The following is a 72,089-nucleotide window of genomic DNA, read 5'->3' as shown; positions in this document are numbered from 1 at the left end:
CTAATATACATACATATGTCCTATGCTAATATATATAAACATGCATACATACAATTTCGCGCAATTACCATAAAAAACCAAAAAGAACAAATCTGTTAACATGCATACAAATCATATGGACATATCAAATGAACAAATCTATTCTGTACCAGTGTTGCCGAAACTTTTCCAACAAAAGTAGCTAAGGCGAGGTCAAAAAATAGCTAAAAGTAGCTGACTTTAAAATTTTAAACTAAAAGTTCATAAAAAGTAGCTAAAATGAAATCATTTTTTTAAAATAAAAATTCAACTTATTTAATTCAATGTTGTAATTATTTCATCGATGAACACCAACTCATCATTTTCAACGTCTTCATCGCTTTTATAATTAGCCTTTCTAAGGCACTTTGTCGGAACATCATAGTCGAAACAACATTTTCCCTGTCGGCGTAATCCATATCTATGTATAAGTCAAATCTCGTATTAATATGTATATATGTATATTTAAAATACTTGTTTCTTACCTTATAGCCAAAATAGAGCTTAGCACCGTGCAGTTCATTCTATTTCTTAATTTAGTTTTAATTAAATTCACCTGACTGAAGAGACGCTCTACTTCAGCGTTCGACCAGGGAAGAGACAAAATTTTTAGAGCGAGGCTAGCTAACTCCTTATATGGATTGGTAAAGGTCGAGTCTTTATAATTATAAACTTCGGCCCAGGACTTCTCCGTATTTTCAACATTTTGCCAGGTATTATATTGCAAATTATCATATTGCCTTTTTAAATTGTCGACGTCTTCCACTTTAAAAAAAATTAAAAGTTCAATAATACTTTCTTTCTTGGCTCGCAATACATTTCCGACCGAAAATAGGTCAATTTTATTTAACACTTCAAAATTATCTGGAATTCTGAAAAAAAAAAACGATAAAAAACGAATTTTGCATAAAATTTAAAAAAGCTTACCTTTTCTTCAGTTGATGTATTAATTCTATACAAAAATCGGTACATTTGATTCGAACTTGAGATTCCTCAGTTCTGTCCAGACTTAACGTTTTTAACTCCCTTTCGAATGCGTAACCAAGATAGAGATCTCTCTTAACGTAAGATTCAAAATCACTATTTAGCACATTGATGTCATCATCCGGCGATATAATAGTGTGCTTCAGTGATTTAATTGCAATTAACAAATCCTTTAGCAATTTTGTGGAATCTGGTTTCTTGCTTTGAAAACTTTGGTTGACTCTTTGCATGTCTTTTAGTATAGGCCGTAAAAATAGCAGATACAGATAGTTGATTCTTTCGTTATACATGGATTGCAGCATTTTAGCTTTTGTGCACTTTTCGTCTATTGCTGCAATCGAGAAATGTAATTTTAATTCCTCCCATTGATCGATCACTCTTGAAACTGCTGTCTCAATAGAGAGCCATCTTGTCTCGCAAACACGTGGAATTTTTAACGGAGTCTGTATTATATATATGTATGAATAAATTTAAAAAATAAAATATTATATAATGTATATAAATGTATACAAAAAATACACACAACACAACAGACAAGACGACACAAGTTCCGAACACAAACACAGTCCAAACCTTATCATTATTCATTACCTCGTAGATTTGTCTATACGCTGATTGTCGATGAGAACTTTTTGAGAACCAATTATAGGTCTCATAAATCAAATACTCGAGATCTTCTGGCATAAACTGCTTGCACGCATAGTTGACTGCCAACTGCACGAGTGGCAAACGCATTTAATGAGTAGTAGATCAGGTGAATGTTTTTTGAGCTCCACGTATACGCTCTTGTGGGAGCCAACCATCACACTGGCATTGTCCGCTGTCGATTTCTACTATGCTTAAAAACGTGGACACCACCAAACTACGACTTATCGAATAATAATTAATGACTACACCTATATAACCACATTAAATAAAATTAACATTAAAATTAAAAATAAAACAGTTATAGAAATGAAAATTTACTCACCAAGTAATTTTGTAATCGCGATGTCAGTTGATTCATCAACTATCAAACTAAACTTGGCATCGCCAATATCCGCGCGCAAATCCTCGCAAAAGTGTGGCGCTAGAACGTTCTTTATAATGTTTACACACTTTGTCCGTCGTAATTTAAGATCAGCTGTCTCCGGTTTGGCACAAAACTTGCGAACGCACAACTGTGACAAATGGTCAACCTGTGAAGTAGCAGTGTGATCTGCAACAAAAAGGCACAACGCAACCTCCTGCTCAATGGTTTTGGGTACTGGGTCCACCTCGAAGAAAATTTTGTTTCTCTGCCCAAAATTCTTACCATTAGAAACATGTTTTGCTGTTGTTGCATGTTTTTGCAAATGACACAGTTTGGCCTTTATTGTGCACTTGCAATAAAAACAGAACACTTCAGTAGGATCTGTGGTCACTTTTCTCACCCAGTCTTTGAATTCTGGCTTTGTAAGCCATGCGTCTCGGCATTTTTGATTATATATTTCTTTCGGCATAACGATGCTTTGCTGACGCTTGCAAAATGATATTAGCTTTTTGAGTGATCGCTATCGATAAAGATATCGATGCAACACACTTTGCCAAATGGTGTTGGAAAATTTCTCTCAAAAAAAGTATCGCAACCAACAAATATGCAACCAACTCCGATATTGTTCACTTTTATTTCAGCTAATTGTAATTTTTGAAAATAGCTAAATTAGTAGCTAATAGCTGATTTAAAATTTTTGTAGCAATCGGCCTTTAAAAGTGGCCAAATCTAGCTACAAAGTAGCTGATTCGGCAACACTGTTCTGTACGCAAGCAAATGTAAGCTAATGTAAACTACATTTTTTCACACTTGCGTGTTACTCTCTCCCTCTCATTTCTCTCCGGCAGCCATTTTAATTAATTCCCTACTGTTAACTTGTGGTGAAGTAATTTCTGAGTTGAGTGTTTTTTTAGAGCCCATAGTGAGGAACGGGGCGGGACAGCGCCTTCTCTCTGAATTTACGTTCTCTGCAGTCAATACAAAAAACCGACGATTCGCTTGGGTATCAAATATTAAGCAAAGCATCACATACATTTATTCAAATATGCAGCACACACAAACATATGTATGAATGTATATATGTATATAATAATGATCCGTTCCTTTTGACGGTAACTTTATTAATTAATTCAAATATTGCACAATTCTTACAACTAAGTTAACAAGGAAGAGCTTTAAAACTAATGGTGGGAGAGAGTGCAAAATGTTGTTGTTGTTACGTAAGAAGAGATTGGTTTAGATAATGTTAAAGATCAGTTAATAAGGGATGATAACATGGTCCTTCGAGCCGGATCTTAATGATATTAACGATCCATTTAACCAGAGCATTTTCAACAGCTGAAATTAAACAAGTACAAGCCAGTACCAAGCAACGACCATCATGTTATCATCGGAGTGCGACGCAATGTGGGGCCTCCACGGTCGCTCCGATGATATATTTTAGAAAAATAAAAAAAGCACAAAGGCGTGCCAGTATATAGTTCTTATTATTTTATTTGCAGTATATATTATATATACGTATAGCCTTAAAAGCGTTACAAATAGTATATATAGATATGTATATGGAAATACGTTGCTTACGTATTATGTTAAGTAAAATTAATAATTGATAATAAATTACCTTTTAGTTGGCTGACACGTCCTGATGCTAGGAATTCGAAAATCGCAGTGAAAGTTACAATTAAAATTGAAGTGAAAGTAACCTCGCCGAACAATGTTTAACACGGTAAACGTTTTAACTGTTCGGCGGGGAAATAACAGGGTTAGGCCGGGGTCACACTGTGCGTTTTCACCGGAGCGGTTGAAATGCATGCGTTTTCACCGCACCGGATCGACCGGTCACACTGTACGGTCAGTCAGCGTCAATCTGCGTCAGTCTGCTGCATTCTGTAAGCACAACAAGATGTCCCGGAAAATTTTGAGAAAAAAAATAATTGCAATTTCGCTATTGGAAGCGGAAGGATTATTAAGAGAGCCAGTGAATCGCCAACACTGGGTCCATCCATTCTTTTCTCATCGTGAATCAACTGAGAAATTTCGACGGTTTTTCGAAAATATTCGCCTCTATAGTGATAAATTTTTTAAATATTATCGAATGTCAAAAAATCTTTTGACGAGTTGCTGGAAATCTTAAGACCTCAGATATCAAGAGAAAATACACAATTTCGAAACTCGATAAGTGCAGAAGAAAGATTGACAGTTACACTCAGGTATGTAAAAAATCGATATTTGTATATTAAATTATAATATCATCACAAAATAATAATACGTTAATATATTATTTTCGTAAATAACATCAATAATGAATAAGTAAAAAGTAATCTACATTAATGATGGTAATAAAAGTCCATGGAAGTCGAGGATTCTGAATATTCTTCATGAAAAGAATGTTGTGTTGTTTCTCTTGCTGGCTGTGCACTGCACTGAAGTTGGTGATGGTGTTGTCATTGGGTTTGGACGTTGCAGTGGAAGAAGTGACGGTGATGGCGACGATCGATGCATGGGCGATGGTGGTTGCATTGAAGTCGGCGATGGCGTTGGATATGGCCCTTGAATGGGATATGATGACGGCGGCAATTGATAAGAAAAATCAGTCGATCTGGATCCCGGTTGCGAAAAAACATACATCGATGATTGAGTTGATGGTGGAAAATTTTGCATGGATGTGTTAATTCCAGAATAGTGCGAGCTTCGCCTGCGTTGTGCATTTCTAAAGAAGTCCAGCGTCAGAAATTTAAAATCCATTTTTTCATCGTCATTTAATTTTTTATAATCAGATAAAAGTGAAGGAATATATATTTTATCTAGATCTTCATCGCCTTGGTCGGTATTTGTCAAGTCTAATTTTTGTAATAGAGCACTTTGAAATGGTGTAAATCGCTCATTTTGTCGCTGACGAGATGCAGATCGTGATGGTGTTTGCAATCCGCTACCAGAACTGGTTGACGGTGGTTGCACCTGATGGTCCTCTTCCTCATCAACAGTATTTCCTGATGGTCCTTGGGTTTCGCTGCTATCCGTGGTTTCGATATTGCCTGATGTCCTACGTTTTTCTACTGTATTCAATAGAAATTGAAGAGCATCAGCGTATATACATATATTTTTTTGTTTTTGCTGCTGGATCGCCACTTTTTCCTCTATTTAGATATTTTAAAAAGTTGTCCCTGATATGGCGCCATTTGCATTTCATTTCCTTTCCTGTAAGAATATAAAAAAATCAATAAATTTCATGATAATTAATACTATAAATTTTAATTATACATCTAAATATGGGTAAGCCCTACTATAGCATTTATTATAATTATTAATATTTCATTATTTTTTATTTTTTTGCAGGTACTTGTCTACAGGAAATAGTTTCTCGGCATTACAATTTGAATTTTACATCGCAAGACCCAAAATAGGAGCAATCATTCGAGAAACGTGTAATGCTATTTGGCAATGTCTAAAAACAATGGAAATGCCGGAGCCTACGACAGATATGTGGTTGGACATCGCTGAGGAATTCTATAGAAAGACAGATTTTCCGAACTGTGTTGGTGCAATAGATGGCAAACATATTCGTTGTATTAATCCTCGACAAGGAGGGTCCAATTTTTTCAATTACAAGAAATTCTTTTCTATAGTGTTAATGGCGGTAGTCGACGCTAACCTGAGGTTTATTGCTATTGATGTGGGCGCCTATGGAAGTGAAGGAGACTCTACAGTATTTAGGGACAGTCCATTAGGCAGAAAATTTTACTCAGGTCAATTAAATTTACCACCTCCTCAATTATTGCCAAATACGGACGAAAATCCTCAACCATTCGTAATGGTTGGGGACGAGGCCTTCAAAATTTCCACAAATCTTTTACGACCATATCCGTCCCGTGGCCTTGATCCATGCAAAAGGGTCTTCAATTACCGACTTACGAGATGTCGACGCACCGTGGAATGTGCATTTGGACTATTAGCCAACAAATGGCGAATTTTCCATACTCCTATTCTCGTACAACCGGATTTCATTGATGAAATCGTTAAAGCTTGCTGCATTTTGCATAATTTTGTTCGTAAAAGAGATGGGATTAATTACGAAGAAAGTGACACATGCACCTTAGTGGACTGTGATGAAGTTGGGCAATGCCCACGTGGACATGGATTAGAAATTCGTGATTATTTCGCGAATTATTTTATGGGTCCCGGAGCCGTGCCTTTTCAGGCCCAATATATGTATTAAGATTATAATTTGTTTAATTATATAGATAAACTAATAATTGAAAATATATACATATATGAAAATAAAAAATCTCTTACCTTTTTCTTCCCGCTCATTAACATCCAATTCCGCCCACTCTTGATAAAAATTTTCGACAACTTCTATCCACGCTTTTTCTCTTGCATTCTTATCACTATATTCTTTTGCACTTTTATCCCAAAGGGCCGGCTTTTCTTGAATGCAAGTTATAAATTTATCCGTATCGAACATGATTGCAAAACGCTGCGTTTGAACTGCACAGTGTGACGGTATTCGTAAGAATACTTGTGTCGTCGATGTCTTCCGGTCTTACGGTCAAGCCGGATCGCCGCAGCAAGTCGCGGCAACCGTCCGGTAGGTGCGGCGACAACGCATAGTGTGACAACTGTCATACAAACGCGTACGTCATTGCCATCCTTTCGCGCCGGAGCGTTTTCAACGCAGCGGTGCAAACGCATAGTGTGACTCCGGCCTTAACGGCCTTCACGTTGCAGCGACTGGAAACGGTGGTTAGCAACAGTCGGAATGGTAGGCGCAGTTACCATTAGGGTGGCTAAAAATTTATATTAAATATTAGGGTGTGGCCTAAACATTCTTTTTTTATAAACTATTACTTTTGAAACTTGTAACGTCGTTTACATTGAGCTTTATAATATTTAATATAGTTTTGCGATTATTTGATGTATCAGTTACATATTTTCCATTCTTGCTATATGCAACAAGTTTTTTGTATTTAGGTTTATTTTTACCAATGTCTATTACATATAATATTTTCTACTTGCTCGGTCGGCATGGGATCACTTTTTTGATTTAATTTCTCAATTCTTTCCTTTTTCTCTTTTTCGTAGGTTTTACAGAGCGGTTTCAATATACTCTTTATCAACATTTTTTATAATAAAATCAATAAGTCTCTTTTTTGTTGTAGAATGTATTGTATTATTGTAACAGACAAAAATTTTAAAAAGTTTTTCATCTAATTGTACGTTTTTATGTTCTTTTTCTGATTGTAAGAGTCTTAAATGTTCGTTTAATGTCCCATGAAGGCGTTCAATGACTGAATTTCCACTTTTGAAATATGCTGTAGTTGTATGTGTCTCGATATTTTGTTCTTTCAAAAATAAACGTACTGCACTGTGCAATATACATCGATCGTTGTCAAATACTAGCTTATTCATTTTCCTAGATATAGTATGCGTTGTTTTATAGCTTCTACTATTGCCACCCAATCTATCGTTCAACTTATGAAATGTAATTAGCATATTTAGAAAATTTATCAATCGTAGTTAAATACATAACATTTCTGTATGGAAACCAAATATAGTGCATATCACTATATCATTAAAATGGGTCCGGATTTTCAGTGATTTTGTACGGAACTTTAGCTGGACTCCTATCATATTTTGCGATTTGACAAACTGAACAGTTATTAACTACGTAAGTTATTATTTTATACAACTTGGGGTAAAAGTACCTGCTTTTTAACTCCAAAGAAACTTCTTGAATACCTCTGAGATTATTACGCAAATGTTGATTCTCTATTATTGTTAATGATTACATAATTAATAGTAAAACTATTTCATATTTTTATTAAAAAAATGTTTCTTGTTATGATTTCAATTCAGTAATAGTTCACAATGATTGTAATTTCTTAATACTATTCTTACTCTATCGACTTCCGGCGGTGGGGTATGAATCCTTTTTGCCGCGGCTACTACTGGTACCACCAATCGCACTTATTGAAGGCGTGCGTCCTTTTCCAATCGGAATCCAACGCTGGCCCGGATCTTATTTCACGTCTTTATACAAGCTTTATTCCACTTCGCTGTGTACGCTGTGGATGCCGTTGATACTTCAGCTTCTTCCACTTTTTGCGCGCTTGGCGTAGCGTTAGCACTCGTCCGTTGTTCTACGGGCGACTTTTTGTTACTTCGCGCATTTTGAACCGGTCCCTGCTCGGGCGCCAGTTATTAATTCATATAATGAATTTTGTTTTTAAAAAAGCTGGCGGACTTGTGTCCGCTCTTTAACTTTATTGAACCGAATCAAACTTAAGATTAATTACAATGGTTGTCTTAACATATAATTACACCTAGAGTTGGGTATTTCCCGAGAAAATCCCAATCTCGAGAATCGGGATTTCCCGAAATAACGAAAATTTCAATTCTCGAGATGCGGGATTTCCCGAAAATAATTTTTGAGATTTCTCGAGAATTCTCGAAAATTCGGGAAAAATTCCAAAAAATTTAAAAAAAAATCTAAAACCAGTGTAAGAGCAATGAATTTCATAAAATATTATTTTTATTTATTTTTATTAAAGTATAAATTACATAAAAAAATATTTGAAAATATTACTATTTCAATTATTGCAAACAAAAAAGTGAAACAAAAATAATTACAAAAAAATTCAAAACAAAAATAATTCAAGATTATACTTATTAAAATAGGGGAAAAAAGTGATTGTAAACATTATTTCCCAAAATGGTGTTTTAAAAAACACAGACTGTCAATGGCTTCGTCTGACAATCGCGTACGCTTTTTGGACACAAAATTACCCGCTGTAGAAAAATTCCTCTCATTTTGAGTCGATGTTGGCTTAACAGTGTTAAAAGCCCCGATCAGTCTTTCAACATTTTGTGTTTTCTCTCCAGTTTTTTCATATAGTTTTAGCTCGTTTCTAAGCGACGAAAACATCTGGTTCGCCGCATGTTGCGCAATGTCTGCTTTCGGTTTTGAGCATTGCTGAACGTATTTTTCAAGCTGTTTCGCCATATCTTCTTCATCGATGTTGTTGGTTGCAAATACGTCATCATCGTCAGAACTAGACACTGCTTGGTCTTCTTGAATGCTCGTAGAAAATAGACGAACCAAGTAGTTTTCGGCTTCTTTTATCAATTCTGTTTTAGGACAGATGTGGAAAAATTCAGATTTGTCACTAGAGCTGTTAACTGGATCGTGTAAATATTTAAAGGCCGATAACAAACGGCTAGATCTACGAGCTGTTAAGTTTTTTTTTTAGGCTGGATAAGAATTCATTGCCCAATTCGGTGTGCTGATTCTCCAATTTTGTGAACAAAAATTTGAGAATAGAATCCGCAGCAAGTAAGTTCACATTTTGGCGACTAAGTGCTTCTACAGCAACACGTATAGGTTTAAGAGCATTTATGATATCCTCGCAATACTTTTCTTCTGCGTCAGTAGTGGCCATAAAATTTAAATTAAGAGTGTCGAGCGCCTTACGAACATGCTGGCTGATGCAAATGTATCTGGCCAGCATAGTTTCCAGGCTATTCCAACGTGTTTTGCAATCCAACAGCAAGAAACGCTCTTTCTTCTCGACCTCTTTAACATAATTCTGCAAGATGGCATTCCGTACAGGCGAGTTCTTGAATTTCAAAACTATCTTGCGAACCTTTTTTACGATTTCAAATGCAGACTTTATAGTGACCGTCTTGTCAGCAACAAATACGATATTGTCGTCCTCGTCATCGGAAGCGTTTTCCGCATTAATATCGGAAAATGAAGTACTGTCTGCATTGTTTTCATTTTCATCGGAGCCTCTATCATCCGAATCGTCTCCATCGCTTACGTCACTATCGTATATCCTGTTTGCGACTTTTCGTTTCTGGTACATTACCTCCATGACCGCCAAATGTATGCCGTGATTGTAGCAAATCTGTTGATGCGCTGGTGATAGTCTCCCGAATTTGATCATGACACTGGCACCATCACTTGTAATAGCCACGATGTCGGACTGTAGTTTTATATTGAAGTCTGAAAGCTTTGCATTTACGAGCTCATATACTTTTTCAGCGGGACATGATTCCTGAATGCGAACCAGGCCAAGGTTGTCAGATTGTCCATCGTCATAATATATATGGATGTTCATGTAACGTCGGTTTCGCACGCTTGTCCACTCGTCGATGCTCAAGCTGAACTTACGCTGTGCAGATTTAAAATTTTCAATTTTGATCTTCAAATCGCTTTTTATTTTCGTGCAGTACTTCATAACCAAACCCAGAACAGCTTTGTGACACTTTGGAAGATGAAATCCTAAGCGGCTGATACTATTACGAATGAACTCACTTTTTGTTATCGCGTTTATTGGAATTCCATCTTTTGCAGCCAATTTTGCAACAATTTGTTCAAGCGATTCAGGCGAGGAAGAAGTATTGAAAAAGTTGTGAAGAGTTCGGGTCTTCTTGGCTGGTGGCTGCTCTTTTGGAGCCTCATGTTCCCTTCGCTTCATGTTGTGTATCCTCTCCATGTGACGGTGAAGTCCAGATGTTGACGATTACTTGCATTTAATGATTTTATTGCATTTCAAACATGTTGCTTCGTCGTCAAATCGCTTGAAAAGCTGCCACACTTGGTCGTATTCGTATTCTGAACTCATGATTTTTAATGCTAAAAATTCAAAATTTGTTTTAAATTTTGTTTTTTTAAAGGAAGTAACTAACCGGTACTCACAGTCAACGATACGTCGATTCAAAACTCAAAAATAAGTAATATTTGGACCACAAAATATTTTATTATACGGTGTATAATTTATGCTTAATCAGGTACCACAAAATGAAATGCACCCGCTCACTAAAAAAAATAAATTTACAAACGTCGTCTGTGCAGTCTGCGAACAAATTGAAATTGCTTGACTATTTTCAAAACATTTCTAATTGCTTAACTGCTGCTACATATAAGAAACACATAAAACTAAACTTCATTAGCTTCATGTTACAGTGCTTTCCCTCGACATAGCATAGCAACGCATCTAGCATTTACTCTGTAGTCACCCTAAAACAAAAAAAAAACAAACAAACAAACAAATGGAACAGTTATACTGTTGTGGCTTTTCGCATAGCAATTGAAACTATGGTGTGAATTGTATGTGATTCTGCGAAACAGTATGTAGTGTGCGATTCTTTGTAACATAATGGCCGTTACAGTTTGGTGTTTCCAGGTATTAATCATATGTATGTGTATTGTTTTACTTTTGAAAGAATTGTTTTTTCTCTTAATATTTGACAACAAAAATTTAAAAAAAAAAATGGATTTCTCGAGAAATCTTGAAACATTCTCGAGATTCGGGATTTCCCGAAATGCTAAAAATTTCAATTCTCGAGATTCGAGATGGAAAAATATCGAGAATTTCTCGAGAATTCCCGTCGGGAAATTCCCGAAACCCAACTCTAATTACACCTAGCTTTGACCATACGTCTCGTTGCATTTCCATGTGCGCCCTATTTGTTAATATTGCAATCGATCATTCTGCTGACTGTTGTTTACTCCAATTTATTGATTATTCGCTGACTGTTGTTTACGCAACTGGGTTGAAGCGTCAGCGGTTATGCTGATGCGCGTGCAGAATAGTTGACCATTGGTACGTGTCAACTTTGTTGAAATTTTGTAAGTTGTTGCGTTAACTTATATTAACACTTGCAATTTGCTTCAACAACTGATCGAATGTATCGCAAAACAAATGATGAAAAAAACTTACCGAGAAATTCCAAAACACAGTAACTGGAGAGACGCGTCGAATGCGTGTAAATATGACCAATGCTAGCTCATAACTGGGCCACCCGCTGAGTCACAACCGGGTCACGATGCTATTTTGTGTATGACAAGCAAGTTTTTTATAGACACCACATAATCACATAAATCCATATAGAATCACAAAATATACGGCAAATACAATATTTTGATGCATTACACTCGCCTTTTCACTGTTAATTTCACAAAATTTTGGTACTTTGAAAAAAATCAAAATAACTTTTTCGCACGATTTTCAACACGATGTTTGGTGCGTGTATACACAATGCGACTACTAACGTTGGTGTCTGCACAAAAACTGCTGAACGTCAAACGAACATGATTGGCAGGGCTCAAACTGTCATTTTCATACCGCATGTGAAAAATATTTAGCTGCGTCACAACTGGGCCTGCGTCACAACTGGGCCCCCTCCCCTACCAATAGAACTGATTTTGCCTTGCCCTATACCGCTTAATGCTGTAATGTGTTTTGTGTTTATTTTTTGAAAAGTGGATTTATTGAATTTTAAGAGTGATATATCTGCGCCAGTATCTAAAAGTAGTGTAATGTTTGTATTTAAATCTGCTATTTTAAGTTGTACAAAAATGCTAAAGTTAAGGTTAAGCGTATGTATCTTAGAGGAGTAGATTAGTTTTTCGAGTTGTTTTCGTCCGATTGGGCAACTCGTACATTGTGTGTCATGTTCCGGTTGAAATTTGGTCTGCCTTGTCGGTAACGATTTCTATTTTGATTATTATTTCCTAAATTATCAAAATTTGAACGATTTTGATTTCTAGGGAAGTTGTTTCTTCTTTGAAACCTTCCATTTCTTGCAAATCGTCCATTGAATGGTCGTTGACCAAAATGTAGTATTGTGTTTTGTTGTCCTGTAGCTTCAGTACAGCTAGCAATGAATTTGCTTATCGCATCGTTCATATTTGTAAAATGGCCAGCTTCCATTATTAATTTGACTTTTTCAATGCTGCAGTTTTTGGTCAATGCTTTTACTGCAGTTTGTGTCGAGTATTTGCTTGCGAGTTCTGCCGACAACCTATCTGTGATATAGGCATTTTCTAAGTTTTTTGTAAGAGCTTCTATCTCATTACAATAACTATTAGCTAGTTTGTTGTTCTGTCTGATACTCATTATTTTTGCAGCTAATACTTCTACCGATTCTCCTTTAACTGACCTGTTAAGTTTTGTGATTATTTCAGAGATTGTTGTTTCTGTGTCTATGAGATTTCTGGCATTCCCTTTTAATTTTGTTTTTATGAGTGAAACAGCAACAGTTTCGTGCTCACCCTTGATCACTTCAACTAATTCTAAGGAATCTAAGAATGACCGTAGATTTTCTGGTTTACCATCGAATTCGGTCACTAGCTTTGCAGCCGTGCTGAGAAACTCCACAACTGTTTGTGTCATTTCGCCTTCTTCTTCTGACTCTATTTCTGAATTAGTAATTGGACAATCTGTTTCTGAGGGAACTGCTTCAAGCTTTGCTAATAGATTAGCTGGTGGGTTTTCAATAATATTTATTGAAATTTTCTCATTAATCGAATGAGATACTTCCTGTTGAATGTTGTATTTGGCTAATACTTTTACTAATTGATCTCGTAGTTGCCAAAATATGTCAAGAGCTTCTTTTTGATGATCCTTTGTAAGTCGCTCGAAATTTATATAAGTTAAATTTCTAATTGATTCTAATGCTAACACTAAATTTTCTAAATGTTTTTTAACTGTTTCCTGTTTTATTTGTATATTTTTATTAATACATTTAAACGATTTTTTGAAATTTTCCTTTTCTATCAGTAAAGTTTTATGAATTTCGGACCATTTGTTCATATTTTGTCTAACTCATCATACTTTTTCTTTCGTTTTTTATTATGCATAGCATATAATTTTAATGCTAATATCAATAAGGTTATGATTGTGATTATAATTAAACAAATTTCTATTAAATTTAACCCAGTATTAACGACTACTTGGCATTGGGTTTATCAACTTTTGATAAGGTTTTTCCCATTTCTGAAAGACTATCTATTGGGGACCTTATACCGTAAATCAAATAATTTATGCAATGTAATAATTTATAATGTAAGGATATATATTTTGGATTTATATTTATATGTATTTTTTTTTTTCAAGTTAATTCATTCATTAAGTAAACACATTATATTTAACATATTATATCAAATTCAAACATTTTCATAAAAAATGACCTTCTGAATAAATTTTATTTTTTGCTTAATATATTCATTTACAGTTTCATCTCTAAATTTTTATAAGGCAAACATATAATCAACAGAAACCAAAGTTGTTCAACTTCGCCATGTAAAGAAATAATCTATATATATATTTTTTTTTCAATTGTTTCCATATTAATAGGGAAAACATTTTGTTGGAAAATTATTTTTGTCTCGAGCGGTTAACGCTTACAGACTCTAACTGTCTGCATTCAATCATGCACAGTGTTTTATTTAAAATATATATATTTACTTGATTTGGTTTCTCTGCTGGAGCAGGAATTCTAGTTGGGTTACGCGCTCCCAGATTGCGCTTGCTTTTTCGCAGGATGGTGGTGGTTGCTGGTTTACCTCCCTGATAAGTAAGCTTATTTCCCTCTTTATTCTGGTGGTGTAGCCTCCTCTTCTTTTTGGTTTGCTCACCTTTGGGATGGAAACTTCTGTTGGTTTTTTGTTAAGGCCGTTCCGTCTTCTGTATTCCTCCAAGGAGATTGGTTGCGGCCCTTGAGCTGGGTTGTTCATCTAGTTTTTTTTTTTTTTGGTTGTATTGGCTTAACCAGGTTCTTCCTTCCGCAGCTGACGGATCGTTTTGGCTGATCACGTCAGGACTTAATATTTTTGTGAATTTTTGGTGCTTTTTAGGGCACTTGCAAATATATTGCAATTTTGGTGCAGATATGGTAAGCACTCATGCAACATTTTGGACTTTGGTTGTGCAAGAAACTTGCATTTTAACAGCTTAGCAAAATCAATGCACAAGCTGGCAGGATCGCCATGTAAAGAAAGTATTGTTTATTTGTTTTTAATATATTTATTTATTTATCGCTTCAAGCCGGACATCCAGCTTGTAAAACGATTGTTTTCTTTCTTGTGTCTTACATACTACGTACAAGCGGTTAACGCTTACAGACTCTAACTGTCTGTATTCAATCATGCACAGTGTTTTATTTAAAAGATACATACACTTAGCCCACAAAGTCTGCGTTCACCTTAGACTTTTTGCGTGTAATGTGAAAATAAAACATAAATCTATAATTCAAATCAAATTATTGCCATAAGTTTATTCCTTATTTTCTTAAGTTTAAATAACAGAAACAATAATTATATTAATCTTCTCGATATTGATATAACGTGACATAAGTGCCATAACAAAAGAAATAAATAACCAAAAAGTCTGCGTTCAGTTTTACATCAAGTATGAAAAATATGAAAAATATTATCTTAAAAAGAAAATTAATATCTAGTTGGGTAGCCCCGTAGTTTTAAAACTTCCGCCAATCGGTTTGGCATCGAATATACCAACTTCTCTGTCTCTTCTGTTGTAATTTTCTCCCATTCTGTCTGCAGAACATTTCGTAAGGACTCTTTACTAGTTATTACATGCTGTCGTATTTTTTTCTCTAGTAAATCCCAAAGGTGCTCTATGGGGTTGAGGTCGGGTGATTGGGGGGGCGTTTTAAGCTGTCTTGGAGCATTATACAATAGCCAAAGTCGTACAACCTCCGCTGTGTGCTTTGGGTCATTGTCTTGTTGAAACCAAAACGTTGATGACAATCCAAGATTTTCTGCACTTTGCTTTAAATTTTGTTTTAAAATATTAAGATACCCCCACCTATCCATTGTGGATTCAATAAAGCTCAGTTTACCCACACCAGCAGCTGCCATACAACCCCACACCATAATGCCACCACCACCATGCTTGACAGTGCCTACAAGGTTTTGTTTTTCCAGCGCTGTTCCTGGTTTCCGCCAAACAATTTGACGTCCTTTAATGCCGAAAATGCAATACTTACTTTCATCTGAAAATATAACTTGTTTCCAGAACTCTGGAGACTTATTTATATAGGCGTTAGCGAACTCAATACGTTTACGCCGATTGACATGTGAAATGTATGGTTTTTTACGGGCTACCCTACCATGATACCCAGCTTTATGTAAAATTTTTCTTGCAGTTTCCGCACAAATTTTTTTATTGAACGTCTGTTGCACGTTTTCAACAATTTTTGTGGACGTAGTTCGCGGATTTGTCTTCGCCATGCATATTATTTTGCGTTCTTCTCGAAAAGATAATTTTTTTGGACGACCATTTCTCGGCTTAGATGTTAAAATCCCAGTTGCTTTAAAATTATTTATAACGCGTTATACAGAGGAATACGTTCTTCCAACAGTTTGGCCTATTTTTCGAAAGGATTTTCCTTCTTTCCATAATTTGATAATTATTTTTCTTTCTCCAACACTAATTTCTTTTCCTTTTGACTCCATGCTTAAAAATTAATCCTTTCCGTAAACAAGATGCAGCATTGGGTGCGTTAAACAACTGACTAATATGCAAATAATAAAAACTGCGCAATAAAAAGCAAGAAGCATTCTTAAAACTAACGGTATCATTTAAACAAATAAACTGAACGCAGACTTTTTGGCGGTTGTATTTAGTTGTCGCGACATTCAAATGCCGTTATCTCGCATATGCATGCACGAATCTGAACAATTTTTTCACAGTTTTGCAACTGAATATGTAGAGAATAAATAAACGAAAAGCATTGTTTTGTAAAATACATAAGTGCTGTATATTAATATAACATATAATATTTAGTGAAGTGAACGCAGACTTTGTGGGCTAAGTGTATATATTTACTTGATTTGTTTTCTCTGCTGGAGCAGGAATTCTAGTTGGGTTACACGCTCCCAGATTGCGCTAGCTTTTTCCCAGGATGGTGGTGGTTGCTGGTTTACCTCCCTGATAAGTAAGCTTATTTCCCTCTTTATTCTGGTGGTGTAGCCTCCTCTTCTTTTTGGTTTGCTCACCTTTGGGATGGAAACTTCTGTTGGTTTTTTGTTAAGGCCGTTCCGTCTTCTGTATTCCTCCAAGGAGATTGGTTGCGGCCCTTGAGCTGGGTTGTTCATCTAGTTTTTTTTTTTTTTGGTTGTATTGGCTTAACCAGGTTCTTCCTTCCGCAGCTGGCGGATCGTTTTGGCTGATCACGTCAGGACTTAATATTTTTGTGAATTTTTGGTGCTTTTTAGGGCACTTGCAAATATATTGCAATTTTGGTGCAGATATGGTAAGCACTCATGCAACATTTTGGACTTTGGTTGTGCAAGAAACTTGCATTTTAACAGCTTAGCAAAATCAATGCTCAAGCTGGCAGGATCGCCATGTAAAGAAAGTATTGTTTATTTGTTTTTAATATAAGTTAAAGTGCTCCCTTCAGGGAGCACCAAAAAATTAAAGTTGGGGGCCAACCACTTGGCCCCTTTTCCATACTTACTCCTGTTTTGCAGCAAGTAAAAATACGTTGCGGTTTTCTTCAGTCCAGAACTAAGAGTGTCTTGACAATTTATTCTTATACTTAAGCTAAGCTAATTCTTAATCTAACATATTGCTGACATAGTGGTTCGCACGGTGCAGCGGCGGTTATATACTAACGCTGCTGCGCATGTGTCATCTGATACGCATTGCTAGCGAATCGCAGTCACGTAGCTGCCTTAACTTGCTGACATAGCGGTTCACACGGTGCAACGGCGGTTATATACTAACGCTGCTGCGCATGTGTCATCTGATACGCATTGCTAGCGTATTGCAGTCAGGTAGCCGCCTTAACTCCTCCCCCTTTAAAGATCTGCGTCCCGCAGATGACAGCGTTGTAGCCGGGGGGTTTCAGTTGTGGCGGAGGAAGCAGGAAATTGATGAATTTCAGCTACACTAACAATTCTGGGTATATCTACTCCTGAGGTGATTTTCCGCCAGATCATATAGCAGGCTGATGCAAAAATTATAAGGACAATTCCGTCCGTTGCCCAAGAGAGGTGAAAGTTCCAGGAAAGCTTCTTAAGTTGATTTATGTTGTCCAGACTGAGTCCATGAATGTAGGATAAGCTAACCTTTAAGCCATCATTTGTGACATTTGACAAAACAGATGGTAGTACTTGTGAAGTTCTAGCAATCGTGCTCGAAAATGTTTGATTGCCCACATGTAACGTCTCGTTATTAATGCGAATGAGGAAGGTGCCGTTGGAGTAAAATGACGGGCTTGCGTATTCTGCGGCTTCAACCAGGTTCTGATATGGTAAGGCATTCTCTTCGAAAAGTATTCTTTCTATTTCCTCTCTATCCAATAGGTTTGTATCAACAATTCCGGATTTCGCCATCTGAGCTGCACGTACGATTTCTGATACTTGCTCCTTTAGAAGAAGAACCTTATTGAATATAATTGCGCGCCAACCTTCTGCATTAATATTCCTGCCAATGGCGTTCGTGTATTCTACCATGTCGTTTGTCATCTGGATTACTTCCTGCGTTGCATTAAATAACTTTTTATTTATGACGTATTGGTTGTTGTCATTCGTCATCAATTCGTTCTGGTTTTTAACGATATAATCCCAATCTGCGGCATCAGGGGATCCCGCAATCCATTTCCATGCATATCCAATCCAATTGATGGATCGTGTTTTTCTTGTTTTCTCTCCTGTCAATTCAATGAGGCGCAGACGTGTTTGGTTTAATTGGAAGTCGATGAGTGATTTGGCTGCTTCTTTTCCGATCCTCTTCTTGGACAGACTTGTTAATTCTGCCAACACGGTGTCGAAGTATTTTAGGTCAATAGCGTGGATTAATTTAAAATGGCCGCTGATGACATAGGCGCTACCGTGCTCCACCGTAACGATTGGGGATTCATATTGAAATTTCAAGTTTAAAGATATTCTTAAATATAATAATTTGTTCTAAAACTATTGCAGTGCTTTAAACTTCTAGGCAATTTTAATATGTTCTATTTTTCTTTTGAATTTTAATTTTACTTTCAAATTAGCATGAACCTATCTTGCAATGAAATTTAAAGTTTAAAGATATTCTTAATAATTTCTTCTAAAACTATTGTAGTGTTTTAAACTTCTAGGCAATTTTAATATGTTCTATTTTTGTTTTTTAAATTTTAGTTTTACTTTATAATTTTGTGTGTTAATTAATTAATTAAACTTTTGTGTATTAATAATAGTTAAAAAAAAAATTTTAATTATAATTTTTTCTTTCTTTAAAGTGCCATTCTTTTTCTGAAAAGCTCTCTATTCATTTCATCATTCCCATGAGGAGTCGAACCCCGATATTCAAAGAATATCCACCAATTTTATGGGTTGAGAGAGTCATTCTTATTGTATTTATTTTTAATTTCAACGTGCCAAAGAATATCTGTATTTTTAATTTTTATGTGCCTTTTAAAGTGCCATTTTTATATATTGTATATATATAGGTATATATTTTTTTGTATATTTTCACTCATTCACTCTTCCTTATGAGGAGTCGAACCCCGATATTCAAAGAATATCCACCAATTTTATGGATTGGAAGAGAGCTGCTTTTCTTTGTACTGTGCCTCCCCCCATAAAAATCGTGAGGGTGAAACTATCCAAAAATTAAACACGTTGGGCAATTGGAGGTGACTGATTCACAGCAGCTACAAGTGCTAAATCTTATTTTACGTCGTGCTATGGCAGGGCTGAATTTAGAACTTGTTGGGCGTAGTTTCTTTGATCCGAAGGCAAAGCATTATCTAAACAGTTTTTACCTCGAATTATGACCTGGATATCCAACTTCAATACGACAACATGAGCAAGACATTCTCTTATGTGCTGAAATTGCTCATAAAGTAAAGCGCACTGATACCTTATATAAAATTTTACAAGATTGCGTCGGTAAACCAGACTACCATGATGCTTTTAAAAGAGAAGTCGTTGGAACAATAATCCTTACCGACTATAATAATAAAACATATCGGATAAATGACGTGGATTTCCAACAGTCGCCCAAGTCGAAATTTCCAACCAAAGACGGAGAGATTTCGTATATTGACTATTATAAAAAACGTTACGATTGCAATGAATTTGCAGATTGGACGCGAGAATTTCGAAATAATTCAATGTACAAACACGTTGACATTAAGAGGTGGTACGTGATTACGCCATCACGGAATTTACGTGAAGTTCAAAATTTCGTACAAATGTGTATAAGAGCAGCTAATGGAATGCGTATGGGCATTGCTTTGAAAGCATATCAACAAGAGCATGGTATGTTACCAAAGAAAATCCTCTTCTATCGTGACGGAGTCGGTGATGGGCAATTGCATCAAGTTTTCAGCACCGAAGTGAAATTTTTGATAGAAAGGTTAAACAAAATGTATTCTGATTATGAGAAGAAACCTACGATTTGCCCCTTGGCGTTTATAGTAGTATCGAAGCGAATTAATACTCGTTACTTCATTAATGGCAGGAATCCACCTCCAGGTTCCGTGGTTGAGAAACTCGAGCAAGAGTATAAGCGTGTGGGCTCTGAAAAACCACCTATGTTTGCATATGTTGTGGTACCAAAAAGTATTAATACCCGACTCTTTGCACGAGGCCGAAATCCGCCTCCTGGTACAATAGTCGATGATGTAGTTACGTGTCCAGAACGTTATGACTTTTTCTTGGTATCTCAGTCTGTGCAACAAGGAACAGTGTCCCCAACAAACTATAATATTGTATACAGCAATATTCGTTTAACACCAGATCAAATGCAGCTTTTAACATACAAAATTACCCATCTGTATTATAATTGGAGTGGCACTTGCCGTGTACCTGCCGTGTGCCAATACGCGCACGAACTTGCATTCCTTGTCGCTGAGAGCATTCATCGTTTGCCAAGCAACGCTTTAGACAAGCAACTTTATTTCCTTTAAACAGTTTGAAAGTTTATATATTTTATACATAATGAGATAAACTAAATTTTATCCATTTCAATTTTTCCTTGGGACGATTCCTTGGGACAACTACCTTATTAAAGGTGTTAGCGTGGATAAGGGTATTCCTCATTGTCAAATTTTGTAGATCTAGGCAGGCTGAGTATGCCTCTGGCAACGATCGCGGCTTTTGTATAATTAACATCTTCGAAAGTTCAGGATTCAGGCTACGAATAAATACGTCCAACGCCCGATTCCTATAAATTCCTATTAGGACATTTACTGTTTCCTCAGAGTACTCGTCCGTTTTAATTTTATTGACTATGAGTGACAACTGATGGTTAACAGTTGCATAAAACTCGTCAAGTTTCGAACCCTTTTGCGTCAATTGGTTTAATTGGTGTTCGAGGGTTCGGATATCCTTCTTATCAGCGTAATGAAGGGACAACACTCTTTTTACCTCCAACCAATCGTTATTGAAAATATTGTGTGACACCAGGGCGGCATCGGCCCTACCCCTAATTTTTTGCCTTATATGCTGCACTATTGACCTATACAATGGTTTTCCTTTAATTGTCTCATAATCTCTAAGAATTGATTCTACATTGTTGAGCCAGGAAATGTATTGTGAGGGGTTCCCTTCAAAAACTTGAATTTCCTTTACACAGTCGGGGAGTCTGCCTATTTCTCTAAGCTCTTCCTCCGTCATCGGAGCCCTAGCAATAACCGTGGGCCTTACTTCTTCGGCAGGACTCAATTGGGCAAAGTCAAATATCTTCTCTGCCAGTTTTTGCTCTAGGAGCGAGATCGACCGCCCCAATTCGCCATTTGAGCCCTCCAATGCTCCTAATCGATTATGGAAATTTTTTAGTTGATCGAGGATAGCGTTTACCGCCCCATTTATTTAAGTAATTGACTTCTTTAGGTCCTCCATTTTTAAATTCCTTCCCTAAACCTTAAGGCACAGTACAGTAGAAAAAAGAATGAATAAATTTAAGTGTTACCTTCTTTTTTTGTTTTTATTGGCACTGCACGGCACGGATTTGTTTTTTGCTTAATTGACTTTGCTTCCTTACAGGATTATTTCCATTCGGATTCTTCCGTTTTGGTTTTCCTTTTGTTTTCTTCTCTCCTATAAATGAGAATTAATGAGTTTTTATCTTATATGACTCTCTACTATTTTTTTAATTTTTTAATATTTTTGTTAATTAATAAAAATTTTTTTTGTTTTCTTTTGTTGGATAAAACGATTTTTTATTATGATTATTAGGGAACATTAAAAAGAAAAATTTGTTTAAATTTACTTTATATTGTTATTACAAAAGTTTTCATAAATAAAAAGGAACAAAAAATTAGGAAAAAAAATAAAAAGGTAAATATGTTGGGGTTTTTTCCTCTTTTATGTTTTGTTGGTAACGATTTTTTCGTTTTTCAAAAATTTTGTTCCTTTGTTTTTTTTTTCTTTCTTCTCCAACGGATTATGCGAGGGAGGCATTTTAAATTTTGTTTTTTTCTTTCTTCTCCAACGGATTATGCGAAGGACGCATTTTAAATTTTGTTTTTTTTCTTTCTTCTCCAACAGATTATGCGAGGGAGGCATTTTCAATTTTTTTTTTTTTTTTTTCTTCTCCAACGGATTATGCGAGGGAGGCATTTTCAATTTTTTTTTTTTTTTTTTTTCTTCTCCAACGGATTATGCGAGGGAGGCATTTTAAATTTTGTTTTTTTTCTTTCTTCTCCAACGGATTATGCGAGGGAGGCATTTTAAATTCGTGGGTGGTGAATCGCTGAGCAATATTACTCCGAGTTTTATATTTATTTATTTGTTTTATTTAATTCACAAATTTTAGCAGTTTTCTTTCATCCTCGTGAGTAAATTGCCAGGAGGGTCCCCCCGTAGGTGGTGAATCGCTGAGCAATATACTTTCGAGTTTTATATTTATTTTATAATTATTTTTTTATTCGAAAGAGGAAGAAACCTACTTTCACCGAGCATTCACCCTTCACTGCACCTCACAAAATTATCGTCGCACTCCGCTCCATTTTGCCGGATATTCCCTTATTAAACAGGGAAATCCCTTGTGAAGCCCGCATTGCGGCTGTTATTTTGCACAAGTGCGGCTTCACATTGCGGAAGGGCATTTTCAAGTGTTCGTGATTATTCGTTTTGCGCCGTGAATCGTCGAGAGTTTTTTTTGTTTAACACTTAATTTGATTGACACTTTTTCATGAATTTATTGTAGCGAAACGGTTCAAGTCAGTTTATTAAAAGTTGTTGCATATTATAAAGTAACATTTCAAGAATATTTGATAAAATTTTCATGTAAAAATATTGCAAAATGAGCGAATGAGAGCACATTTACGTAGACGTCTTTTCAAAAATACATTTTGCAGTAGTCAGCATATCTCAGCGTAGAATCATCTGAAATCAAAAAAATCGAATAATTTAGTTAAAGTATGAGTTAAACTTCCCCCCAACGTTTATTTTTACGACTTATTTTCATTTTCATCCATTTGGTAGTCGTTTGAAGTAAAAAGTGATTTTTGACGAAAAAATGCCGCCATTTTGTAGGTGTAAAACAACCTTAATATAAAAAAAAAATGGCGAAAAAAAACGTTGGGGGAGGTTTTTTATATGTAAAATATGTGTGCAAAATTTCAAAAGGATCGGTTGAGTAGTTTTCAAATGCCAATGACTACGCACTTTAAAAAAAAAGGTTCGAGAAAACCGCGTTTAATTTGAATTTATTTCAAATTCAGTTTTAATTTCCGTTTAGTTATCTTCTATTATTGTTTAATTTTCACTCGAGTTTTCAAATGCCAATGACTACGCACTTTAAAAAAAAAGGTTCGAGAAAACCGCGTTTAATTTGAATTTATTTCAAATTCAGTTTTAATTTCCGTTTAGTTATCTTCTATTATTGTTTAATTTTCACTCGAGTTGTTTACTTTTATTTTTACAATAGTTTTAATTTTAATTACATTTACTTTATTTGTTTAATTCTATTTAATTCTAATTTTAAATTTATATTTACTTTTTATTTCATATCATTATATTTTATTTTAGTTTATTTTACTTTAATTTCCTTTTTTAATTTATTTATTAAATTTAATTTCATTTGAACTCAATTTATTTTGTGTTAATTTACATTAAAAAATTTACTTTAGCTATGATCCCAATTTTAGTTTCCTGTCTAATTTTAATTTGGTTTTAATTATAATTTGATTTATTTTATTTTATAAGATTTAATTTTATTTTCCATTCATTTTATTCTATTTCATCACATTTTTTTATAACACGGCGCACTCACTTTTTCACTTTCACTTTTTGCCACTTCCTTTACACCACAAGGATTCCTTTGCGGAGATCCTTGTTAGGTACCCCATCTTTTTGAAAAAAAGAGGGGTCCCTGCTCGGGCGCCAGTTAAGGTGCTCCCTTCAGGGAGCACCAAAAAATTAAAGTTGGGGGCCAACCACTTGGCCCCTTTTTCATACCTACTCCTGTTTTGCAGCAAGTAAAAATACGTTGCGGTTTTCTTCAGTCCAGAACTTAGAATGTCTTGACAATTTATTCTTATGCTTAAGCTAAGCTAATTCTTAATCTACCATATTGCTGACATAGCGGTTCGCACGGTGCAGCGGCGGTTATATACTAACGCTGCTGCGCATGTGTCATCTAATACGCATTGCTAGCGAATCGCAGTCAGGTAGCTGCCTTAACTTGCTGACATAGCGGTTCACATGGTGCAGCGGCGGTTATATACTAACGCTGCTGCGCATGTGTCATCTGATACGCATTGCAGTCAGGCAGCTGCCTTAACTTATATTAAAATATTTACATACCTTGCTGAATATTTGCCATAATAAACGAGTCAAACTATAAAATATCGAAACGTTCAGAACGAACTACCATACAATAATAAATGTTGATCAAATCTAAAAAAAACCAAATAGGATTTTATTTAGGTAGACTTTATCATAATTTTACTGATAAGGAAACAAAAAATAAAAATAAACTTAAGGTGATTTTATTTGAGCAATATAATGAAGATTTTATTTCCATTTTAGTTTTTCTAAAATATTGCTTTTAATTTTTTGATTTTTGTCTATTGTTTAAATCACTGTGCGACGGGAGTGCCAGCATCCGACACCTTCTGCTGGCCTGCTACTGAGGCAGGTGTAGTGGCCTTTGAATTTGGTATACATACATACTTGTGCATACATACTTGTATGTATAAACACGCATGCATAGAATTAGCGGGAAATCAAATTCATAGGTTATACAATAAATAATCAGGGGTTCCCAACAAAGCGCAATACCCTTACGTAACAGTTGTCTAAAAATTGCATTTACATGTCGTTGGAATTAGGGATGATCTATGCTAGAAAAACATCGCTGTTGACATCGATGTCATAATGAAAAGCCCAACATCGATGTTCGATATTTATCGAAAACTAATTTTTGCATAAATAATAACATACATAAAATTAAAAAAACAAATTAATTTTTAAAGTAAACAGAAAAAAATAAAATATAGTTTAAACAAACTAAAAATGTAAGAAACGGACTTTCGGTCCGTTACACTCAAAAAAATTAAGGGCCAGCTGCCCAGAAAGGAAATACTTATGATTCTTTTACTAATTAACAAATATTTTATTATACAAGTTAGGTTTCCTTGCGCGGAAAACCTTAATGAAAATAAAAACACGGTAATTTACTAGGTGCGGTGCGTGCGCCTTTATTAACTGTCCGAATTAAACTCAAATTCTTTACAAAATTTACTTAACTCTACACCTACGAATAACTTAATTCTACCGGAAGACGTTGCTCAAGCCAGACGCTACGTAAGCATTATTTATTTTCCCAAGTTTGAATTAGTAAGAATTTTATTGCAAAAAGAATTGACAACGATATTGCGAAACAGTAAACGCTTCCGCTTAAGGGTTTGCGCTACTGCTGAGTGAGTTAATTGTAAAAAGGTGATGGTACGATTGTACGGTAGGCAAAATATATTGTGTGTTAACTTACACAAGTTACTTAGTCTAACACAACTCACTCAGAACCCGTCTCGAACTCCACTGCTGATCGTGGTGACGGTCGCTTACTTACACCTTCATTCCCCAGCTGCTGTGCAGTTGTTGTGTAATTTGTGTGAGCCCGGTCTTGGTCTTGACTTCCCATGGATGCATTATTGAATGCAATTGTGCAACAGGTAACGTCTCCTGTTACGTTGGATTGTGAAATTGAAATATGCTGACACTGCGGCTCGTGTAGCGAGCAGCCGTGGGAGCGTCGCAACAAATGCGACTGCAGCGTGTTAACTCTTCCCCCTCTAAAGATCTGCGTCCCGCAGATCATGATTTGGAGAGGCGACCTGTTTTGGTCGGTTCCGAGAACTCGGTTGCAGTATCGACATATTCAGCTCAGGAAGTTTTGCTCCAGTTGTTAGCTTTCTCCAAATTAGCGAAATGAAGACCAGCAAAATAAGTCCTAGGGCTACGGATGTTGCAAGCCAGTTGGTTTTATCTTTCAGGTAACCCAAGAGTCGTATGTTTCCGGAGGTCATTTCGTGGATGAGATTGAGATCCACTACCAAACTTCTATTCGTTATGGTGGACAACACGGGTGGGAGCACCTGCACGCCTGAGCTGCTAGTACTCCAGTAGGTTTGGTTAGTTATTGTAATAGTCTCGTTCTCCATCTGCAGAATATAAGAGCCAGACAAGTGTTTAGGGTGTTTTACCTGACCATATGAAGGTGTTTCACCTGACCAGTTGAAATTATCCAAGAATATTGTGTCTTCCTTGAGCACCTCAACCGTTGTTTCCGTGCCAATTACGTAGCGGCAACTTGTTTGCCCACCCTTGAGTAGACGTGGTAGACATTCATCTTCGGACAATAAATCTAGGGCTTCCTGTTTGCAGACCATGGCGGTGGCGAGGTGGAGACAGCTATTTTTAATACCATATGTCAGTTGTTTATTCATTAAGATTGTCTTGTACTTCAGATCAACTCGATGACCATCCTTCAAAATAGAGCGTATGATCAAGTGATTAAACCTCGTTTGAGCCACCTTTGGCATGGAAGAGTGCCGTTCGTGTAGATTGATGGTTCACTATATTCAATGGCTTCGACGACGTTACTGTACGGAAGGACTTCGATTTCGCGTATTAGGCTATTTATTTCCCCTTTATTCAAAATATTGCTGTTTGCTGCGCCTGCTTTGGCCATTTGGCATGCCCGTATTAATTCACTAACGTCATCCTTGAGAATCACCAATTTGTGCTGAATGTCTTGTGAAAACTTTGCCTGGTGGTTACGTCCCAGGACGTCGTTCGTGGCCGTTGCAATCCCGTTCACAACCTGTAATAACTCTTCAGTTTTCTTGAAAATTTCAGAGTTTACCTTATACTGTAAATTATTGTTGTCTATTATTTCATTTTGGCTAGGTAAGACTTCATCCCAGTCTAAAGCATCAGGTGAGCCAGTAATCCACTTCCAAGCTGACCCGATCCAGTTGATTGAACGCTTTGGTCTATTGGCTGTAGGACCCTTCAGCTCTTCAAGTTGAGCTCGAATTTTTTGTAACTGATAAATGATGACATCTGTGACTGGGCAAATGTGCCCCATTCTTCTATGCCATAGTTCATAATTATCGCGAGTATAAAATGCATTTTGTGTGTTTGACTCGCTATTATATTTCGTATCACAATTTAGGCGATACAAGTCGTTCACAGCATTTCGCAGTTGCTATCAGATTTCTTTTATTGTTATAAATTTTCCACTCATTACCATCGAATATAACTTTATTTCCGTTTTTAGTCATTTGTCGTACTGATAACAAATTTGCGCACAACTCTGGTACATATTCAACGTCCTTCGCTACAGCATCTGTTTTTATTTCATTCGCGTATATACTCATATTTACATCACCTTTTGATTTAACTTTAATAGTTTTGTTATTCGCGACTAAAATATTTTTATTTGCAACCGGCACTTGATCAACAATCGCATTATAATTTCTGGTCATGTGAGAAGTAGCACCCGAATCAACAAACCATTCGTCTTTACGAATGTCATGCGAAAGAAGAGATGCAAAGAGGACACTTTTAATTTTTGTGGTGCTGCCATCTCGCTTGGTTTTGTTAGGACAGTTTCTAGCAAAATTGCCTAGTTGTTTGCAAGAGTGGCACCGAAATTGATTCGATTTTTCCTTAAGATTTGTTTTTGATTTTGAATAAAGTGCATTTTCACCACATTTGTACGTATTGGTATTATCAAATTTTACGTCTTGTAACAAGGTAATCTGGTAATCCTGCTAACATCAACGATGCAGTTAGCTCTTCGTCAATATTAAGACCGGCATTATGCACTTTGAGTGACGTCATCACAAGCGAATTTACGTATTCCTGCACTGATATGTAATCAGACAGTTTGCACTGTACTAGTTGCTTTAAAATCTCCACTTTTCGCGTTAGACCCGTGTCTTCGTATGCGGAAAACAATGCCTTCCATGCCTGATGAGCCGTTGTAGCTGTCGCAATATGCGAAAAGTTATTTGGCTCTATCATTAAAGTTAATTCAGCTAGAGCACGTTCATCACTGCCTTTTTCCTTTTCTGAAGGTTCTGCAGGTAGCTCATTTTCAACTACCTTCCAGCAGTTCTTTATGACAAGATAGGATTTTGCGTGACGCTTCCAAATGTCGAAGTTTTCGCGACCTTTTAATTTCTCGAATGGAAATGCTACCGCATTTGTCGCCATGTTCAAAAAATCTGTGATTATTCGGTTAAAAATAATCAATCCGAGTGTAACAAATATTTAATCGTTTAGCACACGCACTTTTCCAACCATTATCAATTACATTTTGGGGCTCTGGGCCCATAACCAGTTGAAAAACTAGAAAATATACGCAGTGAATAAAACATAACACATTTGGTAGAAATTCAAAACCGGAAGGAAAGAAACATGTTTATTCATCAAAGGTATAGATACATTGTATGAGCAGGGGTGCATTTGAGGGTGTAACGGGTCGTTCTATTTTTCACTTCAATATAGCTTTTTGGTGGAGTTGAACCACTTCGATTGTCGTCACTCGAACCATCGAGTAAACTGGAATTGAACCAATATGACTTGATCGAATACAAACAAAATTTCTACCCAAACGCCTGGTACTTAAGGATCTATGCATGAGTTTTTTGTCTCTTGACCAATGTTGGTTGAAATATTCTTGAAATTTTTTTTATGTCTCATTTGTGTGTGGGATTTTCCACTTTGGATAACATTAGTATTTGTTTTTATATATATTACTAGACATTTTTTATGTCTGATTTGTGGAATTTTTTTCCACTTTACGTGATAATAGTCGCATTTCTATTTTCAGCGACAGCTTCTTTTTTATAAAGCGGTTTCTGTTTGCTTTAAACCCTACAAAGCTAACGTTATAGAATTAACTTAAGGGGTTATACGCAGTTATGAAGCAAATAAAAGACGGGTTGTCAAGGATTTATCCTGAAGAAACTTCAGAATATTTTAATTTGAAAATTTTTGACGGTTATAAAAGCATCCTTCAAGAACGTAACAAAATTTTTTATTTATGAAAATGTTGATTATAGAGCGCGCTGCAGGCGATTTCTGGAACCTCCTTTATCCCTCATCGGTTGTTAGAATTCGTATTACATATACGTTGTTTGGTATGCGCACGAATACAGGATTAAAATCCAATTAAAGTAAAAGCAGACCCATACATTTTTTGCACGACTTTTATTGTTTATTCATTCCTCATTAATACAATGATTTTTAATTTCAAAACGATGTTAAATGAAAACAAAAATGCGAAAAAAGAATAAATATTTAGGAAACGTAAAAACGTGGTGGATGACTACGGTTTGTAGCAAATGGAACTGTGAGTGCTTCACCCAATTCCTCAAGAAACAATCTACGACGAATGTTAATATTTGTTTTTTTTCTATTTCAATCAGAGAAAATATGGGTGAAAATAATATAAGCGTTCAATGCACTTATATCTAGCATATTGCAAAAGAGAGCCATTGGCCAACGATTAACTTTTCTCTTTGATCGAAACGTTCCTACCATTTGGTCGAGCGTATCTACTCCACCTTTAGTTTTGTTGTAAAAAGTAATCAAATTTGGCTTCTTCTTCGCTGATTGATCAATTTCTAAGCCTCGATGATATGTGCTCAACAATGTCACAAATCGATTTTTTTTTGGAACATATGACAACAAAATGGCTTGCAATTGTGGCTCATAAACAAATTCTGTATGAAAAACTGGCTTTCGCTTCATATCGAGCAGTATTGGTGGTAATTCAGCTCGATTCTTTCGTATTGTTCCCACTATCGTCATTTTTTGCTTGTGCAAATCTTTAGCCAGCGCGTATGTTGTAAAAAAATTGTCACAAGTAACGTTTCTACTTGTCAGCCCATGGCACAAATCGAGCACAACACGTTGCCCAACATTTCTTTCCACAGCAGTGTTTGCAACACGGCCAAGATAAACTTGAGCATTATGAGTGTAATAGGACTCTGAATCGCAAATTATCCAAATTTGTATTCCATATTTTGCCGGTTTTGATGGAACGTATTGGCGAAATGGATATCGGCCACGGAACGGAACAAGTTGTTCGTCTATTGTGACTGTTTTTCCAACAGTATACAATGTCTTGAGATGTGCAGTCCATTTGTCAAACACAAATCGAATAGGTGAAAGCTTATCACGCCGATTACGTTCCTCGCGGTCATCAAAACGAATGCACCTTTGAATTTTCTTGAACATGTCAAGGCTCATGGTTTTGCGAAAAATAGCTCTGCCTTTATCTACATTCCACAACTGCGTAACGCACTCGCCATATGACCGGTAAACACCAGCAAGAAGAAGCAATCCGAAGTACGCACGCAATTGCTGAATTGTCAAATGTTCCCAGTTGTTGCGATATGTTCTTGCACCAAATAAATTTGTCATTCTGAGAATATGCTCTTCAATTGGCGAAAGGATCAAAACAAAAGCCGATAGAGGAGAATCAACCGCAGAAATAGCAAAAGCAGTGGGACCTGTGAGCAAAATGAACAAGAATGATAAAGTTACCAAAACTACCAAACCAAAAAAGGAGAAAAACAGAATAAAAAATACCTTTAGAAACATTCGATTGATGTCGAAAAGAAAATCTTCTACCGCGTACAAATGGTTCTTTCGTATACTCGATCAATCCATTTTTCGAATTCATGCGAATATCGAGATTTACTGCGCTACCTTCTAAAATTTCTTGTGACAGTGGTTCGATATCCGATGAATCACTTTCAAAGCTATCGTCACTCGATCTTTCAGATCGCTCATCGTCATTTTCTTCATATTCACTCGATGTCTCAAGCTCTGAACTTTCACTTTCCAACTCATTTTCATCAAAAATACGATTTCGTAGACTGCGGCGATTCATTTTCTTCAAAAAATGGTAAAATTCTCGTAAAATATCAAAGACATTGTTAGTGATGATTGATTCTCCGTTAATAACTCAACACAATATTTAACACTGGCTAAGTTTATTTTATAATAAAATCAAAAGACAGTAGAATATATATACACGGTTATAATGTCAATGCGAAGTCTAGTGTTCTCAAGAGAAGAGAGGATTCGTAACTGATCTGTACTTAGGAAATAGATCTATATATACCTGAAAAACATGCCAATACTTGTTTGCTTCTATATTTTGGGAAAACAAATAGATAAGGGACGGAATTTTATTACTGATAAGACTGGAAAAGCACTGTGACGTATACTTGGGTAAAGTAAGTGTAATGGGAATTTTGATTGTGATAACAAATATAAACATTTGGAAATTACTAAGTTTTTCCCTACAGTAGTAAGGTTTTCTTAACAGAACGTACTGATAGAGAAATTTTCTGAAAACATGCGAAAAAAGCTAACGCACACTCAAATATGTACCGGTACAAAAAGTCATCCCATTATCTTTGACACTGGTATGCGCACGCATACCAACAACAGATATGAAAGTTTTTTAGTTGGGGCACTTACAGCCCGCAACGCCATCTGTCATTCAATGTAGTAGAAATACTTGCTAAAATATTTAGTTGGACAAAAATTCAAATCAATCGATGAATATTTACTATATATTATTAAACAGAGTTTCAAAAAGTGAAATGGTATGCACGCGCATACCAACAACGGATGAGGGTTAAAAAAAGACGATTTACGGTGTACATCGTAACTCAAGATTGGATTATCTGAAATCAAAAAACCAAACAAATTTTGTTAATATATTAGATTATCCAGTAATTAATCGTTCGGCTAATCAAAATAGTGAATTTTCACAAAATGGCAGCTTTTAAAAGAAATGATTTCGATTTTTACGTTAAAATTTGGCCGTAAATTGATTATAAAATGGCAAATAAGTATCAGATTTAAAAAAGGAACGATTAATTACCATTCGACTTTTTGACGAACATATTTTAATATGATTTTATATTTAACTACTAAAAGGTATTGAAACTTTTATTTATTTATTTTTGGTTTATACGATATAAATAAAGTAATCAATAGAGAAATAATTGTATTTATTTATCAATAACGTACAAATTATAGTATTAATGAGACCTACAATTTATTGAAATCAATTAGGCACTTAGCTTCTTAAACCAAAAAAAAAACAAAAAAATAAAATAAACTAACCTTTTCTTCTTATAAAATTAATAACTTTACAACATATAGAGAGAAAGTCAATAATAGGAACTTAGATTTTTTTGGCACAAGTTGGGCAAAAATCAATGTTATGTTCACCACATATAGGAATGTTGCAACTGCTGCAATTGTTCTTCGTCATGCGCCGTGTTTTATAGGAGCACACACCACAGCTCTTTCTTTTCTTTGCTGTTGTATCTCCAGACGTCATAGAACTTCTACTGTCCGATGGAATCTTCAGTATCTTGTTTAGTATTCAGCACATCTCGTATTAGGTCCTTTATTTTTCGTGTCATCGTTAGTGTTTCGAGCCTATGTTTTAGCCATGGTTCTACAAGTTGTTCATGTAGCTTCTTCGGGATAAAGGCTTTCCTCCAGATGCCAAAATATTATGGCAATAGATGATGTAAGAGTTTATACCACATATATTCAGCATTCCGTAAAACATGCACATGGGCCATCGGTTAGTTTTACGATTGCATGCCATATTTGAACACATCTGGTCAAAGGTGTCTACCCCTCCTTTTGTTGAGTTATAAAAGTTAATGATGTTTGGTTTATTGTTCGTTGGATTGACAGTTCCTTCCTCATCACATGAGGACACCAAATAAACCATCTTGCTCGGCTTGGGTTTATATGATAAAAGAGTAAGTGGCCCATCATAGCAAAACATGGAAGTTCCGACTCTTCTAGTTCTATTGTTCTTCATCGCCTCTGGTATTTCTTTTTTATTTGCCCGCAAAGTTCCGACAATAGTTAACATAACTTGTAAGGTTGCTGTAGCAAACTTTTGGCTAATGGGATAGACGTAAACCAATTGACAGTGGTTACATTTCTGTTTGATCCATGAATGCTGCGAGTAATCTCCTTGACAACATATTCTTCGAAGGGTAATCCTCCTGTATTAGTTCCCTTTCCGAGATATGGCATGGCATCAATCATATAACGAGTACCACTGTCACACATCATTTCAATTTTCAGGCCATACTTCGCCGGCTTATTGGGGATATACATTTTAAATTTGCAGCGCCCTCGGAATGCCAGCAGTTGCTCATCAATAGTTACATTGGTACCAGCAATATAGTTTTCTCGACACTGCACCATGAGAATATCCCATATTTTTCTTATTGGTGTGAGTACATCAGACTGGATGGTTTGAGTTCTTAGATCACGATCATCAAATCTAATGCACCTTACAAGGAAATCAAACCTTTCACGACTCATACAAGATACATAGCGAGTTCCGCAAAATTCTGTACTAAATAATTCATCGCTTGTGAGATGATTATCCTTAAGGGCATCTGCCAATATAAATATGCCAAAAAGAGCTTTCAGTTCTTCCTTGCAAACATTATTTTGAGTTGAAGTTTCAGTCTTATAGGTTTGTTTCCTAATGGCAATTTCAACATTGGTCCATTTTAAGATTTCGTCACAAATTTCGTCAATCAGAAAAGATTCAAACAATCCTAGGGGTTCTGTAATATTTTTCACTGATCTGGTTGGCCCTCTTGCCATACGGACAATATTTATAACTGAAGTTCGCGATGATGTCTGTCCTTTTCTAGTTGACCAAACATGATGATTTTTGCCTCGTAAGCTATTTTGAGATAAGATATTAATATGACTGGATGCTGCTGATGAACCTTCGTGTTGTCGATGGATTTTCATTTGGCCCTTCAACGTCTGAAGATGAAGAACCGTGTTCAGAGTCTTGGTTCAAGGGTTCGTCTTGGTAGTCGCTTTCCACATCATCCAATGATAAATTATCCTCCGTCTCAGTGCCAGAAAAATCGTCACACTCTTCATTTTCGAGTGCCGCAACTATATCGTCATCTGTGCTTGTTGACCTCACCGCCATGGTTAACTAGAACGTATTAAAACAATATTAAATGTAAGACATAATTTAGTACTAAGTAGATGTAAACGTTACACAAAAGCTAAACATTCGACAAAATGACGACTACGAGCTAGGTAAATTAAAAACCAAAGTACTTACCGGATATGCACAAGTGCCTCGCGTCGCAGCTCGGCGGTCACTGAGTTGGCTCAAAGCATTAAATGCGTAAGCTAATCGGTGTTAGAGGGAGATAGGAAAATGTTGCTAGTAGTCGTCATTTTGACGAACGTTAGCTTTCTAGGGTTAATTTGTTTGTTGGAGATAAATAATTCATCACCACTATGAAAATTGTGAGGGAGCGAGCGAGTTTTATTATGTCTTGCATTTCTACTTTCTTGTTCGTGGAATAGAAGGGCTTTATGTCCTCATTAGTTTGTTCCCTAAAGTTTGTCAATTCTTGGTAATTTATTCTCGCAGTTCTGTTAAGGAAAATATCAGCGGGCTTCCGATTTATTACCGAATGTATTGTATTATTGTACCTGTCTACCGTTATGGCAACGCTCTTCGGGTGTTAATCTAGGAAACTCAACGCAAAGGCAGCGATATATTTCAATCAGAGTGAAATGTAATCTCTCGACTTGGCCATTGGCGTCACCTCGCTGCGTTGGCGTTTGGTAAATCTCTATTCCTAAGGATCTAATATAGTTTAATATATGTGGTGCCAAAAATCCGCGCTCATTGTCCATAACTAAAGCCCGTGGCACTGTGAAGTAGTGCAGCGCAACTGTTAGTTTTATTCGCAAATAAAATATATCGAAAATAATTAAAAAAAAAAAAACTATTACAAATACGATTTTACTTACGTGGGTAAAAGGATTCGCCTACAATTCCACCTCAAAGCCAAATTCGTTGGAAACAACGTAGGTAAATACACATTTAATAAAAATAAATTTGGAAAAGAATAAACTTTTCCGGAATTAAAACCACTCAATTCACATCGGGACAGCTGCCTGTATACAGCAGCTGATCCCGTCTAATATTACGTTTCCACCAAAAGCAAACACCGTGTTTGCAGGAGTTGTGTTTGGGAGAACTGTCAACTGTTTCCACCGGAAGTTTGGTAGAAATTGTGTTTGAACTGAATGATTGGGTCGATTGATATAATTTACCTTGCGTGTCTGCACTGAAGGATCAACCTCCATCCTCTCAACTGGCGGACGCGACGTGGAACTTTGGATGTCATCTCTTGAAAAAGGGCAATAATTTTTTGGGTATTGTGCACGCTGCTCTTGAGCGCGCGATGTAGGTTTTGGTGGCAATTGTGGAGGTTTGTTCCTATTTGGGGGTGCTCGGTAAGTTGTTTATGGGCACCACCACACGATTGCTAGCCGTGGAAGAAATAATTGAAAAATTTCTAAAGTCGACGTTTTGGATCTCTAAGCATGCCGAGTAAGCTTACGGCAATGTTTTAGGACGCTGTATAGGCATCATTCTCGACATTTCCCAATTCAACCCGCGTATGAATACGTCTAGCGCACGGTTGAGGTAAGTTTCAACTAAAACTCTTACTGTTTCGTCCGTGTAGGACTCGGTTTTTATCTTGTTAATAATGAGAGAGAATTGATGATTCACCTTCGCATAGAATTCATCAATTCTCATTCCCTTTTGCTAAAGTTGATGCAACTGGTGCTCAAGGGTGCGAATATCCCTTTTATCTGCATAGTGCAGAGAAAGGCACTCCTTGATTTTCGACCAGTTGCTATCGAAAATGTTATACGAAATTAGTGCGGAATCAGAAGCACCCCTCACCTTTTGTCTAATGTGCTGTAAAATTGCCCGATATAGGGGCTTACCCCTCACGACCTCGAAGTCCGAAAGGATGACTTCTACCGAGTGCACCCAGGACACGTAGTGGACAGGATTCCCATCTAAAATCTGCAGCTCCTTGACACCGTCAGGGAGGCGACTGATGTCCCTTATGTCGGCTTCCGTTGTAGGGGCTTGTGCTACCATCTCTTTACTCGGTTCCGTCTGGTCATTGGTGGTTGGTGTGAACATCCTAGTCCAGGCGGGATACCCGTCTTTCGATAGTGTTCATTTTATCAAGCAGGGCGTTAACTGCACCCGTTAAATTTGTTACCGTGGCCCTCAAATCTTCCATCTTTAAAAGAAAAAATAAAAAGAAATGCTTAAATCAACTTACGCAAGGATACACTCTAGTTTCATCAGCGCCTTTCTTGTATGTTCAGCGTATTGTGGCTCTCCTTGGCCTTACGTCCTATGATCCTTTAATTATTTGCTGAGCAGGTTTATTAAAAACCCTTTTTCAGTTTTCTCTTTTTAAATTTTTCTAATCGATTTTTTATTTATTTTTTGTTATTGTAATTATTATTTAATATACTTTCTTTTATTTCATCCACTCCCACTTTTATAACTTCTGGGTCCCTGCTCGGGCGCCAGAAACGGACTTTCGGTCCGTTACACTCAAAAAAATTAAGGGCCAGCTGCCCAGGAAGGAAACACTTATAATTCTAATTAACAAATTGTTTATTATACACTAGTTACTTAGTCTAACGCAACTAACTCAGAACCCGTCTCGAACTCCACTGCTGATCGTGGTGACGGTCGCTTACTTTACACCTTCATTCCCCAACTGCGGCGCAGTCGTTGTGTGAGCCCGGCCTTGGCCTTGAATTCCCATGGGTGCATTATTGACGTCTCCTGTTACGTTGGATTGTGAAATTGAAATGTGCTGACACTGCGGCTCGTGTAGCGAGCAGCCGTGGGAGCGTCGCAACAAATGCGACTGCAGCGTGTTAACTTGTATATAAGTTAATAAATTATAAATTTATTTTAGTTTTTTAAAAAATATTTAAGAGCTGAGCTCTTTATTCATTCAATTATCTTTTTACACTGACCACTTAAAATTACAATACCTCTTATAAATAGTCTTAAGCTGGTTTACATGATTCTTATTGATCAGCATTTCTTATGCTGGTTTACATGTTTATTTGTTGATCAGCATTTCTTATGCTGGTTTACATATTTATTTATTGATCAGCATTTCTTATGCTGGTTTACATGTTTATTTATTGATCAGCATTTCTTATGCTGGTTTACATAATTATTTGTTGATCAGCATTTCTTATGCTGGTTTACATATTTATTTATTGATCAGCATTTTAATTATTTGGCGCAGTAAAGTAGGCATAAATGATTTATAAGCAGTCATGAAATATGCTGACTAAATATTGAAATATGATAACTGATATGAAATAACTAAATATTGAAATACGAAATCAGTACAACGAACTTGGTTAAATATGCTGACTAAATATTGAAATATGAATATGCTGACTAATATTGAAATATGAATAAATGTTGCATTAACTTATATAATATAAAAAACAAATAAGATCAAAAAGATACACAACTAAAAATAACATAAATACAGTAAAATCGTTCGCATTTTATTAAGAAACAGAAGATCAAATTATTACAAATTCCAATATTTTTTATCCACTGACTGAAGGAAAAGCAATTTTGATAGAGAAGAACCTTTCAATCTATTTCTTTGCTGGTAAGGAGTAGAGCCAGCTTTTGAAAACAGTCTTTCGGATAGCGTTGATGTAGCGATAGTAATCAAATATTTCACTGCTATTTTTTTTAATTTCGGATAAGTGGAACCGATGACATTATTCCAAGCTTGGATAGGATCTTGTTTGAGATCAGACACTGGATTTTTTAAATAGTAACTCAACTCGGAAGGCATTTCCTGATCACTTTGCGAAGGCGTGGAGTTTTGGAGAGTAACAATTTTGTAATGTTCGCCCCACAAATTAAGTTCTTCTGTGATCTCTGGCGAAGCACTAATATCTTCTTTAACCCTAAAGCACACAATTTGAAAAATGACAAATTCACACAAATGAGCCTCTGAGGCTCATATATAAGAAAAAGTAAATATATTGATGAAATGGTATTTTTATAACTCAAATCTTTATTTCATGAAAAAAAAAAAAAAAACATAAATTGACAAATTTTCATTCATTACATATTTAATTCATTTATTGTTTTCGCAATTTTGGCAAATTTTGGTTGTTTGAGAATGCTCATTACAGACGTTTTTGTTACAAATTTTACAACATTGCTTTTGCATTCTTGCTTTTTTTGAAGGGCAAATATAGTAACGTTTTCTTTTATTATTGTTGTCATTGCTACTTACAGGCAATACATCGTTGCGAATTTGCAAAATATCTGAAATTGCGCTTTGTGTCTCCATTCTCATGTGTGGTTTTTTCTGCCTTTTCAATATCATAGGTTCCACTAACTGCTCACAAAGTTCTCTGAGAAAAAGGTGTCGACGGTTAGACTTTCCGCTGTTCCATAAAGAATTTTGTTTTGTCCATATAATGTATGCTGCAATTCCTGCTGCATCCAACATATTCATAAAAAATGCAAGAGGCCAACGGTTCGTTTTGCGTTTTGTCATGTATTCATGTACAAGTTGGTCGAATGTATCAACACCACCCTTGGTTTCATTATAAAACATATTTATTTCTGAAATATTTTTTTCACCGTTTTTCAAAATATTGCATGTGTGATGCATTGTTGACAAAAAAATAACTGCCTTGCCGACTTTTGGAACATGTGAAGCAATAGTTATATTTTTCTGAAAGCCAAATATTGTAGATGAAACTGCTCTTTTTCTGTTGGGCAAAAATTCAGGCGGGGATGCAAGCCTTATTTTTTCTCAAAGTTCCAACGATAGTGAGTCCTTTACCAAGAAGGTTTTCTGCTAATTCTTTACTTGTGAAATAGTTATCCATTGTTATATTTCGGTTTGTCCCGTAATAGGGTTCACAAAGTCGTTCAACGACATTTTTAGCAAGGCCAACACTTCTCGTATTTCCTTCTTTTCCTGTATAAGGAATTCCTCGAAGAGGATATGCGTTTTTGCTGTCACACAGCCACCAAATTTTTATGCCGTATTTGTCAGGCTTAGAAGGAAGATACTGAATAAAGCAACAGCGGCTTCGACATGGCATGAGTTGTTCATCGACAACTAAATATTCACTTGGCATATAATATTTACCTAAATTGTGATTAACCATATCCCAAATATTTCGAATAGGGGCCAACTTATCCCCTAGTCGTCGTGAGGATCTGGTCAATTTGTCATCGAAACGTATAAAACGCAATAATTCCTCAAATCTGCGACTTGACATACTTGCTTTGAAAATTGTTATTCCATAAAGCCGATCCCAAAATAAACGGTAATTTTGATTGTTTGATTTCATATGTCCTGCTGTCATAAGAAGTCCGAAGAAAGATAATAACTCATCATTGTCTAGTGCTTTCCATTTTATCGACTGATTAGCATTACCCTTTCCGCTTCTTGATTAGTGTATTGGATTATTTGTGCACAAACTTCATTGGAAATGAACAGTCTGAAGCAATCAAGTATATTTTCCAAAGTTTTCCCTGGAGGCAATAAAACCTTATCAACTTTGCCTTTTATTTTGTTGGAAGATCGAATTTTCGAGGTTGGTGGTTCGACCATATAGTTCCGTCTTTTCCTTTGTAAATTGCCATATTTTCTGTTGCGTCCTCAATATTTTCAGCGCCATCGCCTGAAAACTCATCTTCAATTTCCGAAGCAGAAAAAACATATTCTGATTCCGAATCAGAAGAAAAATCAGGAAGAACGAACTCTTCTTCTTCTTCAACAGAGTTTTCTAAAGCCTGTGCAATTTGTGTATCACTAAGTTTAGTTTTCGCCATTTTCTATAAAAAAAATATGTTTTTTTGAATTATTTTCGATATGAGAATCTCGGAATTATGAATTTTGTACTTACCAAGATAATCCAAACGAAATGACGAACGTTGTACCACTCAGCAATTATTGAAAATAAATTCAAAAATTTTCGAACGTACATAAACAATGTCTATACAATGATCAATATTCCGTTAGAGATTATCAAAACAGACGGTAGTTATATCAACCGTTATGAATTTTTTTTTTATATTACACAAGTTACTGACACAATCAACGTATTCTTTTTTATTCGAACCAAATTTGCATTGACATAAATTTTTGCAATTGAAATAGCATAACAATAACCCAAAAATATGAAGGAGCTCATTAGGCACATATGTGTAAATGTGTAACATTTATATTAAATTTTTTTTTTGAGATTAAATATATTTATATTTTGAAAACTAATAACACTAAATTAATTAAGGAACTTATATTGAAGAATACCAAAAAGATGAAAGACTTTTTTTTAAAAGCCATGAAGAAACTGCAGTCATGATATAGATTTGAGCCTCAGAGGCTCACTTGTGTGCTTTAGGGTTAATTACTTCTGTTTCCGTCGCAGTAGTGTCATATACCTACGAGTATTTCAGTTATTATAGCAAATGTTTACTAATTAAGACGCGACTACAACTTTTAATACAACATATAATATAAACCTTTTTTTTTAGTTTTAATGTAGAATTAAGACAGTATTTCAATTATTACAATATTTCACAAAACATCGTGTGTTGCTTCATCCGCCGGTAACGGGTACTACTGCTCAACTCAACTGTCATCCACAGAGATGTATTTTTAAGGTTATGGCAGCGTTGCCACATCAGGTGACAGCTCGGCCACTCCTGCAGGTAAATCGCCCTCGATTTCATGGTCGGAATCATCATCGTCAAGTTCAGGTGCACTACTGCACCAACGTTTTATTTTGTCTGATGTGTAAACTAAGCAAAATTTCTTTTTCGTGATTTGCATGCCTGGTATGTCTTCGATAAGATATCGATCATTTCCGAGAACCTTGGCTATAATGTACGGACCACGATATCTCGGTTCTAATTTGCGGGATTCACCAACAGCGGACTGTTCATTTTCAATCACGTCAAGGTCGTTCTCGTTGTATGCTGACGGTTTGGCATGTCGTTGGTCAAATCGCAATTTCCACTTAGCGCGTTCGTCGTTTATGTTAGTAACGGCTTGCTCACGTCTCTCTTCTATTGGTAAGGTATTATTTGAATCAGATAAATCATCCTGAATTGCAGCCAGCAAACGATTTTGTATAGTGTCGCGTAGTTTAAAATCAAATACGAGCTCATTTGGACAGAAACCCGTAGTTGAATTTTTTTGCGAGTTAATTGTCCATTGAAGGTCTTTAATTTTTACATCCCACTTCTGAAAATTGTCATATACCTACGAGTATTTCAGTTATTATAGCAAATGTTTACTAATTAAGACGCGACTACAACTTTTAATACAACATATAACTCATTTATTTTAGTTTTAATGTAGAATTAAGGAAGTATTTCAATTATTACAATATTTCACAAAACTTCGTGTGTTGCTTCATCCACCGGTAACGGGTACTACTGCTCAACTCAACTGTCATCCACAGAGATGTATTTTTAAAGTTATGGCAGCGTTGCCACATCAGGTGATAGATTTGATTGCTTTAGAACAAGCTATGCGATCTTGAAAATGAATACGTTTAAATCTTGGGTCTAGCAACGTAGATACAGCAAGTATTTGAATAAGTTCCGAGGGTAACAAGGATTCCCTCTACACCAGCCTCAAGTCCAGCTGCTTCGATTAGTATCTCCTCACTGACAGTAATTACCTTTTCGGTAAAAGGTCCTCCACCAGTCCGTTGTTTAGAAGCCTTGTTGAAAGAAAGCTTTTTTTTTTGCCTGATACTTCTGATCAGCAAAAACCTATAAAACCCAAGAATAATAATAAGTTTTCAAAATATTGTATATCATTTATATAAGTTAAACTACCCGGTCGTGATGGTTTATAAAAACAAATTGTTCCGGACGAGACCGGTCTTTATTGGTTGATAATCTCTTTACAACAGAACTTAAAAATATTTTAATTCTAATACTAAGACTAAAAGCTACTCACTGAATCACTCATTATTATAAATATTATAGCTCTTCACTTTTCAAAACTTAAATTGCAAATGCAACTAATGCTCTTATCGCAGCTCTGTTTTATACACCACACAAAACTAAAGCTCGACGCTATGCTTTTGTCGCTGCTCTTATCGACGCTCTTATCGCTTATCGCATCTCTGACATGCACGCACCCTTAGTCCTTTCTCCTTCCTCCAACTATTCATTATACGCGTTGCCATCTTTAATTTCTTTAAAAAAAATTTTCCGAAAATTTATTTTTTCACCCAATTTTTAATTCAAAGGGGAATTTTTATTTTTTCCGAAAAATATATTGTGTTATTTTTTCGCCCGATTCGTCGGGTACTTATTTGCCTCGATTGCCTCTGTCACCTTCGCTGCCGAACACGAATTTATGTCGCGCGACGATATTAGGCTTTTTACACACGCGCAGATCCTCGCTTATTTTATAATATGGGGGGTCAGACCATTGGATTGGTGTGTATTGTGGCATTCTAGCATCCCAGCTTCCTGCCGTGATGTCGGACCCTAGCACGTAAAGGTTTCTGTCTTCGATTTCTTCTGTAAAACCGAAGCGCAGAGACTCAGTGCAAGTCAGCGTCTCCGTGTAAGACCTATCTGCCCTGTTCACCCCCGTTGCAGCCAGCGACTGCTAACTTATTTGGTCGATCCAAACGCCGTACGTCGGTACGCGCCCCCACTGGCGGACTTGTTAACTAACATTGGGGAATATTGTATGGTGTTAGAGGACTCCAGCACATACAGCAGTGATGGCTTATTTTCGCGCGTTACTTTGTATACGTATTTTTGTTGTTTCAGTACTTTTATGAGTGGATTTTTATCAGGGTGCTTCCGGGGGCGCTGTACTATCAGATGTGAGGGGACGGGTCTGCGCTGAAACCATGAGCGGTTTGTGAACGGGTCCATCCCGGGGTATGCTGAGCTAAACCAATCTTGCTCGTATCCCGGCCACTCCTCCATCTGTCTTTCCATTTCAGCGTGGGTTACCATCCCCCTTTCCAAGGTCTTTTTTAGATTGGACAATTCATTGAATCTAGAGTAGTCGTCCCACTCCGTATTGTATCCTGCCCAATCGCGAGTCGGAATGTCATTGGTCTGAAGGAAGAGTGTATAATTAAAAAACTGCACTGGTTGACTGTTGATGTATAACTGAACTGAACTTCGCCTTTAATTTCATCTTCATTTTTTACATATTCAAAAGATACAGTTATATTTCTTAGCGTCTATTTGATGCAATGTTGCATTTTAGTAATTCATTTTAGTAATTTTGTAATATTTAGTAATATTACACTATGTGTAAACTGAGTAGAAAACTTAAGTTTATTGGTACAAAAATAAATATGTGTATTTATTAGAATTTATTATAAACAATGGCGAATCCAAACACCCACTACGCTCTGAAGAGGGTTGTGCAACTGTTGTGTTGTAATAGCATCATTTTCCATGTTGGCGGCAGCGGCATTTTCATTGTTGACGGCATTGTTACTGTCGGAATCGGCAACGTTTGCAGGAGTAGAGTTCGAGGCATTTTCTCCACCAGTTCCTACTACGCTCTGAAGAAGGGTGCGCAGCTGTTGTGTTGTGATGGTGGGAATTCCACTCCTGCTTCACTGAGTACATTTGCTAAATCCTGTCGCGGGTTAACCATTTTGATGATTCGATAGATATTAGTGTAGTGATGTACATCTGTAATGTATCACTAACTGTTTTATTTAAATTATGAAATTAAAAAAATGTAGGTACAATATAAAATTAATTTGTATTCTTTAGGAAAAAACTCATTTATGCAACACTCGTCGTTTTCAACTTTCTGGTTCGGCCACCGAAATACAACTGATTCTCGCTCTCGCTGTTCCCCAACAGTGCTGCCAGACCCCTTCCCACATTAGTATTTTCCAATGGGAACTGCGGTTGACCCCACACCTGAGTTATAAAAACTCCAGTTTATCCTTTATTTTTGGCGATTGATTAGGATAGAAATTTCTTCTTTAAATAAAAAACGTGTGTTCGCAATTCAAGCGGAAATCAAAGAGTCCTCTTTTATGTAGAGTTACATTTTTCATAAAATCTAATAATACAAGCTTAAACTACATTTACATTAAAATGGTGCATGTAAAAAATTGTTCCTTTACAGAATGAAAATAAAAACCATGAAATTGGTATTTTTCCCCCACTTACAGTGCACCAAAAAGCCATATATTGGCGAATAAAAACAAGCCGCTCATTCTGGTTTTTCTTGCTTATTAGGGGCTTCTTCCGCGCAACTCGGCCGTGAAAATCTTTCTTTCGAAGAAGTCTTCTTACTGTTTCGGGATTTACCTCCACCCCAGAAGCTTCTTTAACCATCGCAGTTAATTTTGGAGCAGAAATGAAGGGATTTTTCTTTACTTCCCGTACTACCATGCTCTCATCTTTGGAGGAAAGCTTTTTTGGCGGGTTCCACGATGCTTATTTGCAATGAAACCATTTTCATTGTATCTCGCAATAATATCGTGCACTGTTGATTTACTTTTTTTTTATCAATTTCGATATTTCTCGCTTAGATTTTCCGTCTAAGTGCAGTTGAATTGCTATTTTGCGTTCCTCCAATGTAGACTTTTTAACATTACGCGGCATTTTGCAAAACTCACCCAATGACTGACAAGGCGACAATGAACAATAACTTTTAATACAAATATAGAAAATTTAGAAATAACGGTATGCATATTTGCAAAACATGGTTTGCCCGACTTGAAATGTGAGACAGAGAAGTGGCTTTTTTCAGTTTTTTATACATTAACATACACATAATACATTAACATTGTAAAGCACCTTGGAATACATTTTTTTGTTGTTTTTAATTAAAACAATTTTTGTGAAAAAAACAGATGCTTATTGCTGCGATACCACTGCAGCGGAATCGATGTTTCACTTTTTAGTTTCGTTTTGCTTAATTGATTTGAACAAAAACTTCCGATTAACCCTCATCGGTTGTTAGAATTCGTATTACATATACGTTGTTTGGTATGCGCACGAATACAGGATTAAAATCCAATTAAAGAAAAAGCAGACCCATACATTTTTTGCACGACTTTTATTGTTTATTCATTCCTCATTAATACAATGATTTTTAATTTCAAAACGATGTTAAATGAAAACAAAAATGCGAAAAAGAATAAATATTTAGGAAACGTAAAAATTCAATTTGAAACTATTCGACAGGCACAATTATGGCAAATTGAATATTTATGACTAGCACAGATAAATCTCGCACACTTTTCACATCGGGAAGCGAAAACATTACGATTGTTTTTACTGGAACAAATATAACATCGGCCTCTTTTGTTGTTCGGTTGAAGATGAGACATTGATGTTTGAGGATGCAATTCAGCATGGAATTGCTGTGACATACGTGGTGGATGACTACGGTTTGTAGCAAATGGAACTGTGAGTGCTTCACCCAATTCCTCAAGAAACAATCTACGACGAATGTTAATATTTGTTTTTTTTCTATTCCAATCAGAGAAAATATGGGTGAAAATAATATATGCGTTCAATGCACTTATATCTAGCATATTGCAAAAGAATCGAATAGGTGAAAGCTTATCACGCCGATTACGTTCCTCGCGGTCATCAAAACGAATGCACCTTTGAATTTTCTTGAACATGTCAAGGCTCATGGTTTTGCGAAAAATAGCTCTGCCTTTATCTACATTCCACACCTGCGTAACGCACTCGCCATATGACCGGTAAACACCAGCAAGAAGAAGCAATCCGAAGTACGCACGCAATTGCTGAATTGTCAAATGTTCCCAGTTGTTGCGATATGTTCTTGCACCAAATAAATTTGTCATTCTGAGAATATGCTCTTCAATTGGCGAAAGGATCAAAACAAAAGCCGATAGAGGAGACTCAACCGCAGAAATAGCAAAAGCAGTGGGACCTGTGAGCAAAATGAACAAGAATGATAAAGTTACCAAAACTACCAAACCAAAAAAGGAGAAAAACAGAATAAAAAATACCTTTAGAAACATTCGATTGATGTCGAAAAGAAAATCTTCTACCACGTACAAATGGTTCTTTCGTATACTCGATCAATCCATTTTTCGAATTCATGCGAATATCGAGATTTACTGCGCTACCTTCTAAAATTTCTTGTGACAGTGGTTCGATATCCGATGAATCACTTTCAAGGCTATTGTCACTCGATCTTTCAGATCGCTCATCGTCATTTTCTTCATATTCACTCGATGTCTCAAGCTCTGAACTTTCACTTTCCAACTCATTTTCATCAAAAATACGATTTCGTAGACTGCGGCGATTCATTTTCTTCAAAAAATGGTAAAATTCTCGTAAAATATCAAAGATATTGTTAGTGATGATTGATTCTCCGTTAATAACTCAACACAATATTTAACACTGGCTAAGTTTATTTTATAATAAAATCAAAAGACAATAGAATATATATACACGGTTATAATGTCAATGCGAAGTCTAGTGTTCTCAAGAGAAGAGAGGATTCGTAACTGATCTGTACTTAGGAAATAGATCTATATATACCTGAAAAACATGCCAATACTTGTTTGCTTCTATATTTTGGGAAAACAAATAGATAAGGGACGGAATTTTATTACTGATAAGACTGGAAAAGCACTGTGACGTATACTTGGGTAAAGTAAGTGTAATGGGAATTTTGATTGTGATAACAAATATAAACATTTGGAAATTACTAAGTTTTTCCCTACAGTAGTAAGGTTTTCTTAACAGAACGTACTGATAGAGAAATTTTCTGAAAACATGCGAAAAAAGCTAACGAACACTCAAATATGTATCGGTACAAAAAGTCATCCCATTATCTTTGACACTGGTATGCGCACGCATACCAACAACAGATATGTAAGTTTTTTAGTTGGGGCACTTACAGCCCGCAACGCCATCTGTCATTCAATGTAGTAGAAATACTTGCTAAAATATTTAGTTGGACAAAAATTCAAATCAATCGATGAATATTTACTATATTAAACAGAGTTTCAAAAAGTGAAACGGATGAGGGTTAATAAAACGGATCCCGGTTGAGCCCTAATTTGTGGGACTCGTTTTCCGCCGTTCAAATATAAATTGAGTTTGCTCGTTAAGAGTCTTTAACGCGTCCGACCAGTCCTGTGCTTCTGTTTGGATGAATATCCGTTTTTCTAACGTTTTAGTTTCGAGCCCTTAATTAATTTCGTTAAACATGCAGAGATTTATTTACTTATATGTTATAATCTAAAAGTTATGTCCACTTCTAGTAGCCTTTCGTTCGTTTGTAAACCCCGACAACAGCGGGACCAGGCGCGCAAGTTGTTTTTATTGCTTGCCACTTTAGTTCCTTTTTCCCATTATTTTTAATAAAAAGCTATTGCGAGCTAAGTATTCGCAGTGAAAATAAATTGATACGTCTTTCTTGTTTGAAGTCTACATTGGCAATGATCAAGCTCCGCTTTATTTGCATAATTCATATTCTTCATGCTGCATACTCACGTATGCTTGATGCTACTAAAGCAGGTATGTTTGTTGCTATTAAATTATTACATGTTTGCTTATTCTATTTTAAATATATTTCAACAATTTTACTACTTCCTTTGTATATTTACTTTCAATGACTAAGAAATCGTTGTGGTACAAAAAGCAATTGAAAACTGTTCACAGTCGCTGATTTATTGAGCGGTCGACACTCACAATAGCATCCATAATTGCTCAATAGTCGTTGCTGTCTACTGTCGGCCAACAATCACAATGGAGGTGATTGTCTTGCTAGGATTAATAGATAATGATATGATGGATTTTGACCTGAGAATTAGCGCTTGGTGTATAATGTTGGATGTTGTACCTCCAAGCTTGCCTGACACAATGATTGCAAGAGGGTCAGCATCAAAGCCTGTCTCCTGTAGTTTTATTAGGAGATTAGCAATGAATAAACACCTCAAACTAAATACCTCCCTGTGGACAGCCTTTCATTGCCTTACCTGAGAGAGTTTCTGTCGTTTGGGTTGATTAAGTGTTTACTCATGTCCTCAACACTAATGTCACGATGAACTCACGCAATGGGTATGAAAAAGAATCAGCTGGGAAAAAACTATGCCTGATAATTGCCTCTTATTAAGGGAGCTCGAAAGGTATGGTCCTCTCTTGGTACTTTAAAAGGCTGGAAAAACCGAATGGCCCAGCTGAACTTGTCAGGAGCAAAAATTACTCCCGGTAACCTCCAAATGATTGTAGTCGACACAGACTGTTGTCGTATTGAGCTCAGCCATCTGGTAGCGATGCTTCTAATACAGAAGTATTCGTTTACGACTAGTCTTTTATTTTTCAAAGCAGCAGTGATGTACCAAACAAGATACGGTACGTATATGGCGTCTGTATATACAGTGGTGGAAAAAAAATAGACTCTTAGCCTTGAAATACATTTGATCGTTCATATCACCAATATTGTTGCACAATTGTTTAATAATTTTGTACACGTTTCTTCGTTCAAATCTAGTGCTCTCAACAACAACAAAAATATAAGAAAACACGACTCTTGCTCATAGAGCACCTTAAGGGTCGACTAAATTCGACTAATTCCACTAAAAATATGCACTTATTTATGAATTTTTTTTGGAAAGATGATTCATGTAAATTTATTTATCGAATTAGTATACTGTAAACTCATATTTCAAAAATATTTTCAAAAATTTTCACAAGAAAATATACAAAATTGAGCCGTTGACAGCAGATCTACGCAGACGTCTCGAAAAAAAGGCAATTTGCCGTGGACAGTTTTTCTCAGCATTGGATCATCTGAAATCAAAAAATCAAAGAGTTTTTATTAAAAAAAATTTGTTTTCAATTTTTTTTTAACATTTGAAGTAGAAGTGCGATTTTTAGACGCTAAATCGCATAATATTGTTTATTCTATATTAAAATAAATAAAAATTGAAAAAAAACCTCCCAGGGTTACCTCGGTAATTATGTAGAGAAAGTGTGTACAAAATTTTAGGAAGATTGAAAAAAAAACCTCCCAGGGTTACGTCGGTAATTATGTAGAGAAAGTGTGTACAAAATTTTAGGAAGATCGGTCGAGTAGATTCAGAGAAAAAGTGTCCACCGACTTGAAAAACGTCGTGTTCCAGAAAATCGATTTGAGGCCGGCGGGCCAATTAGATGTCCTAAATTCAGTAGTTTTCGCGAAGCGTTGTAGGATGAGAAAAAAAACAATTAGCAAAATGAAGTTTTGGGGATAGTTTAATATATATTTGAACTAAAAAAAAAAATTTCTACAATCTCCAACAATATATTGTAAGCCGAGTTATCAATAGATTCCCAGAGCGCCTTGCCACTGAAGTATCCAACTTCTGTACAAGATACAACTAGCAATTTTCATCTGAAAAAAAAAAAAAAAAAAAAAAAAAAAAAAAGATTATTAATTCGACCATAGCAGGTAGCCGAGTCGGAGCGGCCAACGGTTATAATGCTCTAACTTTGTGAGTTTTGCACCGATTGGCTTAAAATTTGGACAAAACATTCTTGAGATTATGTACATTCATTTTCTCAAATAAACCAAAATCGATTTTTTTTACCCTATATATTGTATTTGCTTTCATCACTAAAGATAACGGTTTTCCAAAACTCAAAACTTTTTGTTTTATATGTGTTGGCGAAGAAAAGCCGCTTTTCCTTATTTACTTTTGAAATGAGTGTCTTTTTCCTTCCCACACCTTCCTTCATGGGTTGGCACGAATTTCCACCTGCCTCAGCTCCGTAAGTGCCCTGACATCTACAGTTTCTCCTAGATCCGCCTTAACAGCTTCATGAACTTTCGAGGTATGGGTCGGATGACTTTTCCAGCAGAAGCAGTAACTCTCCTTTTTTGACTCCGTGTATGTTATTACTAAGCTCCTTAAGACTTGGCTCTGTCTTAACGCGCTTCAAAATTTCGGCATATGAGATGCTACCAACTTCAACCCTTCTAGTTTTACTTTTGGCTGAGCTTGCGGCGGCGTTAACAATTGCCATCTGTGGCGTGCAATCCGTTGTGCGCTTGATCAGAGGTGATGCTTGGGTACCTTTGTCTTGAATGACAGGTTTCGCCTCATTCGCCCTCTTGGTGCCTGATTCATCGGGGTAAAGACAGATCTTCCTAGTTTTTTATGGAGATCCGTTATACTCGCTATCAGATCCCTCATTGGCTGATTCATGTTTCGCTTCGGAAGCTCCATCATTTCCGCTAACTCTTTGACTTTATCGCCGATTGCTTGGCGAATTTCTTCAGCCGTCATCGCCTTTACGAAACCGAAGTGTGCTGCATACACGGTGACGTCGATCTAGTCCTTCCGTGTTTGGTGGCGAGTGCGTCAGCCTTGAACTCCTTTGGAAAGGGTTTTTAAGGAGGTTCCCGCAGCCATTATTGCCATCTGCAATAACTGTTGCGATTTTTGCTGTTACTTCAGCCTCTTCTGTAGTTTGTAATTTTGTGTTATTTGTATTCATTTTGTATGTATATTCCGATGCGTAGTCTCCATTGACGATTCCATGGGTATCTTTGCATGCAGGGAGGCCATGCTAGGGTTGACAAAGGCTCTTTATAGGAGCTTAAGCTCAGAGCTGAATCAGTGTTGACTAGGAATATTACATCTAGACCTACGCCGACACTTAATGGCGACGGAATATGGAGCGTTCCTAGAGATTTGCCATCATTTTGACGGGGCGGGTGCAACTGCACTATTAGTCGGAATGCCGTTTCTGCTGGATACCACGCCGCATACTAAGGAAACAGAATAGTGCAGCCGTCAGCTTGAGGTATTATGTCCAATCATTTTCCAGTATGGCATATTTAATACCTTACTGGGCTCAGTCTTAATGTCGTTGTTGATGGTTTGACAGTCGTACATAACATGGTGAACAGACACTGCCGTCCATTATGGAGCTGTCGCTACCGGTTTTTTGTATTACTCATCATGCCTACACATGATGAGGTGGACACCTATATCTAAGAGGCGATGTCTTCTCGCCACTGTCACAACAACTGCATTAGATTTATGCTGGCTTTTATACCGCATCCTCCGCTCTTGATCGCTCAATTGTCGGGGATTGCTTATTCGTTTAAACTTATTTCGCAACTGGCCTGCTACTACAGGCTTTCCGGATATCCGCAACCTGCCGACCCCCACGGTAACTTAAGCCGGCCATACACAAGTAATTGAGGAAATCTAATGGTTCTTCACGTAATTCTCTCCATAAATTTATGTCTGAAGATTGATTTCGCCTTTGTAACCACTTTTTACACCATTGTTTAAGCTTTTTCGATTTTTTTCTATTTTTTAACAAGATAAAAAAGTAAAGCGAAATGGGCGATATCGTCTTGCTTCTTCGAATCCATTGCCAAAACTGAAGAATTGAACTGTATGTGTGTTTGCTTCAACAGTGTACAGTTTCAACTGACGGTTTAAACTGTTCAGTTTAAACTATCAGTTGAAACTGTACACTGTTGAAGCAAACACACATACAGTTCAATTCTTCAGTTTTGGCAATGGATTCGAAGAAGCAAGACGATATCGCCCATTTCGCTTTACTTTTTTATCTTGTTAAAAAATAGAAAAAAATCGAAAAAGCTTAAACAATGGTGTAAAAAGTGGTTACAAAGGCGAAATCAATCTTCAGACATAAATTTATGGAGAGAATTACGTGAAGAACCATTAGATTTCCTCAATTACTTGCGCATGACCGAAACAGTGTACCAAAAATTGCTCTCGCTGGTTTCTCCGTTAATAATAAAGAGAGATACAGTAATGAGAAAAGCAATATCTCCACACGAGAGATTAACTGCTACATTGAGATTCTTAGCAACAGGACGGTCGTATGAGTGCCTCAAATTTTCGACAAGAATATCACCTCAATCTCTTGGAAAAATTATCCCAGAGACGAGTAAGGCCTTGTACAAAGTTTTACGGAAGTATATTCAGGTACGTATTTTATGAATTAAAATTACCCATCTTCATCTAGAACAAGAAAAATAAAAAAAAAACCCTTTTTTTATAAAGGGTTTATATTAACTTTTTAAGGAATCCATTGAATATATTATATATCTATATACATTATATATCTATGAATTAGAATTAAATTGAGAAAAAAACGAGGATGTTGTATCCTGAGAATTGAACGGGTATCCAGTTCCGTCATTATGTATAGGTGCAAATGAACCTTGCCCATATGTTGGAGACGGTGTGGGACATGGGGTAATATTAGGGCTATGACTTGCTGATGAATTAGAATAATAAATTGACTGTGTGTTTAAACAGCCCATTTCAGCCTCAAACAGTATGTCACCTATCTTTTTCTCCGCCATGAGGGCTTGCCGTTTTTCAAGACCTCTCAACTTTACGGCAATACTTTTGCCTAACAGATCATAAGGATCAAATTGTTCCGGGGGTGTTTTGAAATGGTCACGCACAGTAGTCAGTACTTCTGCTGTTAGGTCATCATTTATCTTCTTTCTTTTACCAGTACCAGGTCTTGAAATTATTGGTAGTTTTGTTTGTATTGTTGATACGTCTTGAATATCTGCAGTTTTTGATATAGAGTCTTCAACATCAGCATTCATAATTTCTTCAACTGGTAGTGAATTATCGATGGATTCCTTAAAAAAGAAAACCTGATTTCATTATAATAATATTGGACTAAGAAAACGTCTTTAAACTTAATTATTTTATCATTTTTTGTACCGTGTTTGTTTCAGTTTCCCAACTCAGAAGAAAAATGGAAGGAAATTGCGAGTTCATTCGAGGAAAGATGGCATTTCCCACACTGCATCGGTGCCATGGATGGCAAGCACATTGATATAATTCCCCCAGAAAACTCTGGATCTTATTATTATAATTACAAAGGCAAACACAGCATGGTTCTTCTAGCTATCGTTGACGCAAAATACCGATTCCTACTCGCGGATTTTGGAACAAATGGACGCATTTCGGATGGCGGTGTTCTTCAAAATACATCTTTCTTTGAAAAACTGGTGAACGAGGATTTACATATTCCACAACCCGACGATGTTACTGACAATTTCAAAAATGTTCCATATGTATTCGTTGCGGATGACGCGTTTCCTCTCAGAAGTGATATTTTGAAGCCATTCAGACAAGGACTATTGGATTCAGCGACGAAAGAGGTTTTCAATTATAGGTTGTCTCGAGCAAGACACATTGTGGAATATGTTTTCGGGATACTTGCTTCACGGTTTCGTATCTTTCAGACCTCAATTAATTTAGAACCAGAGAATGTTCAACAAATAGTAATGGGCACTTGTGCTTTGCATAATTTTTTGATTGAACATCAGTCTAGTACATACGCCCCTGCAAACTGTATGTATCAAGAAAATACTCATGATGGATCTGTCATTTCTATTGGTTGCGATAGTTTAGAATCAAAGATGATTCCACTAAATCGTCGTAATCGAGGAAATATTTGTAACGATGCAAAAGCAGTCAGAGAAAATTTTATGAACTACTTAATGAAAGATGGCCAAATCTCATGGCAAAAAAATCATATTTTGAAAAACAAATAAAAAGAGACCACACTCTTTGATATTTACCAAGAGAAATAAAAATAATGTTTATGGATAAATTAATAATATCGTGTTTTTCTTACCTCCTCACCTTCACTGTCCAGATTTGAAATTGATGTCTTCGGAGTGTCTTGGTCTTGCAAGAAATCAAACAAGTCGTAATACCAGAGTGCCGGCTTGTAAATGCTATCCGCTGATGATCCAGACTTCTTTGACGCTTCAACTTTCTTTTTCTCTTTGCGAAAAGCAGATCTCAAACTGTTCACTTTATTAATAACAGATTTCTTCGTAGCACCAGGTTCAATTTCGTCCAATTTTTTTGCTAATTTGGTATATGCATCGTCTCTTTTCATACGGTCATGATAATCATGACTCTTTACTTGCCAAAGACAAGGTTCCGATCGATACATTTCAATAAAATCGCCAATTATTTGATTAGGTTTATTACGCGCCATCTTAACTACGCGAAAATTATACTTTTAAAAAGGAATACCACAGAATACAACACACCTCCTCTTAATTGAACTGAGAAATGTACAGCGAACCCCCACACACGTAATAATCAGTTTAAACTTTCAGTTTAAAAAATTGAAAATTTCATTTATCTCAGTTCAACTGTAGAGTTGAATTGAACTGAAACTGAAATATCCACACACGTGGGACTATCAGTTGAAACTGTATGTGTGTGGCCGGCCTTAGAGCCCAGCTTAGCAGTCCGATCCATAAGGAGCGTGGACCTCCGGGAGCTGGATGGAGTGTGTGTGTGTGTTAGTGTGTGTGGGTTTTGCCACTGCACATAAAACGTCTGCTCAATTCGAATGCAAAAACAGAAGTGATTTTTTATTTCAGCGTTTTCAGTTTCTTACATTTAAATGTGTGTTTGTGTGTTTTTACAAAGAATCAATGTGTTTGTGTGTTGTTGAGTCCCGTTCCAGGGAACTAGTGGCAAGGGTGTTGGGTTGGTTACTTCTGTCTCCCCAAAATGAAGCGGATGGTTAGGAACGGGTGTCCAGGTGAATACCGCTGATTTTTGTTATGTGGATTGGGCATAATTAGTGGTCCTTAGTGAAACCAACACAACACAAAAGGATATAAGTTAAGGGGTTATACGCAGTTATGAAGCAAATAAAAGACGGGTTGTCAAGGATTTATCCTGAAGAAACTTCAGAATATTTTAATTTGAAAATTTTTGGCGGTTATAAAAGCATCCTTCAAGAACGTAACAAAATTTTTTATTTATGAAAATGTTGATTATAGAGCGCGCTGCAGTCGATTTCTGGAACCTCCTTTAAACAAAGACGATTTACGGTGTACATCGTAACTCAGGATTGGATTATCTGAAATCAAATCCCTTCAGGGAGCACCAACCACTTGGCCCCTTTTTCATACTTACTCCTATTTTCCAATCCAGAGCAAGTAAAAATCTGTTGTGGTTACCTTCAGTCCAGAACTTGAAGTGCCTTAACAATTTATTATTATACTTAAGCTAAGCTTAATTCTTAATCTAACATAATGTTGACATAGCGGTTCACACGGTGCAGCGGCGGTTATATACTAACGCTGCTGCGCATGTGTCATCGGATACGCATTGCTAGCGTATTGCAGTCAGGTAGCTGCCTTAACTTATATGTATGTCATATTTTGTTTACAATACAACGATTGATTCCGTTCCATTTGACAATGCATATTATATTTACACAGTTACCTTTTACTTTCTACTGCACTTTACTTATGAATAAAATAATGATGCTTAGCATAATTATAAGTAGATCCATTCCTGAGCCGGCTACGCCAGTTACCATCGGGAGCTGGATGGTGTGTGTATATGTGTGTGTGGGTTTTGCTACTCACCAAAAACAGAAGTAATTTTTTATTTCAGCGTTTTCAGTTTACATTTAAAAGAAAAGAAACAATATATTTAATAATATACTTACGTTGTCAAGTTCCTTATTGCTAATTAATACTTATGAAATTTCAATGGTCACAGCATATGCGGTATCAGTTAAGCCGCAAACAAAACTAATTGTAAATACACAAATACTTGCGAGTAGTACAAGTAAGCATGTATTAATTTTTGTAATCGCTGTTCTCTAGTTCGAGTATATGGCATTCGTGATCAGACAAGACGCGTACACAATTTACTTCAACAGAAAAATTACGATTAGTATTTATACTCCCAATGCAGAGTAGCGGCCTTGAGCGAAGAGAGATTTGTATTCTACTTTGAGTAGAGTACAATGCAAAGAGTACTTGAAAGCGTAGAAGAAGCAAATGTATTTTTGCAGCCCCTTAATATGCATACATGAGTGCATGATGTTTGAAAGAATCATAGTTCGCGTTACTTTACGCAAACTATTACGGGAAATGTGGATTCCTTTTATATCATACCTGAAGAGAATTTGTTTTTTTCTTTTTTGTTTAGAACCTAACTCCCCTAATGGCTGACCTCCACCAATTTCCTTTTGGCACGTGTCGGCGTCAGTTCGGTGAAAAAATATGAGCTTAAGAAATTTTTGCATTGTTTGAAGTGCCTCTAGAAACGGTTTGTTTACCACAATCGGAACGGTAGACGCTATTAACACTAAGGTGGCTAAAACTTTATGAGAATTTGGGGTGTGGCCTAAACAATAGGAATACTTTTATTTAGCGTGGGAGTCTTTCGATACAGTATAAACATAATCTCTAACTGGAGTTTTTGAACAATCTGTAGGTGGAAGACTTCCTGACTGGCAATCACCACTGAAGACCTGTAACTGCAGGTACTTTTTGATATTTGCAATAGGTTAAGATTGATCTTTTGATACAGTATAATCATAATCTCTAACTGGAGTTTTTGAACAATCTGTAGGTGGAAGACTTCCTGACTGGCAATCACCACTGAAGACCTGTAACTGCAGGTACTTTTTGATATTTGTAATAGGTTAAGATTGCTAGTAATTTCGCAAAATTCAGCAGTGGAATGATAGGTTAAATTTAATAATTTGTAGTTTATAAGTAGATGATTAAAAAGTGATGTATCGGGAAACCCTACATCGACAGAGCGTGAGAGAAAGCAAAATATTTATAGGAATACTTTTGTTGACCGTGGGAGTCTTTTGATACAGTATAATCATAATCTCTAACTGGAGTTTTTGAACAATCTGTAGGTGGAAGACTTCCTGACTGGCAATCACCACTGAAGACCTGTAACTGCAGGTACTTTTTGATATTTGTAATAGGTTAAGATTGCTAGTAATTTCGCAAAATTCAGCAGTGGAATGATAGGTTAAATTTAATAATTTGTAGTTTATAAGTAGATGATTAAAAGTGATGTATCGGGAAACCCTACATCGACAGAGCGTGAGAGAAAGCAAAATATTTATAGCAATACTTTTGTTGACCATGGGAGTCTTTTGATACAGTATAATCATAATCTCTAACTGGAGTTTTTGAACAATCTGTAGGTGGAAGACTTCCTGACTGGCAATCACCACTGAAGACCTGTAACTGCAGGTACTTTTTGATATTTGTAATTGATTAAGATTGCCAGTAATTTCGCAAAATTCAGCAGTGGAATAATAGGTTAAATTTAATAATTTGTAGTTTATAAGTAGATGATTAAAAAGTGATGTATCGGGAAACCCTACATCGACAGAGCGTGAGAGAAAGCAAAATATTTATAGGAATACTTTTGTTGACCGTGGGAGTCTTTTGATACAGTATAATCATAATCTCTAACTGGAGTTTTTGAACAATCTGTAGGTGGAAGACTTCCTGACTGGCAATCACCACTGAAGACCTGTAACTGCAGGTACTTTTTGATATTTGTAATTGATTAAGATTGCCAGTAATTTCGCAAAATTCAGCAGTGGAATAATAGGTTAAATTTAATAATTTGTAGTTTATAAGTAGATGATTAAAAAGTGATGTATCGGGGAAACCCTACATCGACAGAGCGTGAGAGAAAGCAAAATATTTATAGGAATGCTTTTGTTGACCGTGGGAGTCTTTTGATACAGTATAATCATAATCTCTAACTGGAGTTTTTGAACAATCTGTAGGTGGAAGACTTCCTGACTGGCAATCACCACTGAAGACCTGTAACTGCAGGTACTTTTTGATATTTGTAATAGGTTAAGATTGCTAGTAATTTCGCAAAATTCAGCAGTGGGATAACATATTAAATTAAATACTCTTGTATAAGTTAGGTTTTTAAACTCGCTTTTTTATTATATCTGTAGTTGGTTTACAATTTCTATTGAAATTAAATATAAGATGGAGTTTGGTGGCTAGGAGTAACGATATAAGCACCAGTTGCAAAGCAGGACTAGCTACTGCTGATCATCTAGAACGGCCACCTTCTTTTTGATTGGTGTAATAACCGCTAGTGTTTGGCCGAGTTTAACAAAGCGTTCCAGTCGTTTCTTTCTTACCAAATTCAGACAACGGCATACAGGCAACTTCGGTTGATACTGTTGAAAGAAGTTTTAAAATCGACAAGAATATGGTGTTTGCCGGTTCTGCTTTCATGGGTCTTGAGACTTGGCGTATTGTGAATGTCTGATCGATTGTAGATTTCCCAGGTCTAAAACCATACTGATAAGGTCCAATTAGTTGGTTGATGGTGGGCTTCAGCCTTTCACACAATACGTGTTAGGACCTTATAGGCGATCCATTCTAGTGATTAGAACTTAGAAATGCTTAAATTTAAATAAAAATTACAACATATGCATATTAAGTGTACCATATTGGTGTCCCTGAAAATATATTCTCCAAGCAATTGGTCCATCACGTCCACTCCTCCTTTTGTCTTGTTATAAAACTCGATCATCATCGTCATGCATTGATGATAGTAATATAACTGCTTTGTTTTTTTTTTCGGCACATAGGAGCATATGGATATGTTGGGCCTAAAACCGAATGTACTTGACTTCTCTGCACGATCTTTGTGTGCCAAAATCCCCTTTGGTATGTAGGGCTTATTTTTCCGCAGAGTTCCAATTGCCGTCAAATTCATGGATGACAAGCTTTCCAGTAGATTTAGGGATGTAAAAAAATTGCCCATCGATATATTTCGGCCGGTTCCATGAGAGCGGCTTACTAAATCCTTCACCACGCATTCACCCTAGTTAGTTTCCCGTCCCGTAGGTGCTTGGCCAGTATATATTTGTCCATACAGTGGATATGCGTTTTTGGCATCAAACGATTTGATGTCATATTTTGCCGGTTTCGATGGGATGTATTGCGTGAAACGGGTGCGGCCACGATATGGAAAGAGCTGCTCGTCTACCGTAGATTTTCACTTGGCTTATATGACTGCTCAAAGTTGTAGTTCATCATGGTCCACAGCTCCGATATTGGTGCAGCTTTGTCAGTTACCAAACGTTGTGCCCGTGTGTTGCCATCGTCAAATCTTATACATCGCAGTATGGCCTGAAAGCGGTTAATGCCCATTGACGCACGATATAATGGATAATTTTCCACCGACCACAAGTCCGGCGCACATTCGGCATTGCTGCGGTTAGCGCCAGTCATAATAAGCACTCCAATGAACGCAGACATTTCGCTCAAAGTAACCTTCTTCCATGTTTTTGGTTCCGCCTCTGGATGTTTTGCGTTTAATTCCGCATATGTAGCTTCTGCTTTTTTGTTGGTGCAGCGTACTATAATGTCCACCATTTCCGGAGTCATAAAACATTTATACGTATTGACTATTGACATCATAGTAGTTGATCTTGCGGGCCCACTTCGCTGTCGCAAAATATTTTGTTGCCTAGTTTGGCGTGCAAGGCGTGGCTGTGAGCTCCATATGGTACCATCACGTGCTACGAATTCAGCTGCACGCAAATTAATCTCCTCAGAATCATCTGCAGCATCGGATTCATTGTCAGATTCTTCGTAATCAGCCTCATCTACCTGGGCATTGTCAATTGTGTAATCAGGGCCTTCTACATCCGATTCAACCACGCCATCTGCTACTGCTACTTGTTCACTGTCATCCCCTTCAGGGTCGGAAAATTCAAATAATTCATCATCTGAGATTTCGTCAAACAGGTTTTGTATGTACTGCTCTTTTTCAGCGTCAGATAATCTAAATAAAAATAATTAATTTTTATTCTATTTATGAAATTATATTTGAGTTATTTGTATTTACCTCATATATTGATTCGAAGACAAATATTCCATGTTCATTCTGCTATCCATGTTGTATATTAATATTTTGAATTTTTTCTGACTTGTTATTTTCACAAATATAAATCAACTTCACACTTCAAAAGAACGCTTTACAATGAATATAAACTCGCAAAACTGCCGTTTATATAAATTAATAAAATACTTGTTTATTTTATTTTAAAAAGAGAGGACTATGTCCTTTATATCTTTTATTATATAAATTAATAAATTATTGCCGGAAGACTATGTATTGTAAGAAAGGTAAATAATTAAATTTGGAACAAGCGGAACTGTGTCAGCAATTGAATTGCGAAAAGGGGTATTGAACTTTCTTAAAATGAATATTTTAATTATTAACTTATAGCTGCAACCCTTAAGTTTCTGGAAGCATTTCTTACCTGCCAGGTAGTTGAATTATATCAAATGTTGTTTGTCAGCAAATTCTAGCAAGGGTACAATACAATGTCTTCTTCTAAATAATTAAGAGTGCGCGAAAAAGGTTGTATTCTAAAAATTCTAACAACAATAGAAATTATTGACTTCTTAGAAATAACTTAGAATGCGCGCAATTCTTAGAAGCAGGCTACAAATATGTGTTTATAACTACTTAAAATGTTCGTAAGACAGTCAGCTACAACATTGCATTAAAAAAATAACTTGTTTCTCAGAAAAAAGGAGAAAAAACGGGTAAAACAGGCTACTGGCCACACCTGTACCCGGGTATAAGAAGTCGTAGTAAAAGTTGGGTATAAGTCCTAGGGATAAAAAATATTTAGTGCAAGAATGTCATAACAGTGAATAGTTCTTTAATACACTATTGCTTCACTAATACATCTTATTTGTAATAGTGTTTCAAGACAAAATAGTACTGAAATAAAAATTATTATTTTCCGCAAAAAAGTCATAACACTCAAAAACACTACAGGAATTCACTCAAATTTTTACATGCAATATTTTAAAATAATGCAATATACACGATAGAGGAAGAGATATAAAAGTGAACTTACCTTTTATTAATATTGTCACAAAACGAAATATGACACTTTTCTAGAGAACTTCACGATGTTAACCACACAAAAGCCGACGCACAACTGAGATAATACGTTGTTGTAGAGCTGGCAAAAGATCGATGTTTGTCCACATCGATGTTTCGATGTTTTTTATTTGAAAACATCGATTAATCGATTAAACATCGAAGTTAGTAAAAGAATTTTTTTTTTTTTCATTTATTTAATATTGACTTCATTATTCAACATATATATAAAAAAATAACAAAATAATGTTTTTCAAACAAACTTAAATTAACAGTATTTTGATTTTTTCAAAACAAATTAGATTACGAAAATATTATTACTTAACTTAACACTATTTAAAGCTTTTAAAAACAAATGAAATATCCAAAATATAATGATAACTTAACATAACAGTTTTGTGAGTTTTTCAAACAAATTAAATTATGAAAATATAATGACTCAACTTATCAGTTGTTTGAGATCCATTCATTTTTATTTAGGAAAACCAGCATATCCACATTTTTTGGCTTTAGTGAACTTCGTTTTTCACTCACTATTAAACCTGCTTTGCTGAACATACGCTCACTTTCAGTTGACGTAGCCGGTACGCAGAGATATTTTTTTGAGCTCATCTTCAATGGCTCATCAGTCGAGATCTGAAAAAAGTTTAGTATTAATTATAATGCTAGATTTTATATAGCATGAATTACCTTCCAGTAGTCTAAAGGGTTTAAACTAGAGTTTATATTTTCCATGTTGAAGTATTGACGAAGGGTCAAAATCGAATCAACTCGGGAATTACGAATTTTTTGAGTTTTGTTTTTTTCCAAAAAATTAAGAAGTGGAGTTTTATCGCATAGTGGTGTTGGCAGGCTAGATATATTTGGAGGGTGATTTTCTTTGTAAAGTGGCGAAAGTTCATTTTCTAAAAATTTTTCGGCTTCTATAGAGTTTGTATTTGAAAAAAAACCCTCCTTTTTAAAACGCGGATCCAGTAATGTCGACAAACGAGTCACAGTTCTTTTTTCATATGGCAGTAGTCTTTGCCGTATGCCTTCCATTAGCAAGTTGCATACGTTACGGCCATCATCAGTTTCTAGTCGATCTTTGATTTCACTCAAATTATGCAAAAGTCCGCTAACCAATGAGCTGGATGATGTTTGTACCGTCGCATCCTCGAATAGTGAAAGAACCTGCTTTAAATCTTCCAGAACAGATAGCTCATCAACTGATAGAGGTAGTATTGCTTTCGGAGTATCTAACAGGACTTTAGCAATAGCTGACTTTGTGGCCAAAATGCGCTCAATCATGTAGAAAGCACTATTCCACCTTGTAGGGCACTCCTGTTTTAGACTATATGGCTTCATTGGTTCCTGGGCTTGCTTAAATTTTGCATACGCTATTGAGCTGCTCTTGAAAAACGAAACTATGCTTTTGCACTTTCCCATAATTGTCTTAATATTTTCAAGGGAAAAACAGCTTTGGACAATTAAATTAATGCAATGAGCAAAGCAAGGCACGTTTCGCTTTTGTAGAATCTCACATGCTTTTACAACGTTCCTCGCGTTGTCTGTAACAATTGCGCTGACTTTGTCAATAACTTGCCATTCCACAAGGACTTCGCGCAAAGAATTTGCAATATTTTGCGACGTGTGGTTGGTTTCGTCAATGAGATTTTTGGTTGACAAAACAGCTGCTTTTAGCTCAAAGTTGTCATTGATGAAATGGCAAGTGACTGTCATATAACTTTCGTTAGCCCGTGACGTCCAGCAATCTGTTGTTATAGCGCAATAGTCCACTCGGTCCAGAATACAGTGTAATTTGTCTTTCATATTTGTGTAAAAGTCTTGCATGCATGTGTTTCTCAATTTGTTACGAGAAGGCAGCTCGTAGCGAGGATCCAATGTACTGACAAAATTACGAAATCCTTTGTTTTCAACAACTGAGAACGGTCGCATGTCGGAGCATATATAGTGCATTAGTGAGCTATCAAGACTCTTTTTCCTAGCGGAAGATGCTTCGTATTTTTTTTCAATGAAGGACAAAATAGACCCTGAAGATTTCGGAAGCTCGCTAACAGTTAATCCTGCATGCATCCGTTTCAGGTGTCCAGCCAAATTAGTGGTATTGCCACATGTTATATATGTTTTTCCACACTGAATGCATTTAGCTGAACTGCCATCCTTTGATTTGTTAAAAAATTGCCATACAGCTGACTGACCGTACCTTGTTCTTTTTGCTGGGTTTTCTTCTTCCACCTCCTTTGAGCTCGTCTTTGAAACTGCAAAAAAAAAAAACAAAAAATAATTTGTAGTATTATATATATGTATGTATGTACAAGTACTCTTATACACCTAGTCATCACTTTGCGTTGGGTATACGACGTCTAGGTGTAGATATTTTGTATTAACAATACGCACTCAGCTACATACATAAAACGATAATCTTACCTTTGCCACTAGAACTTTCTACAAACCGCTCCATTTCAATCACTGCCTGCCAACACCAAAAGCCTAAAATTTAATAATTTTCATATTAAAATGGTATACTTAATCAGTTTTTTTAATGTAGAAAAGTTTTTTAATGCATAAAAGTTTCTTACTTACCACTTTCGTTCCACGTGCAATTACTAAGTGATGGTACAAAATTTGCGAAAACATCGAACATCGGTTTACGAACATCGATGTTTCATTTTCAAATTGAAACATCGATACATCGATATAACATCGATATTCCGCCCAGCTCTACGTTGTTGCAAATACGACGCAATAGGATATGTAATTAGAGCGAAAGGCATCTATCGCGATGCTGCGTGAAATGTTGAAACTTCGGATATAACACTTTGCCAGTTGATCAAACATATTATTTCCGATATATTAGTGATGTTAACTAAAATTTTGCGATTTTTGAGTTATGACGACGTTGCAGCAAATGAGCGATATGTTTTACAATTTTTTTTGATTTTATAAAGTTGCTTGAACTTTGTGCTGTTCGCTTCATTCTTGCATTTATAAATTTTTAATTTTTTTTTATACAATATATTTTTTGTTTATATTTTTTATTTATTTATTGATTTATTTTTTGTTTATATTTTTTTTTATATTTTTTTTTATTTTGTTTTATTCTATTGAGGATTACTTATCAGCACCATGTTTCTATTTTCATTTATTATTTATTTATTTAATTTTTTTTATTTTTATTGATTTCTTTAGTCTAACACAGAAATATAACTACAATTATAATGTTTGACCTGAGACCACTAGATTTTAATGCGATTCACAAAGTATTGATATATTCAATTAGTGTATTATAGACAAAATGATCTTATCTTCGCAAGTTACAAATTGAGAAGAAAGGTAGGTCAAACGTAGAACAGGGATGATAATGAAAAGTGTAATCACAATAGTAATAGATGATAGATATTATGCGCTTTTAACGGCGCATATCACATTGGCATTGAATATTGTAATTAACGTGCCGCCATATTTGTGCGGCGGCGATGGGACTCGTTCACTATTAGCGTAAAAGAATAACTGTAAACTAGTTAAAGACTTGGAAGATAGTTAAATACTTGCTTGTCTTTGAAAAATATATAAAAAATTATTTTTATTATTATATTTATTAGAATATATTTCCTCTTAGTTGTGGTTGTTATTTTGGTGTCTCCTTCTGCTTGAATTACGATTATGATGACCATGGCTAGTAATATCGGGTAATTCATTGTCGTCTCCTGTAATTTTTGTAACGACTGTCGCTTTTACTTCTGATGTTAGTCCTTAATATTCTGTAATAATATTTGATGATATCTCTACAGAACAACAAGATAATATTTCCAATTATTTTGCTTATGGTAGACACAATAACATTTCTTGTTTTTATTTATGTCAAACATATTCAAAAATTCCTAAACAATTGATAAGAGATAATGCAAACTATATAATTTTATTTAAACAAGACAAGACTAATCTGAAACACATATTTAATGACCATTGTAATGATATTGATTATGATATTTTAAAAAATATGTGTATTCAATGTTGGAAAGAACAGTTTGGATTTTTAGTAATAGATAAAGAACAAGAAACAAATGATGGTAGATATAAAAAAATGTTTGAATTTTTCTTTACAATATAAAAAAATGTTTGAATTTTTGTTTGAATAAGATTTTTATTTTTTATTATTTCCATTTATTTTGGAAATCTTTATATTTTTCATTTTTTTCATCAAAAACTTTATCTAATATTTTTCTATATTTATATAATCCATCAATGGTGGGCAGCAGATTTACTAATTATGACAACAGTTAATGTTAGAATTAATAGAGGATACAAATATATGCTTAATGTAATTGATACATTTTCTAAATTTGCTTATATAGAACCATTAAAAAAGAAAGATGGAAAAACAACTTCTGAAGCATTTTTAAATATTATTAAAAAAGCAGGTTGTGCACCAAAATTACTTCATACAGATTCTGGTAAAGAATTTTTAAATAAACATTTCCAAGAAGTTTTAGATAAATACAATATTAACATGTATCAAACATTTAGTGAAAAGAAATCATCAATTGTAGAAAGATTTAATAGAACCATTAATGAAAAACTAAAAATACGATTTGAAATTCAGAAAAATACTAATTGGATTGATGTAATTGATAAAATATTATATGAATATAATTACAAAGATGTACATAGAACTATTGGTATGAAACCATGTGAAGTAAATGAAAAAAATGAACAATTAATTTTTGATAATTGTTTTAAAATTAATAGAAACAATTTAGAAAAACCAGTTTTTAAAATTGGAGAAAAAGTAAGAATTCAATCACATAAAAAACAATTTGAAAACAAATATAAAAATAATTGGACTCGAGAAATATTTTATATTAGTAAAATTTATCCATCTAATCCAATAACATATTTAATAAGAGATTTAAGTTATGAACCAATATTGGGTAAATTTTATAAATTTGAACTTCAAAGAGTTCAAATTTGAAGTTTCAATTTTTTTTTTGCGTCCACCCTCTTCTAACGCTAAATACATACTGCACTTGTAACCATGTTTGACAAAGTCAAACGGTTTCGACAGAGTCGAAACATGTGTTGATGTATAAAAGCTTATCAAATATTATGCTTATCTTGCAGTTTGTGACTCGTATTCAACAGTATTTCATTTTTTTTGGTTTGTGCTTATGCTTATTCTATTTATAGATTGTGAGCAAGCTTGCTTTGCATACTACTCAGCTGTAATTGCATTACTTTAGAATATGATGTTTAGATGAGTTGGTTAAGCAGTTGGAATTATAACAATAATTTTGTTGCAAGTTCAAATCTGACTCAAAGACTCTTGTTTTGAGGAGTTCGTCGTTTTTTTTGAAAGGTACTTTAAAAAATAAATGTATCCTTTTTTGTTTTTTTTTTGTTTGAATAGATTACTTTAAATATTTTGTAATAAATATTTAAAATTATCAATCAATAATAATCGACCCAACTCAAAATTTTTAACTTTTTTTTTTTATTTTTGTTTGAATAGATTACTTTAAATATTTTGTAATAAATATTTAAAATTATCAATCAATAATAATCGACCCAACTCAAAATTTTTAACTTTTTTTTTTATTTTTGTTTGAATAGATTACTTTAAATATTTTGTAATAAATATTTAAAATTATCAATCAATAATAATCGACCCAACTCAAAATTTTTAACTTTTTTTTTTTATTTTTGTTTGAATAGATTACTTTAAATATTTTGTAATAAATATTTTAACATTTTTTCACTTAATAGACATCGACCCAACACAAAATTTTAACTGTACCAACCTAAATATTGATTACTAGTACATCAAAAATAGATATCTTTAATATCTTAAAAATATTAACTACGAGTAACTATAATTTAGGGTTGGACTCATCGACCCACATCAAAATTTAAACGTTTATTTTTTGAGATAATATAAGCTAAAAAATGAGTTAAATGTTAAAAAATGTTAAAATTTTGAGTAACTGTAAGTTAAAAAAATGAGTTAAATGGTAAAAATGTTAAATTTTTGAGTTAAAATGATAAAAATGTTAAAATTTTAACATTTTTGATATTGTCTTGTATTCCGGAATATACATACTACTACCAATATATGGTCTCCTTGTTTGAAAGTTCGGTGTCTAGTTCCCTGGTTTACACGTTGTATTGTTTTCTCTGATGCGTCTTTTAATTTTTTTACTATGACTTTCCTGCTGTATGTTATAAGGTTAAAATGTATATCCTTTGGTTTTTTTCTGTGACGTATGGGTTGTGTTGTTCAATTCCTTTATACCTACGAATAGCTCCTCGATTGCTGATGTTGAGTTCTTTATTTTTAATATTCTTGCCAATTCTGATATGGAATTGTGCGTTCGTTCTACCTGACCGTTTGTCTTTGATCTATATATTGGTGTCTGTCTCTACAATTGTGCTAGAGTTGTCTTCTTCGGATGTTAAGTTGTTGTTCCGCATGAGTTTTGGTTGTTGGTATTGATTGGTAAACTGGCCACTATTACCTCATGGTCTTTTCCAATTTTTATTGTTTCTATTCACGTTGTAGTAGTTGTTTTGATGCTGAGTTGGTTGCCTGAATGTTGTGTTTCCAGACGTTGTGTCTTGCCAATTCTGATATGGAATTGTGCGTTCGTTCTACCTGACCGTTTGTCTTTGATCTATATATTGGTGTCTGTCTCTACAATTGTGCTAGAGTTGTCTTCTTCGGATGTTAAGTTGTTGTTCCGCATGAGTTTTGGTTGTTGGTATTGATTGGTGAACTGGCCACTATTACCACTATTATTCACGTCGTAGTAGTTGTTTTGATGCTGAGTTGGTTGCCTGAATGTTGTGTTTCCAGACGTTGTGTCCATGGGTTCTGGTTTTGGTAATTGTGATGGCGGCTAGTTATAGTTGTATTTCTGCTATGTTGTTCACGTCTATTTGTTCCATAACGTCAATGGTATATTAAGTTTATTACGTTTCTTCAAAGATTTTCTCATCTGCTCCTTTAGTCTTTATTTTTTTACATAAGATTTTGCCCTTTATTATGAAGGATTATGTATGTAGGTCCTTGCTGCGACAAGGATGGTTATATTTTGGTCCGCTCACTGGAGCATCAATGTATGTACTCCGGCAGGATCGCCAGTTAAAGACTTGGAAGATAGTTAAAGACTTGGAAGATAGTTAAAGACTTGCTTGTCTTTGGAAAATATATGTCAATATAGCCGAGATTAATAAATCCACCACCCTTTAGGTTTACTGCGTTTTCAGTTGTTTAATAATTATTTATTAAATTAAAATAGATTTGTTACAAATGTCTGACTGTCCTCGTTCGCGGTTCGATTCAACTCACACACTACTCTGTCGCTCTCTCTAGTCCGTTTCTACTGTCAGTGTTGTTATTGTCTGTCAGGGTTGCATTATATAGTATTCAAATTCAATACAGAGGGTACTCATGAAATATGTCACTTGAAATATATAAAAATTTATTTTTATGAATTTAATTTTAGGGTAGTTCTTAACACTATGTTAATACTGGACGGACTGCCAACATATTTGACAGTAGAATTTATACTTATACCTCATCTTACTGTTTTAGGTACACGAGTTGTATATTAGTTTCTTTGTTTGCTGTTTGCATGTTCATCTTCTGTTATTCTTAAAATACATTGAAGGGATTTTATGTGGATCCTCCACGGTCGCTCCGATGATATTTTGATGCAGAAAAAAGTGTATTAGTATTTTGTTATCAGTAATTTATTTGGTATTGCGATATACATACAGTAATACACACTAAAGTTAAAATATCCTTAACTTACGATAGCTGACGCGTCCTTTTCCCTTAGTCCTCTATTTGGAAGTGATTCTAAACTTAAATTTCATAACGAAAGTAATCTCGCCGAACAGTGTTTAACATAGTTAACGTTTTAACTGTTCGGCGGGGGAATGCCAAGGTTAACGGCCTTAACGTTGCAGCGACTAGAAACGGTTTGTTTACCACAGTCGGAACGGTAGACGCTATTAACACTAAGGTGGCTAAAGCTTTATAGAAATTTATGGTGTGGCCTAAACAATAGGAATACTTTTATTTAGCGTGGGAGTCTTTTGATACAGTATAAACATAATCTCTAACTGGAGTTTTTGAACAATCTGTAGGTGGAAGACTTCCTGACTGGCAATCACCACTGAAGACCTGTAACTGCAGGTACTTTTTGATATTTGTAATAGGTTAAGATTGCTAGTAATTTCGCAAAATTCAGCAGTGGGATAACATATTAAATTAAATATTCTTGTATAAGTTAGGTTTTTAAACTCGCTTTTTTATTATATCTGTAGTTGGTTTACAATTTCTATTGAAATTAAATATAAGATGGAGTTTGGTGGCTAGGAGTAACGATACAAGTAGCAGTTGCAATGCAGGACTAGCTACTGCTGATCATCTAGCATGGCAACCTTCTTTTTGATTGGTGTAATAACCGCTAGTGCGATTTTGGGCGAGTTTAACAAAGCGTTCCAGTCGTTTCTTTCTTACCAAATTCAGACAACGGCATACAGGCAACTTTGGTTGATACTGTTGAAAGAAGTTTTAAAATCGACAAGAAGATGGTGTTTGCCGGTTCTGCTTTCATGGGTCTTGGGACTTGGCGTATTGTGAATGTCTGATCGATTGTAGATTTCCCAGGTCTAAAACCATACTGAGAAGGTCCAATTAGTTGGTTGATGGTGGGCTTCAGCCTTTCACACAATACGCTTGCTGGGACCTTATAGGCGATCCATTGTAGTGATTAGAACTTAGAAATGCTTAAATTTAAATAAAACTTATAATATATGCATATTAAGAAACTCCGTCTCCTTGTTTAATACTCGGTGTCCCTGAAAAGGGCCTCTTTGTCAATTGGATGGAGATCACATCCAGGTCAGTATTTTTTTTTTTCAACAAGTTTTTTTATTAAGTTTCCTTATCATAAAAACATCCTTGCCATGAAAAATATTTTTTTTATGACGCAACTTATATGTGAAGCTTGCTCGATATGTTTTTTACATATATCTTATTAAATGCTTATTGCAATATGCGTTCACCTCTGAGCATCGCTACTTGCACCAAATGGGCAGGTTCTAGTGTAGAGTCCTTTGAACACTCATAATAATAGGTATGCCTGCCTGACCTTTCCATTTCGTCGAAACTCAAAACGCACACCTTTTGCAGAGTATCCATTTCTGTAGAGTCTTTTAATAATTTGAATACAGGTTTAATCAAACCTCTGGATATATCGATTTTTGTGTCCATTTCTGAATCGTTCGAACTCCAGGTAGCAGAAAATCTTTTTTGTACATTAATCAATATGCTTTTGGACTTGTTGCGCACAATGGGATGGAATTGGCGATGTCTTCTTGAGCCGAGGTAGGTTTTTTGGTATTATATTTTAGATTCGCAACCAGGTCCTTTCTGAACATGGTCTCTAGCTTCTTATCCATGTCCTTAGACACATTTTCGTATTCCTCCAAGCGTTTTTGCATTTGCTCTATCTTGTAGACGTGCTTCTTGTTTTGTTTGTTGCAGCGCTTAACATAATTCACGGGTGTTATTGTATCACGGTTGGTGAGCATCGAGCAAACGCTATTGTCTACCCACTTAACTGCGAGGATATCGTTGGAAGTATCGTAACGATAATCGTAAGTTCCACGGGAACGCTTTTTGAAACTCTTGTTGACATCAAGCTTGCAATTTGAAATTCTGTTTTCGCGAACGGTACCAGTTGCGTTGAACTTCATGTTTGCTAGCTGTCTCATCAGGGAATGGGTGGTAAAATAGTTGTCGAAAAAAATTGCATGTCTCTCGGGATTGGGAATCCTGTTCACAAAGTTCAATACAACGCTTGCGCCTAGCGGAATATTTCGAGCTTCGGACGTATTTTTTCCACAATAAACATCCAAATCATAACAATACCCGGAAGAGCTAGCTAGAATCCATGCCTTGTAACCAAAACGTATGGGTTTACCTCTTATAAATTGTTTTGCTGAGTGCTTGCCGAAGTACTTTATCATTGATTCATCAATTGAAAAATTCGAGTGAAAATAACCGAATTGCTGAAAACGTGCAACCAACATAGTCATTAGTGGTCTAACCTTAAACATTTTGTCTGTAGAATTATTTATTTCTTTGTTGTCTGCAAGTGCAGATATTTTTTTATTTCGAGAAAGCGATCTCTTGACATGGCTTCTGAAACAATATTGAGTCCAAGATCCTCGTCAAGTGACCAGTACGAACGCTCAGTTGGTATCTCATGGTAACCGGTTAAAAACAAGATACCTATAAATATTCTCATCTCCTCTACGTCGATCAGGTCCGGCAGAAGACTTTCAGCCTGGGTGGGTAGTTGGTTAGGGTGAAGGAGGAAGGGGGGGGCGATGTCGGCAAGAAAAAAGATTTTTTTTAATTTTCAAAAATTTGTTTACTATCATTTCTTATTGAAGTTACAAAATATTATCATTAAGGTAAATATCGTAACTCTACGTATAAATAAGCAACCTACTTTAATAGAAACTCAGGTGCGCAATGCAAAAATTGCGGTGCGCTTTGTTTTCCGTGAAATAAACTGATTTAATAACTTTTCTAAATCAAGTTTGTCTGTAATCTCGCGATACACATGTAAAATAGCAATGTTATTAAGCCGATCCTGCGACATTGTAGACCTTAAATATGATTTGAGTCGACGGAGAACAGAAAAACTTCGTTCATTTGAACAAGATGAGCCAGGAATCGTGATGAGCAAGCGAACAAATCGCTGGAATTCTGGAATAATCCCTCTAACCCATTCATATTTTTTTAGAAAATCTACAACCTCTCTCAAGTTATTAGCTTGCTCATTTTGTCTTTTTAGAAGTTCCATAAACATGTTTCTGTCGCTAAGCAAACGTTCTTTGTCAAAATCATCTTTATAAAATTTCACAATGACATCAATGTCTGCGGCCTGACCGATTGCAAACCTTTCCAACAATTTGAAAAATTGCGCGGAATCATTTTCAAATCGCCTTCTCAGTGACGAAATTAATTGATCATAAATTTCGATGTACGTCTTTCTGAAAAAATCTTTAGCAGTCTTGAATTGAACGTTTGTG

At 35.7% G+C, this 72,089-nt stretch overlaps 5 protein-coding genes and 1 pseudogene across 5 annotated transcripts; 2 read left to right on the top strand and 4 right to left on the bottom strand.

Moving 5' to 3' along the window:
* The first annotated feature begins 18,635 nt into the window (after positions 1-18,635).
* LOC128867158 (protein aubergine-like) lies at positions 18,636-20,725 on the top strand (annotated as a pseudogene).
* A 5,334-nt stretch (positions 20,726-26,059) lies between these two features.
* On the bottom strand, positions 26,060-27,357 carry LOC128867155 (uncharacterized). The gene is made up of 3 exons (XM_054108250.1): positions 26,801-27,357; positions 26,471-26,678; positions 26,060-26,428 (listed from the first exon to the last, which is right to left on the bottom strand). Exons 1-3 carry the CDS (start codon positions 27,355-27,357, stop codon positions 26,060-26,062), a joined length of 1,134 nt encoding a protein of 377 aa, XP_053964225.1.
* A 1,405-nt stretch (positions 27,358-28,762) lies between these two features.
* Positions 28,763-31,360, bottom strand: LOC128867805 (piggyBac transposable element-derived protein 4-like). The gene is made up of 2 exons (XM_054109313.1): positions 30,876-31,360; positions 28,763-30,796 (listed from the first exon to the last, which is right to left on the bottom strand). Exons 1-2 carry the CDS (start codon positions 31,177-31,179, stop codon positions 29,700-29,702), a joined length of 1,401 nt encoding a protein of 466 aa, XP_053965288.1. The 5' UTR covers positions 31,180-31,360; the 3' UTR covers positions 28,763-29,699.
* Positions 31,361-44,726: 13,366 nt separating this feature from the next.
* On the bottom strand, positions 44,727-46,736 carry LOC128866884 (uncharacterized). The gene is made up of 2 exons (XM_054107924.1): positions 46,233-46,736; positions 44,727-46,153 (listed from the first exon to the last, which is right to left on the bottom strand). The coding sequence occupies exons 1-2, from the start codon at positions 46,534-46,536 to the stop codon at positions 45,411-45,413; spliced, it is 1,047 nt and encodes a 348-aa protein (XP_053963899.1). The 5' UTR covers positions 46,537-46,736; the 3' UTR covers positions 44,727-45,410.
* Positions 46,737-46,770: 34 nt separating this feature from the next.
* Positions 46,771-59,879, top strand: LOC128866883 (uncharacterized). The gene is made up of 2 exons (XM_054107923.1): positions 46,771-52,190; positions 52,964-59,879. The coding sequence occupies exons 1-2, from the start codon at positions 51,948-51,950 to the stop codon at positions 53,786-53,788; spliced, it is 1,068 nt and encodes a 355-aa protein (XP_053963898.1). The 5' UTR covers positions 46,771-51,947; the 3' UTR covers positions 53,789-59,879.
* A 1,407-nt stretch (positions 59,880-61,286) lies between these two features.
* Positions 61,287-63,671, bottom strand: LOC128867154 (E3 SUMO-protein ligase ZBED1-like). The gene is made up of 4 exons (XM_054108249.1): positions 63,561-63,671; positions 63,405-63,467; positions 61,665-63,235; positions 61,287-61,610 (listed from the first exon to the last, which is right to left on the bottom strand). Exons 1-4 carry the CDS (start codon positions 63,619-63,621, stop codon positions 61,422-61,424), a joined length of 1,884 nt encoding a protein of 627 aa, XP_053964224.1. The 5' UTR covers positions 63,622-63,671; the 3' UTR covers positions 61,287-61,421.
* Positions 63,672-72,089: the final 8,418 nt, after the last annotated feature.

The sequence above is a fragment of the Anastrepha ludens genome, chromosome 6 (genome assembly GCF_028408465.1).
Source record: "Anastrepha ludens isolate Willacy chromosome 6, idAnaLude1.1, whole genome shotgun sequence".
Taxonomy (NCBI): Eukaryota; Metazoa; Arthropoda; class Insecta; order Diptera; family Tephritidae; genus Anastrepha; species Anastrepha ludens.
This window is presented reverse-complemented; position numbering and strand designations above follow the sequence as displayed.

What these genes read in the sequence shown, in the direction of transcription:
- LOC128866884 (XM_054107924.1), bottom strand. Translation starts at nt 46,536, where the DNA reads ATGAATCGCCGCAGTCTACGAAATCGTATTTTTGATGAAAATGAGTTG. An exon ending in TCAATCGAATGTTTCTAAAG is followed by an intron (nt 46,154 to 46,232) that starts GTATTTTTTATT and finishes TTTTGCTCACAG; the next exon opens with GTCCCACTGCTTTTGCTATT.
- LOC128866883 (XM_054107923.1), top strand. Translation starts at nt 51,948, where the DNA reads ATGACCGAAACAGTGTACCAAAAATTGCTCTCGCTGGTTTCTCCGTTA. An exon ending in TTTTACGGAAGTATATTCAG is followed by an intron (nt 52,191 to 52,963) that starts GTACGTATTTTA and finishes TGTTTGTTTCAG; the next exon opens with TTTCCCAACTCAGAAGAAAA.
- LOC128867155 (XM_054108250.1), bottom strand. Translation starts at nt 27,357, where the DNA reads ATGGGGCACATTTGCCCAGTCACAGATGTCATCATTTATCAGTTACAA. An exon ending in GGCACTCTTCCATGCCAAAG is followed by an intron (nt 26,679 to 26,800) that starts GTGGCTCAAACG and finishes TATTAAAAATAG; the next exon opens with CTGTCTCCACCTCGCCACCG. An exon ending in AAACACCTTCATATGGTCAG is followed by an intron (nt 26,429 to 26,470) that starts GTAAAACACCCT and finishes TATATTCTGCAG; the next exon opens with ATGGAGAACGAGACTATTAC.
- LOC128867805 (XM_054109313.1), bottom strand. Translation starts at nt 31,179, where the DNA reads ATGAATCGCCGCAGTCTACGAAATCGTATTTTTGATGAAAATGAGTTG. An exon ending in TCAATCGAATGTTTCTAAAG is followed by an intron (nt 30,797 to 30,875) that starts GTATTTTTTATT and finishes TTTTGCTCACAG; the next exon opens with GTCCCACTGCTTTTGCTATT.
- LOC128867154 (XM_054108249.1), bottom strand. Translation starts at nt 63,621, where the DNA reads ATGTTCGATGTTTTCGCAAATTTTGTACCATCACTTAGTAATTGCACG. An exon ending in AGAAAGTTCTAGTGGCAAAG is followed by an intron (nt 63,236 to 63,404) that starts GTAAGATTATCG and finishes TTTTTTTTGCAG; the next exon opens with TTTCAAAGACGAGCTCAAAG. An exon ending in ACCCTTTAGACTACTGGAAG is followed by an intron (nt 61,611 to 61,664) that starts GTAATTCATGCT and finishes AACTTTTTTCAG; the next exon opens with ATCTCGACTGATGAGCCATT.